The sequence below is a fragment of the Diadema antillarum genome, unplaced genomic scaffold (assembly GCF_040938485.1).
Source record: "Diadema antillarum isolate AM-2024a unplaced genomic scaffold, OU_Dant_1.0 scf00000071, whole genome shotgun sequence".
Taxonomy (NCBI): domain Eukaryota; kingdom Metazoa; phylum Echinodermata; class Echinoidea; order Diadematoida; family Diadematidae; genus Diadema; species Diadema antillarum.
In genome coordinates this window covers 12,815,435-12,868,084 of record NW_027270960.1, presented here as the reverse complement: position 1 = coordinate 12,868,084, position 52,650 = coordinate 12,815,435, and the positions used below count along the sequence as shown (strand labels likewise).

The 52,650-nt window shown below is 37.6% G+C and overlaps 2 protein-coding genes across 3 annotated transcripts; one reads left to right on the top strand and one right to left on the bottom strand.

Moving 5' to 3' along the window:
- Positions 1-9,198: 9,198 nt before the first annotated feature.
- LOC139717111 (asparagine--tRNA ligase, cytoplasmic-like) lies at positions 9,199-28,005 on the bottom strand. The gene is made up of 20 exons (XM_071628617.1): positions 27,966-28,005; positions 25,171-25,265; positions 24,024-24,086; positions 23,220-23,312; positions 21,890-21,979; positions 20,545-20,623; positions 19,740-19,810; positions 19,086-19,172; positions 18,558-18,644; positions 17,732-17,788; positions 17,181-17,221; positions 16,430-16,466; positions 15,784-15,861; positions 14,695-14,816; positions 14,220-14,355; positions 12,970-13,083; positions 12,261-12,308; positions 11,710-11,793; positions 10,679-10,810; positions 9,199-10,085 (listed from the first exon to the last, which is right to left on the bottom strand). Exons 1-20 carry the CDS (start codon positions 28,003-28,005, stop codon positions 9,954-9,956), a joined length of 1,686 nt encoding a protein of 561 aa, XP_071484718.1. The 3' UTR covers positions 9,199-9,953.
- Positions 28,006-34,708: 6,703 nt separating this feature from the next.
- Positions 34,709-50,738, top strand: LOC139716940 (uncharacterized). Of its 2 annotated transcripts, none has more exons than XM_071628466.1 (10): positions 34,709-34,857; positions 38,149-38,274; positions 40,799-40,968; positions 41,689-41,812; positions 43,668-43,790; positions 44,915-45,087; positions 46,279-46,481; positions 47,754-48,008; positions 49,299-49,374; positions 49,854-50,738. In XM_071628466.1, exons 1-10 carry the CDS (start codon positions 34,762-34,764, stop codon positions 50,722-50,724), a joined length of 2,217 nt encoding a protein of 738 aa, XP_071484567.1. In that variant the 5' UTR covers positions 34,709-34,761; the 3' UTR covers positions 50,725-50,738. The 2 variants fall into 2 exon arrangements, with proteins under 2 accessions (XP_071484567.1, XP_071484566.1); XM_071628465.1 differs by having other exon boundaries at positions 43,665-43,790.
- The last annotated feature ends 1,912 nt before the right edge of the window (positions 50,739-52,650 follow it).

The window sequence follows — 52,650 nt, the reverse complement described above, 5'->3', positions numbered from 1 at the left end:
AAATCACTGAGGGCAAATAGTTTTACCATGACCCGAAAGGAAGCAGTCGATATTTGTTTTATATCCCTCTCGAGCATTTTATTGGAGTGATGACAAGGTTCCCTTATGGAAATGTGCAGGCTAGGCCGTGGCAGTGCATGCAGCGCGTAGCGAATGACACCGCTGCGCTGTTTAATGTATAGGCTAGGCCACTGTGAATTCGCCGTTGTTGATTCCTCTGAGCGAGCTACGCAGCGTAGAACTGCGAGAGAAGGAGGTCCAGGACTAGAAGTAGGGCTAAAGCGGCTTCGCTATCTAGATCATCTTCAAAATTGGTTTTAGTTTTTTAACATAATTACTAAACCGTACCTGATATGTTGTACTTCTGTTGCAATTTACGAAATTCCTCCGTTACTGAAGCATATCACTTTGTCAATTGAGCTGAACTGCATTGATCACACACACACACGCCATCGCACCACAGATTTCTGTGATGCCATCGGCACCGCGCTAGCTAGCTAGCCTCTGTAGCTAGCTTGTATCGCTACTATGTGTACATTCCAATGTGAGAAATTTAGATATCGATTACACAATCACAATTGCGTGCAGATCGTGGATTCCCAAATGTACTATATCACGCTAGATGGTACACTGTGTAAGCCTTTGCACTGCCTCTAGCTGCTCGTAAACTACCCCATTTTCGTGCTCTGCACATTCATATTGCAAGAAACTTTACATGAGGGATGTGAAAAAACATATGCAATAATAGTATTGACGATGAATGTATGACTAAAAATTTACTTGATGAGGAAAATTAAATTTTTTTCTGTTAACGTATAGAGAAAATAGGGATCGGTCTCACATGTGACATCACAAACTTGCCATTTTGTGTTTGATTGATCATAACTTTAAAAAAAATTGCAGTTCTTTCAGTGATGATCAGAATTTGCTCAAACTTTCACACTCGTCTTCTCGCTTTTCTGGTCTGTCATGCTAAATACTTTTCAGGGTCGGCTTCCCCTTTAAGTGTGTACTGAGATAACCTTGTGATGAAAAAAAGAAAAAAAAATCCCTGTTCATGATCATGTTTGGACCATTGATGGATATACTCTTCTTGGCTGTGTTTTGGTTAATAAAAAATATAAATTGTGTATTTCTTCTTTTTTTACCTAACTCCACCTAGCCTTATGTCAAGACTCAAACATGTGCCTGGTGTGTGTCACAGTGTGTGTTCTTATTGGTAATTTTATGTTTTTGATGATGCATCTAAACTTATTTTTTGTTGAAAACCAAGTGTATGTATGTCATAAGAACAGTTTTATACAGCTTTCGTTTGAGTGATAGATTTAAATTTGATGTGTATGAATAGACATTTATATTATGCACTTTATTGATGAGCTTGGATATTTTTTTAATTGCTCTTGGAAAGCCATGTGATTGGCAAAATAAAAAGCAATTCAAACTGTTTCCTTCTTGTAGTCTCTATGCATAGTTTTACTTGGAGGACCGTTTTTATTTGATTAGTATCACATTTGTGACTCTCAAGGAATAGTGCATAATGCCTGTTATATGAATATTCATGAGACTGACAGAATAGTCAAATTGATCATAAGTGCATTTTTTTTTCATCACTACTGAAGAAAAAATAAACAAGCAAGTATATTTAAAGGGCAAGTTCACCTTCATAGACATGTGGGTTGAGTGAATGCAGCAATATTAGTATAACACATCAGTGAGAGTTTGAGCAAAATCGGACAATCCGTTCAAAAGTTATGAATTTTTGAAGTTTCTGCTCAGTCACGGCTGGATGAAAAGACTACTATAGCTTGTGATGTCAGATGAGTACAACAATATAAAGAAAGAATAAAGAAAATTCAACATATTTCCATTTTTCTCGCATAACAAAAGAACACTCGACTTCTCTCTTTCAGAAGGCAGGTGGAATAATATTACCCTTGACATACGTCAGCAAGTCGAAGAAATGTGCACTTTATTCAAAAAGTAAAGTTTTATGAAATTCTCTTTTTATTTTCCTTATATAGTTGTACGCATGTGACATCATACACTGTAGTAGTCTTCTCTTCCAGCAGTGACTGCGCAGATACTTAAAATATTCGTAACTTTTGAACAGAATGTCCAATTTTCCTCAAACTTTCACTGATGTGTTCTACTAATATTGCTGCATTCTCTCAATCCTTATGTATATGAAGGTGAACTTGTCCTTTAATAGCTTGACTTATGGAGTACATGTGAACATGTTTTACAATGTTGTGTGAGTTAAATAATATCTACTCTGACATAGGAAGCTGATAAAATGATGTTGCCTTTACAATTCCAGTATCTTTCAATACTTTGCTCTCAGGATAATCATGAGAATTTCATTTTTTTTCTTTCTTTTTTTTGTGTGGTCATTTTGAACATTTTTATGCATGTACATTCTTAGTCTGCCAGCCTCGGTCATAGGTGTTAAAGAATATGTACTTGAAAGCTGTAGAACTGAATTGAAAGCAAACCAGAAACTAACAGCAATTACTTAGTACATCTATCACCTGTTCTATCTACGTCATGTTTATTCTGTACAGCAACATAATATGTATGTATCCATCATTATCATTTAAAAAACGGACATTACATTGTTTAATGTACTAGAGTGATGGATATCAAATCATTTCTGTTTTGTATCCCCATCATTTATTTTTGCCCATGCATTGGCCAAGAAGAGATTTTGTGACCCCCCCAAAAATAATTCTACTGTGACTACAGGGAATATATGACGTGACATCAATGTTTTCCAACATACAGCATAATTTGCTAGGTCGCAATATTGTGACTTCCCACAGTCAAAATTGTTGGAGTTACTATTTGCCAGTAAGTGGTAGCTACAGTACAGTACTAAAGTAGTGTATATATTATGTGCAACGTATTACATGTACACCTGTTAGCAGTACTAATATCCTGCAAGCAGTGTTTCAAATGTGAATGTGAATGGAAATGTGTGGTTACTGCAATTGGCTGGGTACAAATCCATTTCCATATTTGTGTGGTGAAGTGTGGTAGGAAATACAGAATAATCTATACATGTAACATAACTATGTAATGCCTTGACTACTAGAACATTTGGCCTCAGGATTTCATGTTAACTTCATACGTCCCACTTGCCAGAGTTTGAGTGGCAACTTTTACATGAAGATAATTGGATGTGATTATTAAAGAGGACTTCTCAGCTAAGGGAGACATTTGTTTATCTGTTTTTACTTTACAACCACATGCCATTGAAGTACTGTTACAGTGTATCTGATACATGGCTACAATTTGTATGATTTCTCATTCAGTGAAGAGAGTGCCTAACAGTAATGAATGGTGCTTACAGAATTTACGTAGAGAGTACATTTACAATGTACATAAATTCTGTGCCCAACTTTCATCTTGGCCTTGCAGGGGTTGCACTTGACTTTTTTTTTAAACTAGCCAGGCGGACTACTTAGGATCAATTTTGACACTGAAGCAATATTTTGGCTAGCCAGACGGACTAGTAACTTCAGAATTTTTCGATTTTTAGCTAGTCCGACGTGATTTTGGGTGGCCAATGGCCAGCGGACGATCGCCAATTTCGAACCCTGCCTTGAGATGGCAAAAAACAACGTATGTCGAAAATTCATGAAAATTGACTTAGTCACATATTTCAGCTTATTTTAGTGTAATCTAACTCTTGACCAAATCTCGAAATCAGAACCCATTCCGTTACTGAGATACGTGTATGACGCTCCCTCCCAGTGGGAATTGTTCAAATTTTGTTGGCAAAACAACGTAAGCGGCGATACGCTTGCCCCTGCTCAACACACGTCGTTCATGGACTGGGCAAAACAACGTATCTACATGGGATATGTTGTTTTGCCATCTACGTTTACACAGTAATATGCTGCAGAAGCGCATGCATATTGACGGTGTAATACATTACACAACAAAACAACGTATGTTTTGATTAAATGAAAATTATTCTAAAAATAAGGGTCTCGTGAAATCAATTTGCACGCACTGATGTGTGTTGAGCAGGGGCAAGTGTATCGCCACTTAGGTTGTTTTGCCAACAAAATTTGAACAATTCCCACTGGGAGGGAGCATTATATCTCAGTAACGGAATGGGTTCTGATTTCAAGATTTGGTCAAGAGTTAGATTATACTACAACAAGGAAAAGTAGAAATTACGCGGTGCGTAATATATGTCCCCGCCGAAAGTAGCATTTTGTAGCAAAATGTACAATATAGGTCAAAAATCAAGGTCAAAGGTCAAAGAAGTCAAAGGTCAAAATTCTGTGAAGAAGTTTTGAAGCCCTCACCTAGTGCCATCACATAAAGCAAACGGAATCGAAATCGGGTTAGAAATGGCGAAGGAGTAGCATTTTGTAGCAAAATGTACAACAAAATGTTGGTCAAAAATTCAGGTCAAAGGTCAAAGAAGTCAAAGGTCAAAATTCTGTGTAGAAGTTTTGAAGCCCTCACCTAGTGCCATCACATAAAGCAAACAGAATCGAAATCGGGGAAGAAATGGCGAAGGAGTAGCATTTTGTAGCCAATGTACAATATGGGTCAAAAATCAAGGTCAAAGGTCAAAGAAGTCAAAGGTCAAAATTCTGTGTAGAAGTTTTGAAGCCCTCACCTAGTGCCATCACATAAAGCAAACGGAATCGAAATCATGGTAAGAAATGGCGAAGGAGTAGCATTTTGTAGCAAAATGTACAATACAGGTCAAAAATCAAGGTCAAAGGTCAAATAAGTCAAAGGTCAAAATTCTGTGTAGAAGTTTTGAAGCCCTCACCTAGTGTCATCACATAAAGCAAACAGAATCGAAATCGGGGAAGAAATGGCGAAGGAGTAGCATTTTGTAGCCAATGTACAATATGGGTCAAAAATCAAGGTCAAAGGTCAAAGAAGTCAAAGGTCAAAATTCTGTGTAGAAGTTTTGAAGCCCTCACCTAGTGCCCTCACATAAAGCAAACGGAATCGAAATCGGGTAAGAAATGGCGAAGGAGTAGCATTTTGTAGCAAAATGTACAATATGGGTCAAAAATCAAGGTCAAAGGCCAAAGAAGTCAAAGGTCAAAATTCTGTGTACAAGTTTTGAAGCCCTCACCTAGTGCCATCACATAAAGCAAACGGAATCGAAATTGGGTTAGAAATGGCGAAGGAGTAGCATTTTGTAGCAAAATGTACAATATAGGTCAAAGGTCAAGGTCAAAGGTCACGACTGAAATTCTGTGTAGAGTTTCAAAGCTCCCATGTAGTGCTATCATGTAAAGCAAACAGAATCAAAATTGGCTCAAAAATGACAGAGAAGTAGCAAATTGAACATTTTGATCACACACGGACGCACACACGGACGGACACACGGACGGACGGACACACGGACACACGGACACACGGACACACACACGTACGGAGCCCGTTTCATAGTCCCCTGCTCGAACTCGTTCGGCGGGGACAATAAACTGAAATATGTGACTAAGTCAGTTTTCATGAATTTTCGACAAATGTTGTTTTGCCATCTTGTGTTGTTAAGTGGTGCACCTGTGGACCAACTTGAGCCAAGCTGACTGTAATGCTAAAATACGATATATTTAACAAAAGACATTGAAATGCACCTTCCCCTTGACTCAGCATAACTTGCATGCATGTTTCTGTGATATTAATGTGACTAACAATAGATATGGCATGGGAACGTGTAAGTTATGCTCGGTCTGGGGAAGATGCATTCTAATGTCTTTTGTTAATCATGAGTACTTTAGCAATGATTGACAGATTAGGTTATAACCAGAATCTTGGATTGGAAGGTTTTTTTTTTTTTTTGTGGGCATATTCAAGTAATTTGGAGAAAAATTATCTAAAATATCTGGAATATTCATTTTTGATATTTGTTTCACCGCAAAATGATGTTGAGGGTACAGTATCATGAATTAACACAAATCAAAACAAATTAAAACACTGCATGTACATCCTTGTAGAGCATCTGAATTCATTTCACATACACACACACACACACACACACATAAGGCAAGTGGACATTGAAAGGGATGGTACTAGTATAGTCAAGGAGGTTTAAGAGTTGGAGTTCCAACTGTCTGTAATTATTCAAACAATTGTCAGATTTCTATTGATGTACAAAAGAATTTCAAATGTGCATTTGTGCCTTTGATGATCGATGTTTGATGCCGCCGTCTTGCTGAGCAATCTGAAGATTCATTTTGAACGTCAACATAATGTTGGCGGCCCATATTTTGCTTATTTATTTATCAAATGAAATGAAAGCATTTAAAACAAAAGTCAATCCCATCCAGAAATTTGTGCAAAAGTGTAAATTAGAGCTGTATCATGTGAAAATGTTTAAAACTGTACCATCCTGGAAAGCTGGTTTTATCACTTTTCCACTTAATTTCCACAAATAAAACTAATATGGAATAATCTTAAAATATAATTCTTTATTGATAGATATATCAGATTAGTGACCGGGTATGCCCAGTTGAGTAATTTTCATCTTTATTTCAGCATTTTTTTGCGCAATTTCTATTCACGCATCCTTGTGTCTGTACCACCTACCTTTTATAAGAAGGGATGGCAAAAAGTAATTACCATCACAAAAACATATCTTCCTTTAAGAAAGTGGTTGGTGATTATTCAATGAGACACGAGTCAATTGTCTTCCTACATATCTGCGTGGCAGATCCTGTTTGGCACATGCTTCAAGTATTTTTGAGCGGCGGCATCGAACATCTAGCAAAGGAAATAAGATGGTTGTGACTCCATTCTCTTGAACCTCCTTGGTATAGTTTTGGTCGAGATGAAGACCCACCTTTTATGCGGATCACTTTGTTTTAATTTGATTTTGGATACCTCAGCCATTTCAAAACTAATTTTCATCAAATAAGCATTGAATTCCTCCTAGATTTGTAAGTTCTTTAATATTTCATACGTGGTTTATAATCATCTCACAAGCTGACAGCTGAATCCCCATCTCAACCAAAACTAAACCATCCCTATCACTATAAAGTAAAGGAATACAAGTACCACCATGTTATACCCAGACAGCTATTGTTTAATAACAATTTTCATGGCACAGCCTTCAGCAAGTATACATTCAGTCTAAAGCATTAAGATTTTAAAGGGATAATATAGTTTTGGTTGAGACATGGAATTGAGATTTTAACTTTTTTGCGCAATGATTAGAAACCACCTATGAAATCTTAAGGAGCATACAATTCTAAGAGGAATCAAAAGTTGATTTGATCAAATTGGTTTTGAAATGACTGAGGTATCAAAACACAAGGTAAAACAAAGTGGTTCTCTTTGTTCTTGAATATCTCAGCCATCTCAAAATCCAATTTCAGAAAAAATACACTTGGAATTCTTAGAATTGTATGTTCTTTATGTTTTTTAGAGAATTTTCTCATTATCACACAAAAAAGTTAGAAACATGAAGTCCCATCTCAGCCAAAACTATACCATCCCTTTAATTCTTAACTCTACATGTCTCAGTTTGTGAATTGTAATTCTTGTGTAGCCTTTATCAAACTGGTTTCCCTCTTTTTTTGAGGGTTCAGGAATGCTATGCATTAAGGTTTGTTGGTAAAGTGTCTCAATCTACAAACTTACTCTTACATTTTGGCCTCTAAAGAAGAGATGGCACAGTGACCAATCAAGAAACAAGTCAATCCTAGATTTTCCTCACAGGAATACAATCGTACACATTGACTAATTGCAGGATCAAATTTAAATAGGTCCCGAAGTGTACATATAGAAATATACTCTCAAAGGTTGTTCAGCATCTTTTGAAAATGAAGAAGGAACAAAATGTTCGTATACAGTTCATTTTGAATGACAACTGTTGAAAAAAACAATTACTCAAAGCAAGCACACAATACAAAATCAAAACAACAACATATAGCTACTGCTACCCCCGTGAATACCAGACAAAATTTGAAGGTTACACTAAATATACTGCAGAAAAAAAAAGAAAAACAAATCTCACACAATCAAGTAGCATTTCTTCATATGCACTTTTGTTAGCCAATATCAAGTTATGAAATCAGTTACATAAAATTATAGGGCGATGTTTCTGCTCTTGATTTCATCATGACACAGTATTATTTCTTTACATTCACATTTCTATATTGTGATAGCATAAAACAAACATTTACTCCACATCGTTTTATGAAACCAGAAAAGCACTCAGAGAGCGCGGACCTCCGGCAAGCAGCTCATTCCACCCATACATGCAAGTTGAAAATTGCCCTTCTTTCTCAGAATAAAGATGCTTCTGTACTCATATGAGCCTATGACACGCTAGCTGCGCCTCAAGCGTGTGCTCAGTACGCATAATTATGCACATCTCAAATACATGCAGCTTGAACTCCGTAGTTTGTGGCCCTATTTGCCATTGATAGTTCTTCAAAAAAATGATTTAACAAAAAATATCTTGGATTCCGACAGTGGCCCAGATAACTTCAAAATTTTAGATCATCTGTTCCTTGTGTCATTACAGTGTACCAGTTTTTCTGATGAGTTTCATTCGAATCTGTTCTCAACTTTTTGAGTTATTTTTCAAACGGACAGACAAACACAGCAATGCCAGCAAAAACATTACCTCCTTGGCAGAGGTAACAAACCATAATTTGTGCAACTCAAACCCTTGTCTTTGGTTCGACTGGATTGGAAACATACAAGGCTTACTGCATGCACTGCCACAGCTCATTCAAGCTGTGCCGCCATGATTTTGTGATTCTTTCATACTAGAGTTTGTCCATCCATCATAAAACTGTATCCTCCAAAGAGAGGACAAAATCTTGTCCTTCATGGCAAATGACCTCATGGCATTGCAAGAAATAATAGATTTGTCTAAAGCCATGATGCAGTGCATAGTAACTTTAAAAGAAGTTAGTAATACATAATGTATACTATACGTCCCTCCCAGAGCCAACTCATAATCTGGACATATGCCATAGAGATTCTATGCTTGGGTTATAAATTCAATATAATACCATCATTTTATTTGATGGCAATCCTTAATATAAGCCTACCACTGTGGTAGCTTCATGTATTGTACAGCATGTCAAAAAGCTGATGATTTTTTAATGTATTCTTAAAGCAAGTCATGCATACTTGTAGCACTGTTGTAAAAAAAAAAAAATCCAAAAGATTTACCGACTATTCTAATCAAATATCTTCATGCAGTAATATTTCATATTTCTCAATCATGCTGCAGAGAAACTGCCGTGTTCATATAGCTATCACTACTTCTTACCTACCTAATTACTATACACAGTGATCATGCAGTAGGAACATCCAATGGCCCAGTATTCCACTCTTTCTCAGTAAAATCCCTAACAAAAAATAATCAGGGCATACATTTTAAGTACAGATTCTGACTTGTGACTTCATTTCTTGAGTACCAATGTAATTTACATGAGGAGAAGACGGTTGTAATTCCTCTATGCTAAATGACACTGGCTCTGAAGCCCCATGAGAAAGATCTACTACAGAATGCTACAAGCTTGAAAAGGTAACAGAAAAAAAATGACAGAAAAGGAAATATCAAAGAAAATTTGAAATGCAAAGTGTCCCCAATTCACCATTGATGATTTGTTCACATCTTGCAAACAAAGAAACTGTTTTATCAGGTGACTGAATATTTGCACTTTCCCCTCATTTAAGAAAGGGATACTCAAACATTTTTTTTCCCATCAATAGGTGCAAGCTGACATTGTGAGAAGGTACATACTGCTGAAAAGAGCTGCTTTCTAACAAAGAGTTCAAATAAGTGGAAGTTTTGTTGACAAACAAAGACACATTATATCTTTACAGTCTGGTATATTAGTTATCATGCATACATACAATAAGATGAAAACAAAACAAAGTTCCCACATTAATTGATGTATGTTTACTCTGTTATGGATCAGTCATGCGTCTGGAATGAGGCTATGTCCTTATGGGGTACACCTCTCTACAAATCGGGGGTAAAGAGTGACATCCCGTATGTGATGTCGGTTCAACATCCAGGTGAGGAACCTCTCAAGGCCCAGTCCATAGCCTCCATGGGGACAGCTTCCATACTTCCTCTGATAGAAATATCAGAAAATCACATATTACAGAAAAGTTCATTCAGAATAGATATTTAAAGAACAATGGCAATATTTGGGTTACTAAAGAACAAATTAACCAATCACACAATTTAACACAGTTCATCGATTAAGAGTCTTTAAAAAGTAAAGAAAACAAGTGTGTACATGTATATCTCAAACACTTCCACTTCCACTTTGAAACACTCCTAGAGCTAAAGGCGTATGGTGTATTGGGATAGATGCTTACTTCATTGTGGCAATGATGGCTGAAGAGAAAGCCATATTTATGTGGGATGAACTACATGGGTTGGACTTGTTATTCTACATCAGTCCATGATTCAATGCAACCAATTGGTCCTAAAGAGGGAAAAATCTATTTAGGTTGTATCACAATTCATCTACAAAATAGAACAACAAAAATGACTGCAAACTTAGACCAATCACATGGGATATAATGTATAGTAATGATGTGTATAGGCAAAATTGGTTTAGAGCTACTGCTAACTGTTGAGAAAAGTCTCTCAACACATTACTCCAACCAGTGACACGACAACTCACTCAGGGGGCCATGACAAAGGTAGAAGACTCACCTGATCAGTGTACCAGTAGTAAGGGCTGGGGTCAATGCCCTCTCGTTTGTAGCCTTCCATCAGTTGTTCATAATCCCAGATCCTCATAGAGCCTCCCACAATCTCACCCACATTAGGGATCAGCAAATCAACCTACAGGACAAAATGTCAGGAAGTCTCTCTTTCAGGTACTGCTTTTCTTCTTGTCTCTCCTACATGATTTTTTGTTTGTTTGTTTGTTTTTTTCATTTCATTTCATGTTCTGTGTGTGTGTTTTCTCTCTCTAAACTTGACATTCATCTTACCAACATAGTATATATGACAGGGTGAAAAGGAAAAATGCTAGAGTTTCAAAGTTGGGTGAATGGTATATTTAGTCATATTTTCAGGTACCAATAATCATAATTTTAACAAAAAAACTATTTACTCCTACAAAAAAACAATAAAAAACTAGAGAAGTACTCGGAGGAGAGCACAGACCTCCGCCAAGCCAGCAACTCATTTCAAGCAATTTCCCAAAATAGAAGCCTTTTCTTTACGTCACTGCACGGCACCCTGCCCGAGCAGAGCGTGCACTTTAGTGTGCATGTGTAAACCTCCAGCACATACTATGCAGCTTGAACCACAAGTTTGTTGACCTTATATGCCAAAAGATGAAAAATCCTACAAAAATCCATAAAAATTCCTAGATTACTTCCAAAACTGAATGAGGTGTTCCTTGTGTCAATATCGACTTTTTACATGTTTCATTTTGATTCGTACACAACTTTTGGAGCTATTTCGCAAACAGAGCGGGACAAACCAATGCCAATGATCATTTTAACCTCCTTCCTTGGCAAAGGTAATAAGAATAAATAAAAGCAAGCAATTCTGCATGTTAGCATAATGAAAACAAACTGTACTTCTGAACATGATGTGACTTCCCAGGTGTACTGTATTGAACTTCAATGCTTCAATGTCAGTTAAAGGCAAATAATGCTACAAGGTACTCATAGTGCAAAGGGATTTGCTACTCATCTTTTCACTAACACGATTCATTGCTTTAAACTTACTGATTCTGTGAGACGCTGGTCTTCAGGACAACGTGGCATGTAGAAGGATTTGATGTTGGCTGGGAAGCGACACAGCAGGATTGGCTGCAGGTAGGACAGATCGCAATTAATGTTTGACTGGCTATGTACTCATAGTATGAGAGATTATCAATTACTTTAACCTGTTGAGGACGAGTCCCGAGTATACTCGGGCAAGCGTTTATGGGAAATGCGTGTTGTAGCGGAATCAAACCGTCCTCAACGGGTTAAAATAGTTTATAACTAATTGAAAGTCACTGTCATTCTTGATGGCCATTTAAAATGACCAATGGAGAAAGTCATATCCATTTATTAGTCACACTGCTATATCTTCAGGAAGGCTTTTAAGATACCATGTAAATTAAGCTACAATGTGAACTACATTCACAAACCAGCCATTTACATCGCACATTAAAACACTGATAACTTCTGCATCTCTAACTGGAGGAATATACACATGATATAATATAAATTATAAGGACCCATTGGAGAAGAAATAAGATTGAGAAAAAATAAATTAAAAACTTTCTCACCTCATTGATTTGGTCTGTCATCTTCCTTTCGGGTGCTTCAGGAATATCCTGCGTAACAGTCACAAAAAGAAAGAAAGATTTACACCATGGGGATGTCAGCAAACAGCATGAAGTTTTCATGAAGATCAAATGCAGAGAACATGTTCACTTTACTGAATCCAACGAGGTCACAGCTCCTTCATAAGGAACAACAAAGGTCCCCCACCGTCAAAACCTGTCCTGATATAACCCACGGTCTTTGAACAGTCTTTGCATTACATGCAGTCAATAAGCAAAGTACCATAAATTCAAGAATGTAAGTTGGACAAAGGTACTGAAATATCAATCATACAACTTGAATTTCAGTTCTACAACTCATAATGTGTTCTGAATTCTACAACTATGATAATGGCTAACATCCGATACTGCATGGCAGCATGGGAGTTAATAAGCCAAACATGCCAAACTTTGCCTGTCACTATTCTATATGGATGGTTCATCTCCTTTGGTCAAACTTTCCTTTGCATCTAGCTTTAACCCGGTCTCATTTTGTTATACAAATCACCTACTGCCAGTACTCTGCTCATCTTGTTAAAGCGGTCCTTGGTGTCAAGGGAAGGCGAGTTCTTCAAAAATGTCCTTCCGACTATTTTATGCCATCACCTTTCCAGACTACAGCTGAAATCCACTCTCTCAGCTATCTTTAAACACTACCCATAATGCATCTCACCTCTCCAAACTCGTAGAAGGTTCCATCGTCCTTCCTGATGTCATGCTCCTTGAGGTAGACGATGGCATCTGTGTAATCCATTCTCTTGAAGGGACGCTTGGGAGGCTGGAATTCCTGCAAAACCATCAAACAAAGTTTACTCCATAAATCCCTACATGAGCAACAATATTTGCGAATGTCACAATTGCATTAACCCTAATCAGGCCTGGCTTTTTCGGCTATGCTAAAAGCGGAGGGGGGCGGATTAGGTCTCAAAAGTTGTGTGAGACTTGAACAAAGATAGTCAAGAGACCTCATGATGATGCCTTCACGCATTACAGAATTATAGTGTGAAATGTCGAGGGAATGTGAACTATTAGTGCATCAATGTGTAACAAAGAACAGATTTTTACAAAACAATTCAATCACATCTGAATTGAAACATACAAAGAGCAAAGTAACATAATGTCACAGTTAAGTCTACGTTTGTCTCTGTTATTGGTCATTTACTTGCAACCGTCTCTACAAGGGAAAAAAAAAAGACAAAATATTTAAAGGACAAGTTCACCTTCATAAACATAAGGATTGAGAGAATGCAACAATATTAGTAGAACACATCAGTGAAAGTTTGAGGAAAATTGGACAATCGATGCAAAAGTTATGAATTTTTAAAATTTTTGTGTTGGAACCGCTGGATGAGGAGACTACTACAGCTTGTGAGTCATATGCGTACAACAGTATAAAGAAAATGTAAAAGAAAATTCAACATATTTTCACTTTTTTCGCATAATAAAAGAGCTCTTGACTTGCCTCTTTCTAAAGGCAGGGGTAATAATATTACCCATAACATTTGTCGGTAACGAGTCAGGGGAATGCGTACTTTTTTCAAAAGATGGCATTTTGTGAAATTCTCTTTATATTTTCCTTATATTGTTGTACGCATGTGACATCTAAGTTATTCATACACTGCAGTAGTCTTCTCATCCAGCGGTTACTGCACAAAAACTTCAAAAATTCATAACTTTTGAACGGATTGTCTGATTTTCCTCAAACTTTCAATGATGTGTTCTACTAATATTGCTACATTCTCTCAATCCTTATGTTTATGAAGGTGAACTTGTCCTTTAATACATGACGAATGTACAGTTTGTACACACAACAGAGAGACAGGGACACAGATTATGAGGACATATTGATAGAAAGAGAGAAAAAAAGAGAAGAGACTTAAAAGCTAACATAAAACAAAGAAGCAAACAAGAAGAAGTCCTTACAGGATGCAGTTCCTTGATGAGATCAGCTACAGGTGAAGCCAGGGCACGGTCAACGACATCACAGACCAGATCCTCCAGCCGATCCAGAAGGTCATTGAAGGAAATAAATGGACACTCAGCCTCGATGTGGGTGTACCTTGTGTATGGAAAGATATCAACATCTTTAGAAATTACACAGCCTTAATTCAACTCTGAAAATTATTAGACTAAGATTCTCCTTATGAGCCATATAATGACTTGATGAAGGTACTTCTTATATCCTACATTTATCAAGAGATATTAGTGTAGTGTATGAATGATGCAATACCCCAGTTTCTACAAGACATAAAATTATCCCTGCATCTTGTTCTTAAGACTTCAAAAAGTACCAGAAACTTCACTAAGAATTTACACATTTTCAACTTGTAAAACAAATTTGTAACTAGTAGCAAAATCCTCAGGGACTTCTCCACTGTTGGCAATATAGCTAACTTACTCTGCTAGATGCCTCCTGGTCCTAGACTGCTCTGCCCTGTAGGACTGTGCTATACAGAAGACATCCCCCATGGATGGGAGGACGGTCTCTAGGTACAGCTGAGAGGACTGCGTCATGAAGGCCTATAAGTGAGGGAGATGGCAGCGGTAAACTTTGTCAGGTTGATCTCTTCTCATAGACACACATTAACACCTGCCTTTTTTCAGATTTTAAACAGCAAAATTAAGGCACACAAAGATGGAATATAAATGAGTCATTTGTACTGCTGTGAAAAATGCAGAGCAGAGAATAATAGGGTCGAATGAATCTTGAGAGAAATAATTCATATCAGGGGTTTGAGGATATCACTGTTCTTCCTGTCATTCTAACTTTGGGAAAAAAGAAAGAAAGAAAACTTAAAAGATCGATATGAAGGCACCCATTTACTTCTTATTTGTTGTGTAAATTAGATTTCACAAAAGTGCACTCATAAACTGGTTAAGCATTTCCTGAACAAATTAATATGTAGGCCCTACATATCTTCTTTGGCTCTATGATCTACACAACTCCCTTCGAAAAGTTGCTTAGGTCTACAGAAAGCTAAAAACTTTACCAGTTATTAGGAAACAGTTTGATATGGATTTAAAAATTAAACAAACAACATGCATAGAGGTTGACCAAGGATAATTCATAGAAAATATTCTTAATAAAAATCCTGTCACTCAACTGCCAATCATAAATAACAGTTGTCCACACAGTAGCTGAAAGTAGGCTAGTAAAAGCACAACAAACACTAACCGCCAGCAATTCACTACTGTATAAGCCGTTATTTTCGTGAGGGTTTAATTTTTGCAAATTTCGCGAATCACAGTTGGACCGTGAATTTAACAACACACGAAAATGTCACTATTCGCTAAGGTAATAGTGCGCTTATAAAGGCCTCTGTGTCAATACGCGAAAACAACATCTCGCGAAAACGACTGTGACCTCCTCATTCGGGAAAATATCTGTACGTGAAAATAACAGCGTATACAGTATTACAGGCTGCACCCACAAGTATATGCAACACATAAATCTAGAATGATAGCATAGATTCTTAGGGAAACAAACCTCTTCTCCAAAGAAGTTCAGCTTAAAGAGTGTTGCACCACCCTCAACTTGTGTTTGCACCATTGTTGGTGGTGTCACCTAGGTAGCAAGAGAAAGGGAGAGAGAATTACAATCAAGGCTTGGAATGGCTTTACTTCAGTGATGTGATTTAAGATGAATGCAGGCAATCAAATTCATCCAAAACCAGAAGAAAATAAATCAAATGACAAGACAGTGCCACAAATTCAATGTATCAGTAAACATTTTACAAGAACTTTAATATGGACAATACATGCAAGAAGATCATCTACTGATGGGTTGATGATAGCGAGTTTACCTGCATGGATGATGTACACTCAAATACCAGGAGCACTAAAAATCATATCTACTGGTTAAAACTGCAAAAATACCAATGGTTTAGTACGTCTATCAAGAACATTCCTTGAACAAGACTGGATGGTTGAATAGCATTCACAATGGTTGGGTTATCAAGCATTATATTCTCAGCATTTCTCAAGCTAAATAAGTCAATGCAGGGGGTAAGTACAGCCTGCAAAGAAACACTGTACATTGATATACTTCAAGTCCAGGGATACTGTGATATATGTTGTAGTGTGGCCAAAAAAAAATAGGATTTTACAAAAAAAAATGTTCAGTGTCTACTCACCTCACAGTAGCCATTGGCCTGGTAGTGATCTCTGAAGCTAGAGCAGAAGGGAAGACAAACAGTGCTTTAATCTCTTAGCAGTTATTTCATGACCAGGGGGCGGAATCCGCCCACCTCAACGTTTAGTGCTATAAGTCCGTAATGTCAGAAGGCCACATCATGAGGCCTCTTGACCTTCTTTGTTCGTCTCAAGCAATTCTTTAGACCAAATTTGTGACATTTGCACATACTTTTGTGAAGCCACAACCATTTTCTTAACAGCATGTCACCCCAAGACGAGCACAGTTTTGTGACTTTTGCACACAAAACAGTGACAGAAACTTAGAATTTACTTGTAGCTCCAGAAGGGAACACCCCTTTATAGCCAATCACCACATAAAATACACACTACAGGTGGCTGGAATAGAAGTAAGAGAAACAGTTTCATTGTACTGGGGCATTTGGTCATTTATCAATCAACTTGGGCGAGTTTGTGCGTTTGAGCAAAATATCGGAAGTTGGCACCCTGTTGACTGAGTCGGGCGTGCGAACGTGGCACATAAAGAGTTAATAGGGACAAGACCACAAAACCAATATAAAAAATGTATGGTTCAAAATACATTCTCAGTTTTCCCAGTTTTTATGATCACTGTCCATTCTTAATCCTGGTGCTCAGTTGGTTGGTTTTCTGGTTGCAACATGACATACAACCAGCAAAAACACCAGCAATGAAAAATAAAGTATGTTTGTACACAGCTCTTATAGTACTTACCACTGAGTCACCACAGATCGTATGCGCATGATTTTTGACAGCTGCAAAAAGATCACAAGATACAATAAAAATGTTTGTGGATGCTCAACAAAAGATTGTGTTGCATGATATTTGGACCAGTGCATTTTTCTTTTTCTTTACAAAGAAAAAAGAAAGAAAGAGAATTGGGACCATCACTCTAAACCATTAGAACATAAGTTCATTTCTTTGTATTAGCAATAACCTTATGCAGCGTACGAACTTCTTCATGTGATGAATAGCCGATATCATCAAACGAATGCTTCTGTTAGGAGTACTTGGTATCTAACAGGTAGAATCCATTGACTTGGTTCAAATCAGAAAACAAAGTGTGTAACCAGCTTTCTAAATCATTCTAAACTTTACTGGGTGTCACTACCGACACACCTGTTAACCTTAGAGATCATCAAGTAGAAACAAATGAAATCAAATTTGTAAAATTAAAAATTTTCAGGAGTCAGGTGACGTCATTGACAGGTGTTCATAAAGAGGAATAAAAGGTTGGGTGAGGAATCCTTGGAAGAGGTACTCACATGTTCTCCTCTCAGCATCATGTGCCGCTGGTCAAGCTGGACATCCACATGAGACTCCTGAGTGACCACACATCAGACATCAAAATCAGTATCAACTTTTATCAGTGCATTATAGATTGACAAATTGGCCTCATATGGCATGAATGGTCAGTAACTCTTTACTTCAATGAAGGGCAATTTGTCAATCAATTAAAATACAAACAACTTGACACAAGAATTCATTAATTTGAATTTCATCATGCTGGCTAATCTCTCAGATACTCAAGAAATACATTCATCACAAACCAATCATCAATTTGCTCAAAGATGCTCACTGAGACCTCAGTGCTGTTAACCTTTATCAATGCTGTCTCAGTTTGAATACTGATATACATTTAATATATCAGAGTATCACATAAATGTACTGTATGTACACTGACTGATGCTACTTCCTAATCACTACAAACTGTCAGCCAAATGGAAGACATTAAATTCCTTCCAAAAATTGTCTTGATTAGTCTCCAAATTGTCTCGCAACAATGAGCCCATCTTGCCTAGGTCTTGTGATTACCTACATGATCTAAGGGATAATATCATCTTGGAAAGACAGCATTGCTGTGACAAAATATTCATGTTTTAGGTGCTAATCTTTTAACTTTGCCCCATTATTACAAGTATATCAGATAACACAAAGTAACCATCACTATTTTTTATTACATTATGACAGCTTTCAATGTTCCAGACTCTCAACACTGAAATGATGCATATCCTTTCCACTTTGTTCTCACTTACCCACCATAGAAAAGCTGTATACATAAGTTTGTCAGCATGCAATAAAAAAACTGACCTCATTGACCAGGTTATCTGCCCCTCCAGCCGGTGCAGCACTGACCAGTGTCCAGTAGTCCACAATCAGCTCATGTCCACCAGGAGCCTGAAAAGAGAAGCAAGCAAGCATGCATCCTTTATTAGCATCATGGAATCTACCTCAGAGAATTCGCTCTAGGTGAAAAGGTGGGGAGTTGGTTCATCAATATTTGTCACGGCACAGGGAAGCATCACAAAGGTATACAGTGAGAGAGTTAGCAAAGAAAGATAGACAGACGGACAGACAGACAGTGAGAGAAGAGGATGAACAGAAAACACAGTCAGGGTAACAGACAGAGATTGCCAATACAGCCGGACAGTGAGAGGCAGCAAAGACAGATGGACAAACGGACGACACAGATTGACAATTGACAAAGACAGACAGACAGACAGACAGACAGACAGACAGGGAGAAAGATAGCAGAGGGAGACAGACAGACAGACAGACAAATGATGACAGAGACAGCAGGGAAGTAGCATGGAGACACATAATGTCAGAGAGACTTACACTCTTTCCTTCAGGGACCACTTGGAGAACTCCATACAATGTCACAGTGCTCTCTGTAGACAGGATCAGAGCTTCATATGTCTGGCACTGTGAGAGATAGACATACACATAAATACAAGTGTACTTTGTACAATCATTTTTCCTAACCCCTCAGGGGTTAAGGCACGCCTTGGCAAGTAAAATATGTACTATGTGGTTATTCATACCATGTGATATGCATTTATTGTAGTTTTCTTACGAGGAATGAAGCATTCGAGGTCTCACATAGAATTTGTTTCTCTTGAGTAAGTCTTTATGATGGATGGTAGGGATGTCAAATTTTCAACTGATATGGAAAGTTTCTGAAATCAATACTTAAACAGAAAAAGAGCAAAAAAGCTGATTGTCTGCCTTTCCAAACCAACAGAAGTGAGAAAAGAAAAAGCATCGCTGGAAATACCACATGTCCTGAAACAAGTCTCATGGTGACTGAAGTATTGATCTGTACAAGATACTTTCTAGATGACAAATTACTTCCTAAATTATCTTTAATAAGAATATTCGAATACCCTTACGCATTTGGGCTTGGAGTAACTGAGGCAAAACAGCTAAAAGAAGTTAGTATAAAAACTTGGAACACAGACTATCTGAACACATATCATCTCCGTTACTTACCAACTTATCATTGAGCACACACTGCAGGAATCCTGTCCCATCTCTGAGTACAATGAACATCAGAGTCTTCCCTGAAAGTCATAAAATTCAGACAAAGTTTGCATTCAGTGACATTAGATCATACTCAAAAAGCAGCATTACACATGAATTGTTTATTGATTTATGAACAATACATAAGAAGCTGTCAAATATAACACAGACCTCTAGCTTTGCCATATATCTCTATTTCAGATCTTTCTGAGATTAATAATCTCAGCATTATGCCCAAGCACTGGAATGCTGAATTATAGGCTTTGAATTAAAATAGCATGGAAACCACCTCAATTCAACCAATACATTTGATTGTCAAATGTAGTGACATAACTACTTTCATCCATATTTCATTTAGTTTTGTGTACGAAGTATTCCATAAAAAGAGCATTCCTCGATATATTGATGGCCAGAGGGTCTTCTACAGCAATTTAAAGAGTAAATAAATGAACAGCATAAACATAAAACAAAGCAGACCAGCAAGAGATAAGATTCACAAAGTGAACATAGGCATGGCATTGGAGATAATACCTCCATTACATGACGTACCTCCACTATCAAACAAACAGATTGAAGACATTTAGCTGTATGAAGAATAGAATAGAGAGAGAGATGTAAGGTGAGAGAGATAGGATGGGAAAATGAGAAAGATAAAGATATGAATCAAGAGAACAAAAGAGTGGGAGAAAAACATGACAGAGTTCCTATTTTGATAAAAAAGCAAAGATTTTAAAACACATGAAAATAATCTTGAAATCTCATTCACTGATGTTACCTTGTCGCCTCAGTCTGTGGACCCACGCAGAGACTTTGATGCGAGTTCCCCTGTGGGCTGCAGCATCCCTTATCTTGATCTGGACAAGAAATACGGAGAAATACATCACAGAAAAAAAACCCCAAAATAAACTGATATTTTTCTTTTTTGATCATTCTAATCAATCCATTGGGTGTCATGAGTGAAATGTCCATAAAGATAAGCAGTACAAAGGCCCTTGTCTACTCAACTGCAGAATACTGCTCATCTTCATTGGTCAACAGCTGCCACACGAAACGAGTTGACACAGTCCTGAATTCGGCAATGTGAATAACCTCAGGCACACTCAAGTCCACCCTTCTTCACTGGCTGACTGGCACCAATGCTGGTCTGATGTTATCTCCAACCAGGGAGGTGGCTCCCACCTCCCTCCTCCAACACAACTCAGGTTATGTGCAACCAGGGAGGTGGCTCCTACCTCCCTCCTCCAACACAACTCATGTTATGTGCAACCAGGGAGGTGGCTCCTACCTCCCTCCTCCAACACAACTCAGGTTATGTGCAACCAGGGAGGTGGCTCCTACCTCCCTCCTCCAACACAACTCATGTTATGTGCAACCAGGGAGGTGGCTCCTACCTCCCTCCTCCAACACAACTCATGTTATGTGCAACCAGGGAGGTGGGCCCACCTCCCTGGTGCAACACCATCACTGACCCAATAGCAAAGCCAGAAGGATTCAACCTCCCTTGCAAATAGTGGCTCACATTACAAAGCATCCAAACAGATCATGGATAGACTCATGGTAAATTTTCCTTAGGGAAACAAGATGAAAGAATACATGTATTAGGAACACTAGACGGCAAGAACAATTGGTCAATGGTGACTTATTGACTCAGTGCACAATATACATGTATAACTGATGAAGGGAGCAAAATCGAATCTATTAGGTGTTTTGATGAAAATTGCATTTTATAGTAGAAATATGTTGCATGATTTTGTGTCTTATACATCCAATGGAAAAAAAAATTATATATTATATTATAATCAAATCGATGTTGTGGCAATGCAACACACTGTAAGGGCATATTCACTGGTGATGTTCACACTTGGTACATTATGCCCCACTTAATATCAAAATACCATCACATGTACACTGCAATGCCGCATGGCTATCACAATTGTGTATTATTGTAGGAAAAGAATGTCCTGAAATCTAACCAACAGGAATGGCAGCTAGAATGAAAGAGAGGGCCTGAAACACATCCACATGAAGTTACTTTGTACACAAAAGAGCTTTAACTACCAGGACTGAATTCAGGCTTTTGCCTGAAAACTGGCATTCCTGTAATAAAGCAGGCTACGTACCAACTTGGCTGCTGGCAAACTTGCATCCTCCTCGATCGTTATCTTCTTTGCTTCCTCAAGGTTCTTCTGTCTTTTCTCTGCATCTTCAGCCTCCACAAAACATAAAAAAAGGAAAAAAGAAAAAAAAGTTGAAACAATATAATTATGTAACAAGTTCTAATCATAATGTTGGTGCTCTTTCCATAAATTTCTTAAAATACAAGAGGCTGTGACAGTTTGACCAAAATGTACTAACTATTGCTTTCCCTTTGGTATGGTATCACAACAAATACATCTTCATTTGTACTGGATCACCATAAAAGACATACCATTTACTATACATACTATTAAGTTCATTACCAGTGATGGATAATAAATATACAGTTGAACCTCTCTTATCCGGCCTCCCTTTATCCGGATCTCTCTATTATACGGACGCAATCTCGCCGTGATTTTTTTTTTTTTTAATAATTACGGGAGGAAAGGGGGATTCCCAACTCCTTGAGAACTCCTACACAAACACACATGAATGACATATTACTTCCAACATGATTAACATGTACATTACATCGAGTTTCCTTCCAAATTGCTTACCTTCAGACATTTTAACATCCCCAAATATCCCCAAATCATCGCATTTTGAAGCGTAATTTCGTTGACTCGTACTGTTTATTTTCAAGATCTACTTGATACATTTCTTAATAGTTATTTAGGTAAATCATCCCAAGAATTTATAAAAGAAAATGATTTCATTCTTGCAAACACGAACCTCTATTTTGGGGTCTGTTACTGAGTGTAACAATGAAAAGGTTGCAGTATACACATTACTACATGTGGTACTACAATGGGCTACATCAGTACATGTGTATGTATATGTACAGCTAAAGCATTGAGTCTCCCGTATCCGGCCAAATCCCTTATCCGGATGAGCCCCGGTCCCGATTTGTCCGGATACGAGAGGTTCAACTGTATACTATTTAGTTCATTACCAGTGATGGAAGACCTTGCACATCATACTCATATTCTATTAAACATACAACTATATCCATCTTGTCTGAAAAACAGCAAGATCTTAATTTCAATTATGCTTGAACTTATACTCTATAATTTCTTATTTTTACTTTTTTAGCACATCACATTTTTCTTCTTCCTATGCTACTGATAATGTGTTGCAGCTGATTATCAGTACCATAGGAAGAAAAAAAAATTATCTAACTACATAAATGTATTGCAAAGTTTGTGTTACGATACCTAAAAGTTAAGAGCTAGTATTTCAATGAATAAACAATACAATGGTAAACTCAGGAATCACTATTTTGACCCTAAACAGAAAAAAAAAAAAACATCTTACTTCTCTCTTTTCCTTCTCAGCTGATTTCCTCTGCTCCTTAGCGTAGAGCTTGGCAAACTTTTTCTTCTGGGCCTGTGAAACTTCTTCCCATCTCTAACACAAATAGATTCAAAGCAGAAATTAAACAAAAACAAAACACAAAGAACAACTAAACATAATGAGTTACAAGTGAAAAATGACATACGTGTACATGTAGATTTTAACCTTTGCACACAGAAATTTATGACCTAGCCACATGCTTTTCTCATTAATGTTGGTTAACTGTTATTCATTCTCGAAATCAGTACCTTACACCATTTCTTAGTTTTCTTAGCTTTATTTGATACTGCATTACTATCAATAAACCTATTGCAAAAAGCTTCACATCAGCAAAGTTTATCCTATCCACCATTATGAGAAAATATATTCGAACTATTGAAAGGACAACAGCACACCAGTCTCTGTGAAGTAGCACTTGGAAAAATCACTGCCGTACTGAATTTAGTACTGTCTCATTATCATCATGTCAAATTCAACAAAAACTCAGGAGATACACACTTTCTGAATGAATCATTCTTATTTGTGTTTTCAAGTCAAACTAGTAAAATCAGCAATTCAAGGCCTACATTGAAGTTACTTGGAGTCACTTTACAGATCAGTTTGGGATTCTGAAATCTCAACATGGAAAAAGTACAGCAAGATAATCCTATTTATTTTGGTCTTTTGTGATAATAAACATGAACCACATCTCTATCGATAACTAGTGTTCATCAGCAGAACTGCTTGCCGGAAACACACATATGGAAAGATCACAATGAGTCTTACCTCTCCTTCCGTCTTGGAATCACACATGAACTTGGGGAATGGTTCTCCCGAAGCCTTCATGGCCTTCACAGATAAAAACAACATCAAAGAAAAGAGGACAAAAGAATGTGGGTAAAAGGTTGATGTAAAAAATAAAATAAATAACAAAAAAAAATCCACTTTTTTCATGCAAGAGTGATGAAAGCTGTCATCAGATTTCTAAAACATCACATAGAATAGGTACAATGTATGTTCTCACCCCACATATTGCAACTCAAGTTTTCTTTTATTTCAGGATTTGACAGTATTTGAGTGAAAGCTGATGGAGACATTCATGGCTCCAATACCATTTCAACATTCCATGAATGAAACTTTTCAATTCAAGTTTCCTGGCTGTTTAACTCTTGTGGTAATCTTTAATCCATTGCAGTCTTGTGAATCAGATACAAATCCTGGGCCACATGATGCAGCTGCTACACACACATCATTCATGAAGCACTGAGGGATTGTACACAATGTTCCTTCAGTCTTCTGTAAAAATAACATCAACCATCTGATGAAAGACACAGATCTACAAGAATTCCATGCAGCATGGTACTACATAAGCATGTACCCGAGCGCCTGCAGCATTAGGCAAGTGTTTTGGAAAGTAAGAAACTCTTGCCTGAATCAGGCAAGCAAAAAGTTTTGAAGCCACAGTTTTTTTTCCTTTTTATTTTTCCCCTACAAATCCACAAAGTCATCCATACAAAAGCCAAAAGATAACAACTGTTTAGTGATGTAAAGCACTTTTAAAATGTCATTTCAGCTACTTTCCAACATTATAATTAATATGTGATGAAGCCCCAATGCAATGCTACACCAACACTAGATTGAACCAAGTTTTGTTACTCCAATGTATCAGCATGCATATCAATATGTACTACAGGTATTATTCATAAGATATGTGTTCTATGAAGGCCTTGACATACATGTGATTTTCTATATCATTTTTTTATATTTTTGGACTTTCTTTTCTGGCAAGGAAAAATTCACGTTCGGGCAAGTGTTTGCAACAATTTGAAAATCTGCTTGCCTGACCAGGCAAGTGGTGAAAAAAAAAAGAAGAAGTTACACAGCACCCTGCATAAAGCAATACATTAAAAGAAAGTATTGAGAGTGTACTTACACACATGAGAGTCCTGAATGGCTTCAGCTCTGAGCCATCTCCAGTATCATCATTTCCCTCCTTCTCTGATATATACAGCACAGAAGGCTTGTCTGCTGGAAGGCATGAAGAAACAAAACAGACACGAATAGGTATGTACAGGAACAATCCAATTTGACACAGATTTGGGGTTATTCTGTTTCCCTTGACCTTTCAACTGATTTAATCTAACATTCATACTATGCACATTGTGGTAAAGCATTCATCAAGAACCATGAAAAGGAATGAGTCCAATGAGGAAATAAAGAACACGGAAAGACTTCCATATGTACCCCATTATACACTTCTCTGAAGTCCGCATTCCCCTAGGGCACCGAGATCAATGTTACCCTAACCCTAATCCTAAACTGAGTAAACTCTAATCCTAATCCCAAAGCCACCTATACTTATTCGTTACTTATTGACCGATTCGGGTTCGTTGAGGGCAGCAGACAATTTGTGGCACTGGGCGCAGCCATTAGCTTAAATTGCTGTGTCCCAGCCCACCCCCCCCCTCCTCTCCCCACCCCACGGGCAACATGTTTATCGCGCACTTAGTAGCAGGAGTACGCGCACTTGTTACAAAGGTTTGAGCACTAAGCAAGCGTTCGAGCACTCAGTACGAGACGCCTATTGGCTAAAACAACCATGCATCAGTTTTCATTCCGTGCACGTGCTAATGTAGGGAGAGGGGTGGGGGAGTGGGAGGGGGGGTCGGCCAGGACACCGCAGTAATGGCGCTGCCCATGCCGATACACAAATAGCCTCACAGAATCGGTCAATACATAACGCATAGCTGGGGGTACATATGGAACTCTTTCCAAGAACACTTGTACATGTCATTCACGGATCATTAAAACATCAGACACCTCCTTTTAGTAGAATACCGAAAACACACACAATGCAGGCATTCAATCCACACAATGACATCATCATGTGATATCCACTCACTGACCCCAGTCCTGGTAAAGCTAAAGTTTACTCTCGTATGCCGGTAAACGGCCAGAGTACTGTATATTTGAATTTGGTTTTGTTCCTTTTCTTCAATTTTCATGAATTATTATTTCTGGAATCTCCATGGCCTAGCTATGGAGATTCCATGAAAAGTTGAACTCATTTGAAACTTATCTGAAAAGTTTCATGACGTTCACTTTGCAGTCTTTGGAAAGAAAGACTCTTACTCAGTCGTCAGGGTCTTGCAATTAACAATATAAATTGATAATTATCACCACTTTTTGTTTTTGTTTTTGTTTTCAAAAACTTCACTCATTAAACCCTTAAGGGACACTATTCAAATCCATCCACATATCCATTACTGGCATTAGTTTCTTTTCTAGAATAATTCTAGTTTTAGTTAGGCAGCGTATACAACCACACGCGTGTGTCTTTACCATCCAGCCACACGAGTGTGGTTGTAGCCATGGCCCGAGTCGCTGGATACAGCCACACTCGTGTGTAATGTACATGTACATAGGGATACACACACGGTACGGAGAAGATGATCGCCGTGCGTGCATGTCAAACACGTAAACGCCACACAATCAGCTTGCTCACAAAGTGATGAAAGTAACCTCATTTTCATACCTTTTAATATTGTTATTTTACAAATATATTTTTCGCTCCATTCTCATCGTGTTTGCTTGATATGATGGGTTCAGAATTAATAGCAAAGTTACAACTGCTGCTAAATTGGTAATTGGGGGACTTTGGATTGACATCGCTAAACTGCTGGTGGTGTGCTAGCGATCGCTCAGTGCAGTTGTGCCTCCTGCCCGCCCCAGCAGGGACCCGGACCCGCGCGCCGGCTGCCTGTGTACGCTGGATCGTGGATGCGCGATTTGCGAGTACCCGAACGAACGAAGGCGAAGTCTCAATAACGACACGATGTATCAAAATCAATTGTAACATTAATTCACCTCATCAAATTAAGAAAATGAGAATAAAGTTAAAAATGAAAAAAAAAGTAAATTTGTCTAGATGGTGTGATAATATTAAATGGGATTGATCTAGGAGGCAGGTTCATGTTCATCGCTTTGCTGTGGTGCATGATCGCCTGTTGAGTGTTGATGAGGCCACCGGCGACACACACTTTCCCGCTACGCAATAAAAAGCTTCTCCATGTGTGGAATTTGTGGATATGTACATTACACACGAGTGTGGCTGTATCCAGCAATTAGGGCCATGGCTACAACCACACTCGTGTGGCTGGATGGTAAAGACACACGCGTGTGGACTGTGGTTGTATACACTGCCTTTTAGTTAGGGCCTAAAGGGGCTAAATTTAAACTAAAAAATTTATTGTTAAATTTACTTCGGCCTCTCGGCCCTCGGGGATAACCTTGTTGAAACTGGTAGCACATTGCCGATACCGGCGATAGGTGTAGCATGATATCATATCACAACGTCTTTTCAACACATTTGGTCATTCTTGTTCTTGCTTTTCTTTTACATTTTGATTTAAACTGTTTAGACAAGGTGTCTATATCTTGCTTTCAACCAATTCAGTCTACGAAAGAGTGGTTACAACACAGAATTCAATATGTGGGGCAACGCTTGTGTTACGAAGGCGAGGTCCCGACACACACTGCACACGTTTGCATTGGATTCAATTTCGTGCGTGGCTGCATGCATCACCTCAACAGGCTGCTGCGACCCAACCCACGTTCGGCCCTTCCCTCTCTCAATCAGCCTAAGAATCGGCATATGGTCTGTGCATGTGTCTCGCACAAGTCCTTTTACTGGGTTACCAATCATAAAAACAAAATGTAGTCACTTACCCATTGATAGCTTACTTGCAGTATCAGCTAAATCAGCCATTTTCTCTGCTTGCAGTTTGGTTGAAAGCAAGTGCCCAACAACTCGGTACCTCAGCTAGCTCACGAATGGTGTGGGACGTACACGAAGAAGCGCACGCATGTATTCTGCAATCGGAGTATTGCATCATACTGTTCGCAGCCCCCAGGTGGCGATCAACAGACGGGATCCAGAAGGATAGTATCGATGTACTTGTGTGTGCTACGAATGTTTTGTTTGTTTGTCAGTTTGTATTATGTTTGCACGGCATGGTCCATATTCCAAACATACAAAAAAATCTACAAACATTTATATCATCATGTACAATATTATTAAAGCTGAGTTTCTTTCAACAGATCAGAAATGCTGTGTATATTTTTTTTCTTCAAGATACATGAAAATCAATTAAACAGTCCTGAAAGAAAAAAAATAATGAGTCCACGCTGACCTCGACCTTGAGTGAAACTGATTCGAAAAGTAAAGGCCTATCGCTTTGTTGATTTTTTACACCTTACTTCGTAATTTCCCCTTGTGTAGGCATAATTATAGGCCTAGGAACCCTATTGGTCCTACAGTCCCTGCGTTCTAATTCTGATGTGCAGACCCTATTCGATCCGCTTCAGTAAATATGCTTTACTATTTTCATTGTTTTCATATAGCATAGGCCTATTTAATTAAGTAATTTTAAAGAGGAGGTCAGCAAAAGTATATTAGAATTATTCTTATGATACACAAGTCTCTTGGTAAAGTCTTCATAGGCTTTCAAATACACATAGCTTACATGTAGGCCTATAATAGACAAAACACTGCATGCAGTGATATATATATTTTGCATAATACTTCTAGGGAGCGATAGACCATTAGGTTTCTGAAAGCATACTGAATCTTCAGTTGCTGAAGTGTTAAGATAATCTGATTGCAAAGTTCATATGGCAATATTCCAGACAAACCAACTTTATGTGCTCATGACGAAAGAATGAATTTTCATGGCGTCATGAAGTGCATGTGTTCACAGTTGCATCACTCTCTTTATCAGAGCCACGTATAATACATCGATAAGAAAAATCATCGGTACGCTTAGCACTATTAATAAGACTGACTTCTCGGCTTTTATTATTGGTCGGTTACTAGTATCTGTCTGGTTGGTTGGTCAGTGGTTGGTCGGTTGGTTGGTTGGTTTGGTTGCATCATTTTCATTTTTTGATTTTAAAACCATGCACATTGTGTCGCTAGTAACCTAATCTTCGCCTTTGATTAGATTTTGTTTTATTAATCATTTTAAAGCACACAAACAAGAAACTTGCAATTTGCCTATATTCTTCAAAAAATAAGGATGCGGTATGACAAGCAGACCGTACAGATAAAAAAAAAAAACAACTTTAGTGCTTCATAATAAGTAGTTACAAAATTTGAGTTACGAATAACACGGCTACTCCTGGGCGTAAAAATATCAATCAGTATTATCAATGTTATAGATACTGTTAAATACAAATGTGAACGATACTATCAAACTCGGCAGTAGGCCTATAAACAGTCTACAGTTATGGTTTATTGAGAAAAGCAGTAATATCTCCTCCCTGATGATATTTTCGACTTTGTTGCCAAATTTTTATAGGGGGTAAGATGTTTCGTTATACAACTGAATAATAATAGGAATACAGTATAATAATACAGGGTACTTGTGATGCGCCAATTCCACATAACTAACGTGCTCAAGGCGCAGCGAGTAGACGAAATGAGTTATGATATTACAAAAATCCTTACAAAAACAGGCACATGAAAATGAATGACAATAATGACGAAAACAATCATAATGCACACACACACACACACACTACACATGTAGGCCTATATGCATCAAATGTGATTATTCAAACATTTTTTTTATCACTGCTTCCAATGATAAACAATGACTTGAAGTGATGACGTCACTATGAGCTATAAAGTTCTGTATGATAATTATAGAGTTATCGACATTTCTCAAATTTCATGGACTATGGTTTTAAGGTTGATTTAACTTAAAGGACAAGTTCACCTTCATATACATGTGGATTGAGTGAAGACAACAATGCTAGTAGAACACATCAGTGAAAGTTTGGGGAAAATCCGACAATCCGTTCAAAAGTTATGAATTTTTAAGATATCTGTGCAATCACTGCTGGAGGAGAAGACTACTACAGTGTATGATGTCACATGCGTACAACGATATAAGGAAAATAAAAAGAGAATTTCACAAAACTTGACTTTTTGAATAAAGTGCACATTTCCTCGAATGGTTACTGACTTATGTTAGGGGTAATATTATTCCCCCTGACTTCTGAAAGAGAGAAGTCAAGTGTTCTTTTATTATGTGAGAAAAGTGAGAATATCTTGAATATTCTTTATACTTTCTTCGATGTACTCATATGACATCACAAGCTATCGTAGTTTTCTCATCCAGCCGTGACTGAGCAGAAACTTCAAAAATTCATAACTTTTGAACGGATTGTCCGATTTTCCTCGAACTCTCATTAATGTGTTTTACTAATATTGCTGCATTCACTCAACCCACATGTCTATGAAGGTGAACTTGTCCTTTAACATCGCGTTTTATGCTCGGACATGCTGGGCTAAGAAGCTTTAAGTGGAATAATTATCCCAGATACATCATAATGGAGGTGGGTGTTCCTCGAAGTCAAATCATCTACCTGCGCTTGATAACAGAGAAATACTATATGGATTACGACAATAAACGGGCTGCGTTGTCCAATGACTTCGTCTTAATATTATAGTGAAGGTGTCTCACTAAACAGTTCTCATATTATGATACGAAATAAAATGAGAAGAGAAACGCCTGAGTGGCAATCTAGACATTTTAAGCTCAATGAGTCCACGCATGTGATGATGATCACGCTGTTAAAGTCAGCTGTCATAGTAAATTTTGAAGATTTTGAATTAAACTTAATTCTTTCTGAAGTAAACTTAATTCTTTTCAAAATTCAATTCAACTTTATTCAATTCAATTTATTTTTTCTTTCATTTCTATTAAATAAACAGGGGACATTATAATCCATAAACAATGAATAACAGAACATATTTGTAATCATTTTTAAAAAAATGAATCAACAGGATACATGCTGTGATCATGAGTAACAACATAATTGCATTTGTAAGGTATATACATTGATTATGCATAGTACAAGGATGGGAATGAAAATGGAGGATCCCACTAAAAAGCAAAGCTTGTACGATATGGGACCCTCAGAAATACGTAAGAGAACGAAAAACAGAAAGATTACTTCTGAACTATATATGTTTATATTGGTAATCAAAAAGTAAAGGAGGGACTTGAAAAATATTATGTCGTAGTAATATATTCAGAAACCAGGATAATGTAGACCACGTTCCCCTGTGTGTGAGACAAACCAGGCGATATGGTATGTTGTTCGGCAACCCTTGACATTGCATGAATACCAGCATGAGAACAAAATATTGTACAATAATAGGATTATTGTATGAAAAGAGCTAGGTGCAGTGGCAAACTGCGTGCAGTTGACAATGGATAGCCACACAATCGTTATTATACAGGCAGACAAATAGTCACAAAAGGATAAAACTCTTCCACTCCATCGATCGCAATCCGGATGGACTTTGGTTCCGTTGAGAGAATACACGGTGCACATATACAAAGTGACTATACAAACCACAATGCATACATGCATGCGGTGCACTGCGACGAGGAATGTGCCGCTCGTTAAATGTAGTTTTGTATTATAGTTCAAAGCCTCTTCTTTCCATAATGTTGAAAGGTGTGATGGGATTATAGTTGGAGACGACCCGTTTCATTTTTCACGTCTGTCGTAATTGTCAATTCTGATATCGAGCTGTACACAGATCTGAAGAATTCACCAGAATGTGAGTGATTGTAATCGGCACACAAAAGCGGAGTATGTCTGTACATGCGAGGCACGGAGACCTCACTGTCATCTTCGCCGAATCTTCTCCGCACTGGCTTCTAGACTTGGGCAGTCGTGCAGAAATTCACCGCTGTCTATGGGTATAGAGAATTGTCTGCTTTCTGCCCCAAACTGATTGACTCCTAGAGCATTGTACATTCGTAAGTTTGAGAGACAATTTCCGTTATTATTGATGTGTTTTACTGTTTGCACCAAATGTTCTTTTTAAATGTAATACGGTCACTGTAATAATACACAATAAAGATTGAATAAACGAGGGCGGTGATACAAAGAATGATAGACCTATAGGCCCTAGTCTAGTACTCGATATCAAAGTTCTATCTTTATTGTACGTGGAACACAAATTGATCGTGATGCCAGTAATCATATGGAAAATAAAAGTTGATTTTTATAGTGCCCCTTTCAACTTCTTGTTTATGTTATAATGATAGAAAAACTAATAACCGTTCTTGCTACAACTGCATGTTCAGCAGATGAGGCGGTGGATCTGACGACACAATTCACTGTAAAAATATACAACCATGAACTCAAACTATATGGCTATATACCAATAGCCATCGTAACATAAAAATACGGTATCCCCCCCCAAAAAAAAATACAATGTTAGTGTATTACCTCAACAATATTGAAAATGCTATCATTGCGATATTTCATACTATATCGTCCAATGGTTCCTTTCATAATCATGCATAATATAAATATCACTTTTATACACTGTATGTCCTTCTCTATATTGGACATAAAAATCGCAAGACTTTATTATCTTTGCGTCATCGTAAGAGATTATATTTCTATATGCATACATGCAAGGTATTTTATATACCAACTTTGCTATTGGCAAGAGTTTGTTGATTTCATTACGCGGAATTTATCTATAGCCACTTGTTTTCATAGGTAAAACAGCGATCAACAATTTTTTTAAATCAATACTGCTGTGATTGTTATTATTGTAAAGTCAACATTACTTTTAAGATGTGCGGGGTATAGGCACTGTCCAAAGATCATTGTAAGATTAAATCTGATAATAAGTCTGTAGTTCAACGGTATTGCATCAATGATTATGGGTATAAGTAGCGATCATTTGCAAATATCTTTAAAAGGGAAGAAACCCAAATGTGACCCTTGGCTTGTGTATACCGATACATTCGACAATACTAGTATCAGACACACCAGTGAAGTCGGCGAGGAAATCCATGAATTTATAAATTTTGTTAAGTTTTGGTGTTAGGGTTCAGGTTGGGATTAGGGTTAGTGTTATGGTTATGGTTAGTTAGGGTTAGGGTTGGGATTATAATTCACTGATGGTGTCTCCAACACTTAACATAATTCATACATTTTGGGTGCCTCCGGATTGTCCAATTTTCGTTAATCTTCACTGATGTGTTCCATACTATTATTGACACAAATGATTATAGACATCTATTTGCAATGAAGAAAACTGCAGTTTATGAAGTCACGCATGGACAACGATATAAAGAAGATACATAAAATTCCACAGATTTTATTTCATTTTCCTAAAAAGCTTCATTCCCTCCTCGTTATGCTAACAAAATGTTAAGGATAAAAATTTGATTTCCCCTTTTTTGAATTGGAGGCAGAAAGTTATGTGCTTTAGTATTATGCAACACAAATTACAATGTGTGAAAATCATTTAACCCTCTTACTGTTGTCCATGCGGATGATGACACGGAATGTTAAGTCCTCGATGGTGGCACCGACACCTCAGAAACTCATAACTTTTGAATGGATTAAAAAAAAATTCCTCAAACTTCACTGTCATGTTGTACTATGTAAAAGTAGAACACAGGTGATGCATTCACTCATGATGATTAGGTTTCATTCTAGTCTAAGACAAAAAAAAAAGCAAAGTGTTGAGAATCTGTTTCGTTCAAGATCATGAACGCAATGATGGCAGAATCAGTTGGGGATTTCTGGGAAATGAAATACATGTAGGCCTATCATCCTTGATTAATCCTCACAATACGGTATTTTATACACAATATTATTTTCATTTCTTCTTCTCCTTTCTAGGCAAAATAATGATGACTATGACCATCATTAATTTTGGATTGAAACTTCAATAGAGGTTTAATACGCACCCGGTCTGCGCAGCTCAATTATATCTCTTAGAATACCTCAACGCTTCGACTCCAGAATATTTCATAAAAATACTTGTTATATTTTCTGCCTTCTCCAAGCATCGTTAGTTTTAATCAAAGTCATAATCATTGACCAATTCCATGTGCAATATATCAATAAAAATATCAATAATGGCGTTGATAATCGTAGTGTATAATTTTCAGGAGAAAGCGTTGCTGTATATAGAAGAAGTTCGAGGGTAAGAACTTCTTGTGAGTGAAACTCACAAAGTAGTATTTAGGACTGTTCATTTTTTAAAAGTAGAATTATTGAAAGACACCGTCAGCTTTTGAATATGGAGTGTTACAAGATTTGATTATCATTACCAATTCTGGGTGCAGCCACGATAAAATCATGAAAATACAATCATTCTTGGGTGGGATGTACATTCTCATGATTTCTATCATGGCTGTTGCTCTGAGCACTGCGTAAATAATTGGCGCTTATTTGCGTCAACAAAGGACCATTCATCAATCACTTCCAACAAACAAAAGTCATCAATTTGAATAATTATTAGCAAGTTGTTGCTAGTTGGCTACAAATAACTCATTGGGAAATTGTGTGGAATTGTATAGAATGTGCGAAGCAGAGTAGATGATACTTGTAGTCTCTCTATCTCCTTTCAGATACCATAAACCGACGATGTCCTGGTTGTGACATTTGATGTGGACACCTTCAAAGACACATGGCGGCAAATGCTGAATTGCCAAATCTGTTTGGAGTCGCAGTTCTACTTTTTCTTCTTTTCTTCATCACCCAAGAAGTCAAGGCACTACCAAGAGTGAGTAATTGTTTGCAAGACAGCCCAAACCTTCACCTAAAGCGTTTTAATATAATCATGATTTAGTCCTGATGCCCTGTTGGAAAGAACACAGTGTCCCACAGTGTAAAATGCAATGTGAAACACAGTGTGCACATATTGTGAACATAGTGTGAAATATCGTCATTTATTGCTAAATTCGAGCGTTTTAACATTCACAATGCAAACATGGTGAAAAGGAACATTGCGATCTGTGAAAAAAATACACACATCGCTGTGAAATGATCTTTGCACTGTTAGATTCGAGCGTTTTCACATAGCTGACTATACGTAAACGCATTGTGATCACACTGGGTGGGACACTGCGTTCTTTTCAGCAGACTTGAACATGATGAATACGGTAATGATACATTAAATTTGTATAGTTATTACATCCTAGTGATAATGTAAGTTATGGTTAAAATTATAGCAATGATACTGGGCATAACAGCGATTGTAATGGTAAAAAGTTAATGGTGATAAGAAAGATTATCCGCTCACAAAGGTTTCTAATACAAATAAAAGATATACTTGTTAAAACTCATCGAAACTATCATGATGCATGGAAAAAAGTACGGACCAAAGATAATAAACACTTTGCATATCATGAAATCATTGGCTTGCTTTACACCAGAAGAGCTGTAAATGAGAAATAGAAATGAACTCTTTACAAATTTTTGATGCTCGTTCAGAGAATAACATGCAATTTATTGTGCAGTTTTCACGGAATGCGAAGCGGACTTAAGACCGTTATCTATCCATCTGTCTATCTGATCTATCATCTGTCTATCTCTCCATCTATCTAGCCATCTGTATAGCCATCTATCTATCTAGCCATCTGTATAGCCATCTATCTATCTATCTATCTATCCATCTATCTATCTATCTATCTATCTATATCTATCTCTCTACTGAAATCCAGGATTGAGTTCAGGATTGATGAGACATCGGTGTTTTTATGCCTCCGCCACGAAGTGGTGCAGGAGGCATTATGTTTTCGGGTTGTCCGTCCGTCCGTCCGTCCTTCCGTCCGTCCGTCCGTCCTTCCGTCCGTAATGAATTTTGTGGACAGCGTAACTAAAAAAACTTTTGAGGTATCCTAATGAAACTTGGCATGTATGTGTATTAGGGGGTGAAGTTGTGCCTATCAACTTCTGGGTGCACATGCTCAAGGTCAAAGGTCAAGGTCAAATACATAAAATTTCACTATTTCCACTATATCTATGCAATGCCTGAAATTTTTTTCTTTAAACTTAGTTTATATATGTATTACCCAATTAAGTTTCTCTGGTGAAAGTTTGGGGTCATGAGGTCAAAGGTCGAAGGTCAAAAGGTCAAGTAAAATATTAAAACTTCACTTTTTTCTCCGTAACTTGGAAATTGTTCAAGGTATCTTCATGGAACATACATGTACTGACTGGCAGTGATTATCTAGAGAAGTTAGGGTTCATGGGGTCAAAGGTCAGGGTCAAAGGTCAAGGGCAACACTTCAAAATTTTACTATTTCCCTCATGTTTATGCAATGCCAGCAGGATTATTTTTTTTTACACTTGGTGTATGCATGTATAACCTAATAGAGATTCTCTGGAAAGTTTTGTTTCTTTTTTTTTTGCCTCAAAGGTCAAAAGGTCAAAGATTAAGTGAAAGTGCTGAACTAACTTTTTCCTCCATATCTCGGAAGTGGCTCAAGTTATCTTGAAACTTACTACATATTTATACATGTTCTGCCTGACAGTGATTATCTTATGAATGTTAGTGTCAAAGCTCAGATGAAAATGATAACAATTTACTATTCAATACAGAAATTGCACTTTTTCTCCAACCTTGAAAATTACTCAATGCATAAATGTATGAATGGGTCAGAGTCAAGTTAAAGTCCTGAAATCCCCGAATACATGCTCTTCTACTCATCCAATTAAACCTAGGTCAAGGTGAACATTCAACACATTTGTGACAAACTTGTCATTTTTAATATTTTGCCAATTTTGTGAAAATGTAATCACACATTGTCCACATGTACTATCTAGACCTATTAGGAGAATCATGCATTATGGCGGAGGCATACCTGTCGCCATAGCGACATTTCTAGTTTTCCATGATACCATGTATGAATCTTTCTGAATCCTAAATGTAAAAGTCCACTTGAAAAAAAGAAGAAGATAACAACAACAATGAATAAACTCCTCTGGGAAATATTACTATAGCGATATGAAACTTTCTATACCGGTATACCGAAAGTAAACACTTGAGGTTTTGATGTGGTAAACTTCGTGTAAATAAAGCACTAACTCACGTCCATGTCTCCACAGCTGATTGCGTTGAACAAGGAAGTACGAAATTAGTTTGTAGGTTGATGTCTGTTGTGTCCAACATGAACTTCTAAAGAATTCGGAGGCCTTCACTCTTCTAGTTCATTGAAACTCAAGCGAAAGTACACTGAATCATTCCTGGAAATTCGTGACATGATAAGACAAGGAGCGTAAGCGTTTCTGTATAGTTCTGTAAAATGCAAAATCAGTGTAATTATATGTGATCGCATTACTTTCTGAGAATTATGAAACGCAGAAAAAAAACCCTCAACAACAATAAAAAACAGGTAATAACTCTGGGAGGAGGGTTGCGCCATATTAAGAAGTAAGTTTGAAGTTGAGTTCTTGTGATTAGTGATGAAGATTTATATAATTCTTGAATATATAGATATAGGATTGATTTAGTATGATTATTTCAATGTGTAACATTTTGTGTGCCTAGTGTTTTCATAGGCTATATGTATTATGAACATACAATAGTATGTTATGTTTAGATTTCAAACCTCCTTTATTGGGAAAATTATTGACTTGAAAATCAGGGTTTATTTTAGTTTCAATCGTTGTCTATTGTCCAATAGTCTTAAAGATATACCTGCCTTGATTAGCGTCGTTGTCAGTTTCCCATATGCCAAGTGTATCCAGCAATAGGTTACAATGATTAATTATTTATTTATCTGATATCTTGTTTCTCCATGATTATGTGTTTTGCATTTTCAAGTTCATCCATTACTAGTCTTGTCCTGTGATCACGTGGTATACTGTCATTGTTGGTAATGATCCTGGCTACGATTATACACTATATACATCAACCAGTAAAGCTGATGCATGTGAACAATGTCCTTCTGTGATGTCATATCTCTGACGTACCTTAGTGTACATAGTTATCTTACCTAATTCCTCTCATGTCTAAAAAGAAAAAAAAATACATAAGATGTAAATAATGTCATGTCTTTTTCCACGTCAGGCTTTCTGCAGCCCCACCCCACCGAGGTGTGCAGACGACTGCGAGGGGAACGGATACTATCTAAGTGGTGATGATAATTCCTGTTTGAGGTGTCCTTCATGTCCAGCTGGACAGGCCTTAAATAAGGTAATAATAAAGAAACAATTTATGTTGACAAAACAAACAAACAAAAACAATCAACTGACCCGAAATCATGAAGGATTATGGTACAATCTTGTCCATGGTTTAAACCATAGGAAAAGACCGTAGTATGTGTCGCATGGAATATTTCGTTACTCTCTAAAAAAAAATCGAGTGAAAATATTCACTCTTAAAAGAGTGAATACAAAAAAGAGTGATTTTAGAGTGAAATTGGAGTGAATTTTGAGTGAAAATGTTCGTTTTCACTCGTTTTGGAGTGACCTCAGGGATCACTCCAAAATCTTCGAGTGATCCTTGAGGTCACTCCAAAATGAGTGAAAATGAACATTTTCACTCATAATTCACTCCAATTTCACTCTAAAATCACTCTTTTTTGTATTCACTCTTTTAAGAGTGAATATTTTCACTCGATTTTTTTAGAGAGTACAAAATCAGTCATTTCGTCGACGAAATGACTGATTTCGTTACGAAATTATAGGCCATGCGACACTTGGCGCCCCATACAAAACTGAGGTCTTTCAGACTGTACCACCTTCGTTAATTCGGGCCATTATGTACAAACATACCATCACGCTTCTGAATCTTTTTCAACCACTAGCGTTATTCAGCTTTTGGCATCAACATTAAAGGCATTAGTAAAATCCGCCCATAAAGATAGACAAACTCTGATGAAAAAAAAGATCCTACAGAACGTTCTCAAAAATGATCAAAATCGGAGAAACGCTGAGAAAGTTATAACATCTCGAAATTTCAAATTTTTTCGGACAACACTTCTTGACCGGTCGTTATGACTACTATTCAAATTACCAAGGTGATGATGTCATTCTCTCACAATTCTCCTTCATTTCATATACAGAAATGACAAAAATCTCATATTCAACTGTATATAAAACGTGTCTTAAAACCACCCCAAAAATGACAAATGTTAACTGTAATATATCTTGGTATGGGAACATGTAATAATTTTGGTATGGGAATATGTTTTGCCTCTACTAGCTAAAGAACTAAGAAATAAAATGCCTGAATTTCTCTATAACATACATGAATATTGTGAGGGCATGACATCATCAACTCGCTCATTTGTATGTTTATAAGGACTGATCAAAAAATGTTTTCTGAAGAAAAGTAAAATTTCAATAAAAATGTCATATTTCCCTTATTATTTTTTTATCAGAATTTTGTTCTTTTCCGTTGGAACGTTCTGTAGAGATTTTTCTTTTCTTTTATTTTAGATTTTACTAATATTGGGGGTGGATATCCTCCTTGATATGATATAGGAAATCACTTCAACTAAACAAAGACAATAGAACATACCCCAATACATAGCAAGCATGGAGGGTGCAACAACTAACTAGAATATTTTATGAATGCATCCACATGTCATCCGCAATGTCATTAATAGGGACATTTACACTGCCACATGCCTTATTTAATAGGCGCAAGATTTAGGTTTTGTTTGTTTGTTGTTGTTGTTGTTTTTCTCGAAAGTTGATGATAGGCATGCGACTACCGGTATGCAAGCGAAAGACCGGAATCGAGAAAAACCTTCTGAGGGGTGGAGTTTTTCGATACTCGGCAGTTTCATTTAGGGTTTTTTTTTTCTTTTTCTTTTTTTGGTTTGTTTGTTTGTTGTTTGTATCTTTTGTTTGTATTTGTTTGTTTCGGGGTTTTTTAACCAGTGTAAATGCTTGCTCCCCGGCTCGATCGCCAGTTTTATTCGTGTTTTTGGTCATGTGACATCTATGGGAAATCTCCTACCCGCCTGCCTAGGCACCACTGATCTCTGTGGAATCACACGCATTAAATATAGTGGCATTCACTCAAAGACAGTGGCAATTAACTTGTGCATGCGTACACTAACTGTATCTAAAATCAGACCATAAATACCCCTAGTTTGTTGTTTTTTTTTTTTGCTCTGTGTGTGTGTGTGTGTGTGTGTGTGCGTGCGTGTGTGTGTGTGTTTGCTCGCGCGCATGCACATTTTTTGACCCCCCCCCCAAAAAAAAAAAAATCGGATTCCACTTTTTCTGTCAACGTACATGATGCCTTAAATTAGCTCTCTTCCTCTTCCCCTTCTTTTTTTTTCTCTACAAGGAGTGGTATTTCTTTTTATTCTATTTTAACACGAATCCGACTCATAAGCCCTTACATACATGATAAAATAGATGAACGTATGCAATGTACAGCTGTACAGCTAACTGTCAATGCTAGACAAAGTACATCCACTGAATACTGTAGATAAGTTGGTAGTGTGAATCTCCTATTTGGCGTAAAATACAAGTTAACTTAAAATTGTCCACTGAGCAGTCGACGTAGATATCATATGAAAACGAAGTCACACTGTAATGTCGTTTAGGCCTTTATTTCTCATGTCTTGATCGTGGCATGGTATACATGCATTTTCCCAGGAATTCATTAATTGGTTTTCATAAGTTTGTTTCAAAAGAATTCAGCATTCTCCAATTGACACTTATCTCCTTGGTAACTCTCTCACCATCCATTCCAACAGCCATGCGGGAACGGAAGGCACAGCAACGGAACGTGTACTCCGTGTCCCGAGGGTACTTTTTCCGTCGATGGCCGTGGAGACTGCACGATGTGCACCGCATGCGTCAACACGGTGGAGACATCGCCGTGCGAGTCGACGAGCGACCGGGGGTGTGGGGACTGCCTACCTGGGTGAGTGCTGAATATCATTCTACAAGATGGCGGGGGGGGGGGGGGGGGGGGGGATTCTGAAATCAGCTAGCCTCGTGTCTTTCGGTGGCGTCTAGGGGAAAACCCCCTCCCCCTTCAAAGGGTTTGAAAATCCCTCAAGGATTTGAACCCCCCCCCCCTTCCTCCATAGAACATGTAGAATGGGCCTAGATTCTTTCTTTATTGTTATTCTTTTCACAATGTGTTCAATGTGTGTGTGTGGGGGGGGGGGGGGGGCAATGTGTGGCTGCCTATAGAAATATTTTTCCATCACGGTTCATGTATTGGGAATTCTTAAAGGGATTTCTCATGCGTGACTGCTGCTGCTTTGAAAAAAATATTGGGTATTATGAGAGTCCCACAGCAAGGACTTGATATACCATGGGAAAACATAACGACACGAACGAGGTCGGGGTTCAGTCTCCTTACGTTTGACTTAGCTTGCGTTTCTACGTATTCCCCCTCACTGGCCTCATGATAATAAGTTTCCATAAGTATTTAGTGAACACCATTAGTGTTTCTTTGTTTGAGTTCCTTATCCTACGATGAGTAACAAAAGCAAGTGATATTAATGGGTCAAGAAATGCCAATTAATGCCGCCGTTAGTTCATTTTTTTTCTTTTCCATCATTGTTTATTCTGTCATTTTTTGCTTTAAAAAGAACATTTTTGGTAATCTTCCATCAATGTTTGTTCCATTCAGCTACTACCGAGGGTCTGATCGCTTCGCACACATCAACTCCTGTCCCTACCAATGTGCTGACGCAGAAGCCGACAATGAGGAGTGCAACAAGTGGGCTGAGACACGTGACGTAGACCCGAATGAGGTACAATAGGACAAAGACATTTACTCCAGCTATTATACCAAGCAACCATTGCACCGCGACGGATGTTAGCAAACAAAGCAAAACACAAAATGCAGAGGAAAATGAAAGCACATATCTTGAGAAGATGACGAATAATAGGTGGGAACAGAAAGAGAAAAATGTCAATGGTGTAATGGCGATGGTGATGATAATTTCAGGAATAAAAGCGTAGAACGCAGCGAGATAATAAACCAATGCTACCATATTTTATCTCTTCAAAACTTTGTGATATCTCTCATGACAAAGATTCCCTTCACGTTGTCCTCGATAACGACAATGGTTTGGTTAACAACAAAATTTTGCCAGTCACTATTCTGCCATTTTTCAACCTTTCATGAAGACTTTACTTGTCACCTTGCTGACATACACACACCATACAAGGCCAAACTTCAAAAGAAACAAAATGAATACGAGAAATGGATTGTCATTGTCTCTCTCCGTTGATTAGTCTACATTGTGATATCTGTTTGTATTTTACGCTCTATATGTATGATAAATATATCATGTTTCAGAATACGTTCCTGGCAGAAATCTCCGTTCATGTAATAATAAACAATTAACAGTTAAAAGAACAATCTCGACTCTCGGAGAAAAGGCCTTTGTTTCTGCAGCCCCATCTCTCTAGAACGCTCTTCCACTGAGGATCCGATTAGCAGAAACCATTGAAACATCTACAAAGCTTCTGAAGTATTATGTTCGCATCTTGTTTTTGTTGCATATTCATTGAATTGCTCATCGGGTATATATTTCTATCTCTTTCTTCTTCTTCAACCTTCTTATGTACAACTATATAATGTATGTTATTTTCTGTATATGTCCCTCTGCGCCTCAGAATAGGCGACTAGATCGATGGCGCATTACAAATGCTATACTTATTGTTATTATTATTATTATTATTATTATTATTATTATTATTATTATTATTATTGTTATTATTATTATTATTATATTATTATTATTATTATTATTATTATTATTATTATTATTGTTGTTGTTGTTGTTGTTATTATTATCATACATGTACATACTCCAATTTTATTGATTGATTATTAAGTTTTTACTTGTATGATGTGAAAAACATCCCCTGGCTAACTACGCTGTTCCATCTTACTTGGTGTTGAATAAAAGATAAGGAAACCTCCATCAATAAAGAGAATAAAGAAAGTAAAATAATAGTTTTGACGATAACAACACATGGTAGAGGGGGAAAAAGGAAATACAAGGACAAAGAATGCACAAGAAAATTAAAATGCCATCAAACAAAACACTTCTATACCCTGACAGCATTTTATCTGATGGTAGGTACACGTATTCCAGGTAATTAGATTGTCTCTTCGCCTTCATGAAGCCAAGAGGTCAGGAGAGGTAAACTTTTAGTGGCAGCGGATGAGCAAACTTTTTAAAGGTCCTGTTTACCTTTGGGAGCAGTGATTTAAAAAAAAAAAGAATATTCAAAGTATCACTTTTGATGCATATGTAGGTCAGTCATGTCAGTTGTATCACAAAACATCCTACCATATATTTGCAATAAAGCGTAAAATATAAGGAAGTGTCACTATTTTTCTCATTAAACCATAATAAGTAGACGGTTTAGTCTGGAAACACTTTTATTATAACTATTGTTTCCATTTTGTATGTTTAACAATACTTAACATGAATTATACTGGTTCAAATTTTTACATTGTATGTTTCTATCCATAACTCACATTTTAGAACTATTTTGAAGAACAAATGCTGGGTTTTTGTTTCATCTGCAAATGGTAAATTATGCCTTCAATGTTCTAAGGAATCAGTTTGTCATTCCTCAACACAGCAGTGTAGCGATCCTGTGCCTCCTGTGTGTGGCGATGATTGCCATGGCAACAGATACTACTTAGGGAAGACAGACGGTCTATGTAAGATGTGTGTACATTGCCAACCTGGAGAAGCACTTGATAAGGTAACTCACTTTATCTCACCGTTCGAGCCCAGTCACTGGTTTCTCATCAGTCTGTCTATTAATATGTCCATAAATCTACAAAGCTATTCATCAATGAATTATACTTCTCTATCTCTTTCTGTTGTCTCTTGGTCTGGGGTATCTACTTCACTACTTTTCGATGTTCCATTAACTGCAGGTTTGCTATGACATCTGGAAGTCAAAAATATTTTTCCACGTCAGCAGCTTCGGTCCCCTTCTTGGGCTTGTTTCCGGTGTTATCGTGTACATTTTGACCTTTATCATATACATTTACAGCGCATTTACTGAAAGGCAGTGTTTCAATAATGGATAATCTAAGTAGTAATTCAGAAACAGTGTAGACAATTTGTATGTTCAGTGCTTTTTTTTCTTGTCTTATACTTCAGATAATATTTTGAAAAGCTTAAGAAGTTTGATGGTGGTATTCTGAAGATACAGAAGCCCTTCCCATTTTTACGCAATCTTTGTAAAATGAAAGTACAGTTTAATTGTATTATCTTCTACATGAAGTGCAGTCAGAATCTCTGCTCGTATATTTGTGTCAAAAACTGTCATATAGTGTCGATCTATGAGATGAGCTGAATTTGAATCACCGTGCTCTCATTTTGCCTTCCATTAAGAAACATACAAAGAAAGTAACAATAATTCCAGCATAGCACGGCTGGTCCCATCAGTGACAAACTTGCGTATATCTGTGCTGTAGTGTGATTGTGGCCACTCTGAACTTTTGACGCCCTTCGAGACACAAGACTCCAGGCTAGAAAGTTAAACACCACTCCATGTTAATTGATAAAGGGAACAGTAGAAACGTCATTGAAATAATTAAGACATATTATATTTTATAACAAACTCATAGAACGGCTCTCTTTATCAGTCTTGCCTATGTGACTATATACTTTGTACAACCCATAGGTCTACTTGCTGTTTCGTGAACAAAAAAAAATCAAATTTTTATAACTTTCTAATTTCGAGTCTGAATTTAACGACTTCTTTGTTGTTCTGTTTGTTTGATTTTATTTGATCTTTTGCTTTGCTTTGTTTCTTTTCCTTTCTTTTCCTTTCTTAATTCCTTTCTTACGTGCATTTCTTGTCTGGCAATCCAGGAGTGTGGTAACGGGAAGAACGGCGATGCGCGCTGTCTCCCGTGTGACGAGGGAACTTTCTCGCCAGGCGGTACGCACCATTCCTGTACGCCATGCCGTATTTGTGTCAACTCTGAAGTACTCAAAGCATGTGACAGTACCAGCGATGCAGTGTGTGGTTCATGCTTACCTGGGTAAGACTGCTGCAAGTATCTTTTGTAGGTGTCAAGCTACATAATTATCTATCTTACAGAGGTGATAGTAATCTTTAATTTCGTTGAAGACCCGGTAGCGTACGTGGAGTTGCCATGGAGAGAGGGAAGGCTGGCCTGCTCGGATATCTTCGAGAATCTCCGTGTCCAGATTTATCTCTATTTCCCGTGTAAGTACACACACAGCTGAAGAAACTCGACTGGAGTCGACCTTTACTGATGAGGGTTTGTGTTTCGACTCACATATTCGTTGATGGGCGCTAATTGTGATCTTCGAATGTAACTCGGTGGGCAGTGAATAGGTGTAAAGATCGATTCAGCCAGACTACCCATTATTCCCTAGGCTTCCGGGGCCTTATGTACACAATGACATCCGCATACATACACATAATACACACACACCATCATGATCAAAGACACAATCCTGAGGCACCTCAACAGATGTTCGAAATGCACCAAGAGGCATTTTCTTTGTAGCAAAGTATTGGAATTTTATGTATACTTTTTATGCATTTTATTCTGTATGTGATTATGATTTCATGATTGTATTTGCAGTACAAGCATTAGACAGTTTTGTTATTTATTATGCATCGTGCTTTTTATGTACAATTGCGCACAGTTCAGCACGATTCCAATAAACCATGAATAATAATGATGATAATAATTAAAGGGATGGTCTAGTTTTCGTTGAGACGGAGAATTCAGACTGTAACTTTTTGCAAGATAATCAGAAGCCTCCTATGAATTAAAGAGCATACTACTGTTGGAGGACTTTAAAGTTCATAAAATTATGATGAAAATTGTTTTTTTTTTTTAATGACCAAGATATCAATAAACAATAAAGTAAAACAAAGTGGTCCCAATAAAAGGTTGGGGGGGGGGGACATCTTTGTTTTTGGATACCTCGACCATTTCAAAACTAGTTTTCATCAATTAAGCTCTGAATTCCTCCTAGATATGCTCTTTAATATTTCATAGGAGGTTTCTCATTATCTCACACAAAGTTACATTCTGAATTCTCGTCTCAACCAAAACGAGAGCATCCCTTTAACCGAATCAAAACACTATCGACACATTTATCATGTCACATAATGTAATGCAGCATTTTGTACTGCAGAATGAAAGCTGTATTTCTTACTGTTATTTTATACTTCGTGACCAAATGGTTTGCAGATTCTTCCAAGACGCGGACAATCCAGGTGCATTCTTTGACTCGAGTGCGTGCCCGAACCGGTGCGCGGACAACCCTCGGAACACACCGCAGTGCCAAGGTTGGTGGGAAGCACAGGAGGCGGACAGAGCGCCACCTACGGATGCCATAATACAGGCAAACAATGAGGTGGATCAACAACCCAATGTAATCGATATGGAGTCAGGTAACTGTCCTGTTGCACTTCACCCATGTAGACGTACAAGGTAATAGAATCGATGCTAAGGGAGTCATGATATGGCTTTGTCAATACATTAATTTCTATTGCCATAGCTTCTCTTCTCAACCAAATCTAGTGATGTACATTGCATCATCTTTTTGATAATAATTTATGTTTATATTAAGCCTCCCCCTGGCCAGATGACAAAACTCTGGTAATCACGGTGTAGGTCTGCCAAATTAAGCTGCAGTTGGGCCTATAATAAAAATGCATAGCCCTCCCTTCCCACCTCCCCTCCCCCCTAAAAAAAAAAAGAAAATCAATAAACGAATCAATTATTAATCATAAAAGAGTGAACCAGAGATCACATCCTTATTATTCTGTTCTTCCTGATTATGCATTTCTTTTTGTCAAAAATGATACTGCTTCAAAAATTTATATGTGAATAAAATATGCAGGCCTTATTAGTCACTATTCAGTGTGTGACGTTCTTTCCAACTGAGTCGACTATTAGCTTGGAGAAGTTGCCTAAAAAATTTAAATTTCCACAAACCTGCATGTCTCTTTTTTTTAAACATACAGAGCAGCAGCCAGTTCAGTTTAAAGGCATAATTTACCATTTGCAGATGAAGCAAAAACCCAGCATTAGTGCTTTAAAATAGTTCTGAAATGTGAGTTAAGGATAGAAACAACCACTGTAAAAATTTGAGTCCGTATAATCGATGTTAAGTATTGTTAAATTCACAAAATGTGAACAATAGTTATAATAAGAATGCTTCCAGAATAAACCGTCTACAGTTACGGTTTATTGAGAAAAATACTGATATCTCCCTATATTTTAGGCTTTATTGCGAAAGTGTTATATGGTAGGATGTTTTGTGATACAACAGACCTACACATATGCATCAAATGTTATATCTTGAACATTTTTAAAATCACTGTTCCCAAAGGTAAACTGGACCTTTAAGTGGTCACACAATGATTTATTGATGATAACAAACAACCACAAAATCTGGATTTACTATATGAATCATGTGAACCTATTTAGAACGCCTTAAATGAACTTTTCATTTAGAGCTCCCTCTATTTTTAAACAAGGCAAAGAAAACTCATTAATATAAATTGTGAAAAGGGCATGTCTAGCACAGCCTTTCAACTATGCTAGCTGTTGCTTCTTTTCTCGTCTGACGAACTGAACTGGCTGGTTATTTTAGGTTTTCATCATGTCACAATGCTCACAAATTCTGTAGAATTCTATATTATTCACCTATCACATAGGAGACCTCAATATCGGGAAATCATCACAGGAAAACAACCCATCGGGGCACTCGATGACCTACATCATCGTCGTCATCACCCTCGCCTCCATTCTCGTCATCGTTCTAGTCCTCGGCATCGCTGCCTTCTTCCATTACCTGAGACGATCTTCGTCCGGTCAGAGTTCAGGGTCTGGCGAGTCGGCCATGCTGCCGGAATCAACCGAATCGACACCCCGGTCGTCCCCTGGTCAATCACCCAATCTACACTCATCAAGTATGAAGACCATCTATACACTTGAAACCAAATTATCTTCATGTTTAATTTTTCATCATTTAATCATGAATATGTGGTCATGCTTGCACGAGCATTTTTAATATCAGTCTGTATTTTCAAAGAGAAAATTGTAAAAACCCAAATTTGATATCATTTGTCCAATTTCCAGCATTTCCGTATGATGAAAAATATCCTGCAAACATACCTCTTTTTAATAACTGTGATGTCAAAATTTATGTATTTAATTTTTGTAAGATATTCAGATGTTTCTGTTAGAAATTGAAAAAAAAATGAATGAATGAATGAATGAATGAATGAATGAATGAATGAATGAAATATAAGATTCGGCGATGAAACGTTTTGCTCGATTGTATAAGGTATTTCTCAGATGTTTGTATTTGCTGCAAGGAGACTTGTCGAATATCCTCACAATATAGTAGCTGAAATGGAGAACAAAATAATTATGATCATATCTATGTCTGGCACAAATAGTTAGCCGGGGGATATTGTTACGATGTGTTGATCGTCAAAGTCTGTGTATTATAACTGAAAGAGAGAAATGGAAATAATGTCTTGCAACCTGATATATTAACAGTAGTCAGATGACGAAAGATTTTACAAAATGCGACAAAAAATAATGATGTTTGGAATGAATAGAAATATCCTTTTGACGCTGCAATTAGAATCTCATATGAACAAGATCACGAAATTCATGAATTTCTTCCGTCGAGATGTTTTCTGTGCAACTGATTGACAAATTGCCCTACATCGACGTCGATGTAGGGCGATTTGTCAATCAGTTGCACAGAAAACATCTCGACGGAAGAAATTCATGAATTTGAATAACAAAGCAGTACCCGATGCATGCTATAAGGATTAGAACCAACACTTGCTTTCGGACGAAAGCTCGGTGGTCTAGTGGAGATGACGCCTGTCCGGTGATCAGGAGGTCGTAGGTTCGAATCCTGCTCGAGTATGTACCCCCATGATTTTTTATCATGGCTACTACTAAAACACTGATCAATTCAGTGCTTATTTACGTCGATGAAGGGCAATTTGTCAATCAGTTGCACAAGATCACGAAAATAATATCATTTACATGACTCATGCAGGTCTAGGATAAACATATCTTGCTTTCATCGTCATTCCAAAACGCATTTATCACAAAGACGGGTGGACTTGTAAGTAGGCTACTTGATGACTATACTGTTATAACCTGATAAGTAGCTATTTCTCTTTGGTATTGTGTCATGCAGTTTGACGGAATACAGATTTTCTAATATTTCACAGGAGTTTACAATCCTACGGTATATTCACCGCAATCGCAGTTTCCCGAAGAGTCGGTATTCCGTGACATATTCAGACGGTGAGTTTGTCTTTGAATGCGTTCCTTCCCTTAAAAAAGTAGTTGGATTATATACGTTTTAATTGTATACATAGTACATTACATATGTTTGTTACAGAGAATTTCAGGGTTATATTACACATTGTGGCATGCGCGAAAGTCTTGATAAACAATACAATTTGTAATAATGTTCGACATGCCTTCACATACAGCATTGGCATATGACTGGAATGATACGTTCCCTTCAATCTGAAGTTAAGAATTTGAATTTGTTCCCAGAAAAAAAAAATGTGTTACATTATAAAATAAATCGTCTGTGGTTCTGTTTGATTATTCATGCACATTCACGTACATTAGACGTCTGCTGTCTGCCATCTGCATTGTAGGTAGTATACTGCACCATAATGTATCTAATAGTAAACAGTGCTTGTTGTCTGAAAGTAGGACGTATAATCTATGTGTGATCAGTTGATTTAACTGCTTTGTTGCTTTACTTCCAGCTATATGCCGGATATGATTACAGAATACATGCAAGGCTCTCGACCGTCAAGTACTGTGTCAAGCCATGGTACACCTTCTACCCAGAATTCTTCGGCTCTATCGACTCCTGTTTCACGGCTTCGTTCCGAGTATCACAAAGCTCTGTTGCCACCCCAAGCTACCAGTGCGGAAGGAATGGAGTCTCGCGTCGATGGTCGGCCGGTCTGCTCTGATACCAACATTCCATTTGAAGGACAGACAACCATCCCTCAATCAACGAAGGTGATTACTGAAAACTCGTACGGTGATGCCGTCCCTCTGTACGGGGAAAGCGGACCCGATGCAGCAGTCGACCCTTCCAACGGAAGAGTGCGTCGCCGCTCCATCGTACCCATGGCAAACGACAATGCCCAGAGTATGTCGTCTGTGAACGGATCTGGATCCGAAAAGAATGGAAACGGTCACCATGGAAACAAACGACGTAACAGTGTTCATTTGCGGGGTAACCCTGAACCTGAAGCTGCTTTGAACTATGACTCGGACTCGTCCAAAAGTTTCAAGAAAGTTGACCTACCTGGAGCCACTGCGAAAGTTGCTCAGCAGCCTGGCGTAGCTTCTAAAGATGTTATTTCCCCCAAAGCTGAGGAGACTAACAAGACTCACCCAGAGGAGTCGTCAGGAATCCGCGGGAGTGCTTCAGGGAATGTCAACATCAAAATCATCGTGTCCCCACACACTGTGGAGAAAGTTCAAATTGGCGACGAGCACAACCACTATCGCAAGGAGGAAGAGGAGGAAACTGCCCCATTCATAACTCCCTCATCTGAACTGGATGATTATAATAGTACAGAAAGGAGCTCTTTTTTGAAAGCTGACACGTTCGAAGACTAGTAGATTATCACATAAAGCAGTAAGGATAACCTAAATTATGCTGCAAGTAATCAGATTTAAGTAACTGCAGCCACATACTACTACATCAAAGTTTGTTTGTTTGGTTTTTTTTTTGAGAGAGAGAGAGAGACAGAGAGAGAGTATTGACAGTGCGGGCACACCCATTCCCCTAATAAAGAGTAAGCTATGATTCATTCCATGTTTACATGTACATATTTTATTTCTTGGTACCTTATACTCTTATACACCATCGTTGGTTCAAAGGCAACCAATAACTGCCACTACAGTTTAAGCCTCCAGGCTGCACTTTACCAATATTAGTAGTAAATAATGTATCATGGATCAACCTATATAGGTAGAGTTCAGTATTTGTGCAGCTTGTCGGAAATGAAATGTAGGCAGGAATGGGTGTCTCCTGCTTGGAATCTGAAGCTATAGTGTCCACATTACATACTCTCTCCTCAACCCTTCCCCTCCCCCTCCCCCCTTCTCCCCCGGTCGTAGGGACCGCGTGGATGTTTCCACTTTTACTTCGAGTTACAACGTAATCCACCTGCATCAGATAATTTTTCATAACAAAATATATATAAATGTCTTTTCGCCAGGAGGTTTCTTTTCAAACATGCCAAAGTTGGTGTTTTTTTTAATCGTTCTTTCTGTTTTATTCATGAGAAATAAAAAAGGGGGTTATGAAATGCCTTTTCATTTTTTGGTCTCTTATAAGTCCTAACATCCCATTTGAGCACACAGACATACACACTAAAGGTAGTGCAACGACAACTTATTTGAGATGGGATGGGGACCTGCCTTGAGATAGATTGTTTGAAAAAGGTTAGAAACAAAGCCATTAACATATGCACACTCACACATACACACTCAAAAAACAGATAAACACAACCATACATAATATATCATCAGAAGTAAACCTGAACTTGCACATGGTGGATTACCTGTCATCTACGTAGTACGATGACATTTGAATTCCAGTTCTTCGCTGGGTTATCTCCCCCCCCCCCCAAAAAAAAAGGGGGGGGGGAATGAGGTGCCCCAATGTTGTCTTCCAGACACAAGTATAATTTTCTCAATACTCAGAACTCAAATATTTAGTTACCTACTCTTGTATATTATTCCGATATACAGACATAAATGTTCCTCTGATTACACTTTCTGTCTTCCGTCCTTTTAATTATAGTTTCTTTATGTCTTATTGTGTCATTTGCATTGACATTTCAAAATGAGGCTGGATATATTCCAAACGGATGCATTTCTATAACTATACAGAAGTTTTATACTAACACCGAGAAGGACATGATAATTGTGGACTGAGACAGTAACCTGATGTGTTCTGCTGATGTTAAACAATAAGAAGGTGGCTTCTTCATGTTAGATAATTTGAGGTCAGCATGATTATGGTTTGTGTAATGGACAAAGTACAACTTGGTTGGTATCGGTAATGAATCAAACTCGAGATTTCCAAACATTTTCAGCAGTGTATAATTCTTTAATACCGTAGATGTTATTGGAGCTTTCAAAAGATATTCAGAGCCACTTGTAATTGACATTGTTTGTGTGTATGTCTTTACTTTCAAGTACTATTCATTTCAATCCATGCATTCGTCACTTTGTTTTGCTTGTATATTTTTGGTTGGGAATAAGAGCTAATTTTTATGCAAGCTATTTCAATCAGTTATTTAATCAAGTGGAATAATTCACGCATTCATAGTTGAAAGCAAGATTCTTGTTTAGTTTGTTTCTACGTTCGTGTCTAGGTTATTGCAGCAGCTTGATAAATTCTGGCTAAATGTTGTAGGAGTCATCAAATAATGAACTTGTGTACAATGAAATCAGATTCGTGCGGAACATTATAGCCTTGAATGTGGCTCTTATACAATATCTGTTGTTCACACACAGATCAGATCAGAGGAA

What these genes read in the sequence shown, in the direction of transcription:
- LOC139717111 (XM_071628617.1), bottom strand. Translation starts at nt 28,005, where the DNA reads ATGGCTGATTTAGCTGATACTGCAAGTAAGCTATCAATGG. An exon ending in AGGCCAATGGCTACTGTGAG is followed by an intron (nt 15,862 to 16,429) that starts GTGAGTAGACAC and finishes CTTGCTACCTAG; the next exon opens with GTGACACCACCAACAATGGT. An exon ending in TCATCAAGGAACTGCATCCT is followed by an intron (nt 13,084 to 14,219) that starts GTAAGGACTTCT and finishes ATGGTTTTGCAG; the next exon opens with GAATTCCAGCCTCCCAAGCG.
- LOC139716940 (XM_071628465.1), top strand. Translation starts at nt 34,762, where the DNA reads ATGGCGGCAAATGCTGAATTGCCAAATCTGTTTGGAGTCGCAGTTCTA. An exon ending in CTGGACAGGCCTTAAATAAG is followed by an intron (nt 38,275 to 40,798) that starts GTAATAATAAAG and finishes CCATTCCAACAG; the next exon opens with CCATGCGGGAACGGAAGGCA. An exon ending in CTGGAGAAGCACTTGATAAG is followed by an intron (nt 43,791 to 44,914) that starts GTAACTCACTTT and finishes CTGGCAATCCAG; the next exon opens with GAGTGTGGTAACGGGAAGAA.